The 60,237-nt window shown below is 57.4% G+C and overlaps 1 protein-coding gene across 8 annotated transcripts; it reads left to right on the top strand.

Annotated features, from left to right (window-relative positions):
- Positions 1 to 4,818: 4,818 nt before the first annotated feature.
- COL16A1 (collagen type XVI alpha 1 chain) lies at positions 4,819 to 55,095 on the top strand. Of its 8 annotated transcripts, none has more exons than XM_053660604.1 (73): positions 4,819 to 5,504; positions 6,060 to 6,106; positions 7,294 to 7,412; positions 9,312 to 9,386; positions 9,494 to 9,611; positions 10,464 to 10,587; positions 10,880 to 11,146; positions 11,730 to 11,810; positions 11,977 to 12,102; positions 12,913 to 12,966; positions 13,261 to 13,287; positions 13,848 to 13,883; positions 14,871 to 14,897; positions 15,940 to 16,002; positions 16,277 to 16,318; positions 16,443 to 16,487; positions 16,590 to 16,625; positions 16,955 to 17,017; positions 17,351 to 17,395; positions 17,478 to 17,573; positions 17,771 to 17,809; positions 18,357 to 18,401; positions 18,559 to 18,594; positions 19,067 to 19,177; positions 19,581 to 19,616; positions 19,844 to 19,879; positions 19,957 to 20,067; positions 20,436 to 20,480; positions 21,251 to 21,286; positions 21,431 to 21,475; positions 21,769 to 21,900; positions 22,645 to 22,680; positions 22,887 to 22,994; positions 23,306 to 23,428; positions 23,526 to 23,579; positions 23,792 to 23,833; positions 24,178 to 24,213; positions 24,300 to 24,353; positions 24,511 to 24,579; positions 26,509 to 26,562; positions 26,648 to 26,674; positions 27,448 to 27,507; positions 27,690 to 27,737; positions 27,870 to 27,923; positions 31,502 to 31,555; positions 31,788 to 31,820; positions 34,171 to 34,287; positions 34,376 to 34,417; positions 34,511 to 34,597; positions 35,240 to 35,284; positions 36,213 to 36,257; positions 37,981 to 38,034; positions 38,575 to 38,628; positions 39,128 to 39,181; positions 40,742 to 40,786; positions 40,890 to 40,943; positions 41,230 to 41,265; positions 41,583 to 41,645; positions 43,902 to 43,973; positions 44,153 to 44,206; positions 45,025 to 45,069; positions 45,250 to 45,294; positions 45,613 to 45,666; positions 46,109 to 46,162; positions 48,127 to 48,177; positions 48,550 to 48,639; positions 50,055 to 50,090; positions 50,903 to 50,947; positions 52,319 to 52,507; positions 52,844 to 52,910; positions 53,644 to 53,820; positions 53,992 to 54,069; positions 54,800 to 55,095. In XM_053660604.1, the coding sequence occupies exons 3-73, from the start codon at positions 7,328 to 7,330 to the stop codon at positions 55,000 to 55,002; spliced, it is 4,890 nt and encodes a 1,629-aa protein (XP_053516579.1). In that variant the 5' UTR covers positions 4,819 to 5,504; positions 6,060 to 6,106; positions 7,294 to 7,327; the 3' UTR covers positions 55,003 to 55,095. The 8 variants fall into 8 exon arrangements, with proteins under 8 accessions (XP_053516579.1, XP_053516577.1, XP_037005481.2 ...); XM_053660602.1 differs by having other exon boundaries at positions 4,819 to 5,499; XM_037149586.2 differs by lacking the exon at positions 6,060 to 6,106 and having other exon boundaries at positions 4,819 to 5,525.
- The last annotated feature ends 5,142 nt before the right edge of the window (positions 55,096 to 60,237 follow it).

Consider the following 60,237-nt stretch of genomic DNA (forward strand, 5'->3'; position numbering starts at 1 on the left):
GGGTGTGGGAGTTCTGAGGCGCAGAACCCTCCCTTTCGGGCAGAGCAGCGTCTCTCCTCGCACTGCTGACATTTCGGCCGGATAATTCCGTCCTGCGGGGGCTCTCTCGCGCAGTGCCAGATGGTTGGCAGAGTCCCTGGTCTCTACCCTCGGGGTGCCAGGAGCCCCCTCCCCAAGTTGTGACAACTAAAAATGTCTTCAGACATCGCCAAGTGCCCCTTGGGGAGCAAAACTGCCCCTATGGAGAACTACCGAGGCAATCAGGCAAAGTGCTTTTAGGTGCCTAACACACCGGGATCCCATGTTTATACCAGGACCCCATATAAACACGGGATCCTGCCATTTACCTCATGGTACGGTGGGGAGGCTGGGCCCGGGGTCACTCGGTGGGGGCAGGACTGGGATCCAGGGCTCTTGTGCCTGTAACCTCTCCACAGGTCCCTCAGAACAGGTGGCCAGAGCCAGGGGACACCCACGCCGACGCCCAGGAGGCCCGTGGTGGTCTCCCTTCTCCCTCCGGCGTCCTCCTGGCTGGCCATCGCCACACCCACAGCAGTGCCCACCCGAGTCTGGGTTTGCCTCTCCAGAAGCGCCATGCTGATCAAACCCGGCCGGTGCCTGGTGCCATGAGCTCCTGAAGTCAGACACCCTGGTTGGACATCTGAAAGTGTTGCCGAGTCACCCTGGCTGGTGTAACTCAGTGGACTGAGTGTGGGCCTGTGAACTTAAGGATTGCAGTTCGATTCCCACTCAGGGCACATGCCTGGGTTGCAGGCCAGTTCCCAGCAGGGGGCGCAGGAGAGGCAACCATACGTTGATATTTCTCTCCCTCTTTCCTTCCCTTTCCCTCTAAAGATAGATAAATAAATAATCTTTAAAAAATTTAAAAATACTGACAACTTATTATAAAAAATAAATAAAAATAAAAATGCTGCCAAGGCCGAAGTTGCCAGGGCCTTGGGGGCAGAGCTCACCATGGCCCCGCGGCAGAGGTGGGCCTCGGTGGAGCGGCGTACTGGCCTGCCCGCTGAGGCCGTAAGGCTGCCATGAGCAGTGAAGATGGGTCTCCCTGCCACAGGGATGGAGAAAGCCATGAGACATGGTGGCAGGGCTGATTTAGGGCCAGGAGAGGGAGGCAAGGAGGGAGGGAGGGAGACGGGGTCAGAGGGTCAGAGGCGTGGAGCCAGAAGAGCCAAGACACAGCAGACAGAGGCAGGGCGGAGAGCAGCAGAGAGCAAAGACACTCTGAGGACGTAAGGAGAGACAGGAGATGGGGGAGGGGGGGATACTGACACAGGAAGTGTGAGCAAAAGACAAAGGCCAGACACAGAGAGAGAGAGAGGGGTGCAGAGTTAGAGACTCAGATCCAAAAATGGGGAACAGGAGTTAGAAACAGAGGGACAAAAGCAGGAGAGGAGCTGGAGCCTCAGAGAGTGAGGCCTGCGAGCTGGACAGCCTGAGACCTGGCACGGACACAGAGGCCAGAAGACGGGGGGCGAGAGGGCGTCGGTGTCGGAAGGAGACGGGCCAAAAAGACGCCTGGAGGACCAGAGGAGGCGCAGAGATGCCTTGGCCCTCTGGTCTCAGCCTCTGCCCTGTGCCCCAGAAGCACTGTGCACATGCGTATCTCTGCACACATGTGTGCTCACATTTGTGCTGGCACACCACACTTCCAGTGGGTGTCCGTCTGCGTCTGAGCTCAGACAGTGGACGGTGCGCGTGTCCATCTCTCCACTGACTCCCCAGTGGATGCCTGTGGGGTGCCGGGCTCCATGGTGGGGCAGTGAGACCCAGTGGACAGGGCCCCTCGTGGAGCCTCTTGCTCACTAGTGGAGGACAAGACACAAACACACACATACCAGAGCTCTGTGGAGATTTGAAACAGAGTCCTGTGATGGGAAGCGAGTCGGGGCCCCTCTCGATCTGGCAGTCAGGGAAGGCCACTCGGAGGAGGCGACTGATGAGGTGAAGCCTGTCAAAGAGCCAGCCTAGTAAGGGTCAGGGACAGACCCTTCCAGAAGAGGGAAGAGTTGGTGCAGAGGCACTGCGGGGGAAACCAGCGTGGCAAATTCAGGGCCAAAAAAGAAGCCAGTGGGGCCACAGCGACTGGGGTGAGCGACGGGGGGCAAGACAGGAAGGCGGAGGCCAGATCGTGGAGGACTCGGTAAGGCCAAGGGGAAGATTTTGGTTTGTGGGTGAAATAAGACCCTGAAGACTGAAGCAGGAGAATGGAATCAACAGCTTCAGGTTTGGAAAGGTCTTTCTGGCTGCTGGGTGGGAAGTGGGGGTTGGGGACTCCTGCACAATCCGGGAAAAGAGGGTGGTGGTTTGGGTGAGGGTGGGAAGAAGTGGGTGGACGCAAGCTGTGTTTTGGGGTAGAACTGACAGGATAGTGAGGGTGGTAGAGGAAAGGAAGGAGCCAGTGATGACTAGGTTCTCAGACCGAACATGCAGATGAGTTGTTACTAGAATGAGGTAGACAGGGAGAAAGAGATCTGCGGGGAGATAATCACGAGGGCTGTTTTGAATGTGCAACATGCCCGTGCGTTTGTGTGTGTGCACATGTGCGGGGGCCCAGGTGTGTCCGTGTGCATGTGGGGTTTAGATCAGCTCTGCTTGGCTGCGTGGGGGCTCCTGGGTCTGTTTCGGGACCAGACCCTCCCTGTTCTGGCTCCTCACTTTCCCCCAGCCCCAGGGGCGGCCACTGCCAGGTAGGAATTCCCCAATGGCCAGCTGGGGCAGAACGGTGGGTTGGCCTCTGGGCACTGCTGACATCTGGGCCTTCTACCCCAGGCCGGGGAGGCCTTGGGAGCCCCACCCGGCAGCGGCAGGCGGGCTCCAGGGCAGCTGTTGGCGATTAGCAGCATTGATTACCTCGTGGCAATGCATCTGGGGTGAGGGCGATGAGCCCAGGCCCAGGGGATACCCCACTCTCTGGCATGTAGTGCTTTCTGGGGCTGAGAGAATACAATGTGTCAGCCTCGCTGCAGGCACACATGTGTGTGCATGTGTGTGTGTGCATGTGTGCGGGTGGGGGTTTCTGTGAGAGCCACCTGTGTCTGTATGGCTGCCTGTGTGTGTGCTGGAGGTCTGCAGGTTTCTCTGCTTGCTTATATGAGTCATCGTACCTATAGGCACATGTGTGTGTTCTGCCTGTATTTTGTGCACACACAGGTTTGTGTGTGCATGCATGTGTGCATGCTCAAGTACCTGCAGAGCTGTGCCCGTGCATTCTGAGATTGAGGCATCTGGGTTTGAGTGTTTATGTGGAGGAGTGTCCTGTGTGTGTCTGTGTCCGTGTGAATATAAGTGCCTACATATGCATGTGGAGTCTGCACATGCGTGTCGTGAGAGAGCAATTCTGACTGCACACTTCTGGAGGTATGTACCTACGTGTCAGAGGGAGGGAGGGGCATGGGCACACCTCTGGGCTGTGTCTGTGATGGTGTATCTAGGTTCAGCATGCACCCCAGGCTTGGCTGTTTTGGTGAACACCTTGGGGTGCTATGGGAAGGTATTTGGACCCCCCTTTTCAGGTCCCTTCAGTTCTGGGTTCAGATATCCCCTCCTGCCTGGGAGAGTCTGGGGTGTGAGTTGCCTAGGATGGCAGGGTGGTTAAGAACTTGTGCTGTGAGCCCAGGCTAAGCCGGGTGTGGGTCCCTGCCCAACTACCCACTAACCACGTGATCCTGGGCGAGCTGTAGTTTTTCTGTGCTCCCAGTTTCCCCATCTGTAAAATGGGGATAGGAATTGAATTCTCCCTGCTGGGGTAGTTTCGAGGATAAAAGGAGCCTGACCTAGCTGTGTTGCCTATTATTTCCCAAGTGCCCACCACTGGGGCAGCCCCCTGTGGCCAGGCTGGGCCCGTGCCTACCCACCCCTTGGACCAGAGTACCCAGAAAGCTCCACCCCCTTCGCTTCCCGCATGCTGAGCTCAGCGATTCCCAGGCCCCACCACGGTCGTAGCCACATCTGGGCTGGCTCCATGCAGGGACCACAATGGAGGCGCCTCCATGGCCGTGGTTGGGTTTCCGCTGACTCAGCACCTCTGGCTCCGGCGGGTTAAATGGGGCCACAGGGCCAGGGCTCCACCATGTCGCTTCTACCGGAAGCCCCTCCAAACCAGAGCACTCCAGTTGCTGTCTCTCAGCCCCACACCCATTCCTCCCACTCGTGGGCCTCCTGAACCTACTTCTTTGTAGCTCCTCAGCCTTGCTGCCCCCAAATTTGCTGCCTCCAGAGTGGGACCCTGGGAAGTGTCACCTTGATGACTCTGCTGCCTCTGGACAGACTGGACGTGTGCCCTGCTCTCTTTTCCTCAGAAGTCCAGCCTCTCATCCAACCTCAATTCCTCTTGCTTTCTTGAATCCTGACTGTAAAGCAGCGCCTCTCCATCGCTGGGAATACACCAAATCCCAGCGTCACCCCTTGCCCCGCCCCCACCTCCAGGTCTGCAATAATAATGACTATGGCAGTGAATGTTGACTGAGGTCCTCTTCTGAGCCAGACCCTGTACTAAGCATTTTTACAGACTCTGGCTCATCTCCTGCTCACAACGACCCTGCACGGTATATAGATCATTACTCTATGTTCCAGATGCAAAAATGAAGTCCAGGTTAAACAGCATGTTTGAAGCCACAGAGCTGAGGACAGGGACTGGAGCCCTTCTAATCTCCTAGAGTAAAAGAGAATAAGGGACAGAGGCCAGAGCAGAAGAGGTTAATTTACACACACACACACACACACACACACACACACACACACGCTTCCCTTATGGGCCGGCACCTTCTCCCCAGTTCAGACAAACCTAGAAACACCAACTGGAAGTTAGGCTGAGAAACAGGAAAAAGCTGACCAAGACGGCTTGGGCCACAGCCACGTCACGGGTGCCACAGAACTGGGGAGGAGGGTCTCCACCCCTTACCCTAGCCATCTGGAGGCCCAGCCTGGGAAGGGGAAGGGGGTGGCAGAGGGGAGGCCCTTCCAGCTCCAGGCCTGGCCCTTAAAGGGCCGGCCTCCCCGCCCACCCGCCTGCCCCCAGAGCCCCCTTGCAGGGCAGCTCTGGGCACGCAGGGTCCCGCCTTGCTGGCTGACTGGCTCACCTGGCGGGAACTGGGAGGGCGGGCCTGGGAGGACAGCCAGGCCAGGAACGGGGCTGCGCGTCTGTCCTCCCGCCTGTGCCGATGCAGGCAGAGCCCCCTCCTGGCCCTCCCGCCCTCCTCCTGCCTGGCGGGCGGGTCCAGCTGTGTTCCATTAGCAGCCCTGGCTAGTCCCCAGCCCCCTGGAACCTCCCCCTTTTCCCCCACCCGGAGTGGAGTGGCCGGTAGTCCCGGCGGCAGGCTTGCGTGCCTCGCCAGGCAGCATTCAGCCCCCAAAGCTTAGGACCTGTGAAGCTGGGGACCTGAGGACAACCAGAAGCGATCGAGGATTTCCTGTGGGCCTGAGGAACCCAGGCCCTGCTTCCCCTGGCTGGCTGCACTGCGTTGCCTGGATTACTAAGTGAGGTGGGGGGATCTCCAGCCACGGTAAGTGGGGGGTGGAGTGGACTGCCTCCAGGCTCTGGGCTGAATGTCCCTTCTGCCCCACTTGCTGTGTGACCTGAGGTAAATGGCTTTCCCTCTCTGGATCTCAATCACCTTCTCTGCAGGGGGATGAGCTCTAAACTCCATCCCAGTTCTGACTGTCCCTGCCCCCAAATCTGTGCTTTTGTAATGGGACAGGATCATCTCCTTGGAGGCTTCTTCCATCCACCCCTGTAGCCCCTCTTTGGCTGGGGCCAGGGGAGTGGAAGCCAGAGATCAGGAGCAGGAAGGGGATACAAGCATATCAGTGTTCACGCCTCCACACGCTTTCACGTGTCTCGAACAGTTGGCAGCCCTTCCGCTGACTGGCAGGAAGGAGAGGCCAGGATGGGGTTTGAGAGATGGGATGTGCTCAATCCTAGTGGGGGGATGATGAGGAAGGTGGGGAAGAGTTTTGCCCCAAGAAGAAGGGGGTTAGGGTCCTATCTCCAAAATATTGAGGTGAGGGATTCCTTTCTGTTCTCATTCTCTATCCAGGGCTGAGGGAGGAGACATAGAATTCCATTACAACTGGAAGGAATGAGGTCAGACTTGCATAAGAACTTCCAACAGGAAGGCCATTCATAGGCTAGTTATGTGCATGTGTGTGTGTGCAAGCTCTTGTGTCTGGGTATATTGGTGAACATGGATCTCTGTGAGAATGCCTGTGTGCAGGTAGGCTTGTATGCATACACTGGCATATATGTGTCTTTGTGTATATGTGCCCGTACATAACTGTCATGCCGACACATACATGACTGTACGTGTGTGCGTGTAAGCTGCCTGTCTCGGGGGAGGCTGGATGATGTATGGCTCTGCTGGCTGCTTGCTGAGTCTGCATTGATTTATCTGGGTCCATCCATTTGGGGTTTAATAAAACTAAAATATGAGCATCCATCAGCACCGGAAGTTGGCAACGAGGTCCTGAGCCCCGGTGACTGGCTGTCCCCCAAACTGTACCAGTGGGGGAAACTTGCTTGGTGTACATACCTCCCTGTGATGCCTGCTGGGAGTCTCAGCCCAGTTGTCAGCCCCTGACCTTGTGGGTGCCTAGCAGGGCCTCCTGCCTGAGCTGGGTGCAGCTAGCCAGGTACCAGGCTAGTATCTATGAATACAGCACACAGGTTGATAAAAAATTGATAAATGGGCCCTGGCTGGCGTAGCTCAGTGGATTGAGCAGGGGCTTTCAAACCAAAGGATTGTGGTTTGATTCCCAGTCAGGGCACATGCCTGGGTTGCAGGCCAGTTCCCAGCAGGGGACGCATGAGAGGCAACCATATATTGATATTTCTGCCTCTCTCCTTCCCTTCCCCTCTAAAGATAAATAAATAAAATCTTTTTTTAAAAAATTGATAAATGGCCTCTGCCTCAAGCCCCCTCACTGTCCCAGTAGATCTGGCCTTCTAGAACCCTCTAGATCGCTCCTCAGCCCAGCAATTCTCCACCGGCACAGCCAGCTGCCACTTGGACTCTTGGTGCTCCAGCCAGCATTCTGCTCTGGCTGGTTGGTGTCCATGCCATGCCGGTGGTTAAATATTTTGAATATCACCCTGGCCAAAATCATAGCGCAAAGCCTGTGGCTGGGCCTCTGAGAGGGACTGGTGCCTGACCAGACCTCTTGCCGCCCCCAGTGCCAGTGCTTGGGCCCCGGGGGCTGGCTGCTGTTTGCCCACCTGTGGGATTGTGCTGTGGGAGCTCAGGAATCTGCCTTCCTGGTTTCTGTGATTTCCAGGTGCTGTGGCTCTGGCTGACTTCTCTGAACCAGGATGTGGGCATCTTGGGCTCCAGGCCTATGGCTGCTTGGTCTCTGGGCCACCTGCGGTCACACGGCGAGTCATACGGCGAGTACAGGTGAGACGAGGCCCGAAGATCAGGGTGCCACAGGCCTGTGACTAGCTCCCTGAGGTGCCAGGCCTAGGAACCTATGTGACCATGTGCCCGGGCCATGTGGCCATTTAGAGGAGAGTCTGGGGCCTGGGCTCAGGGTGGCCTGAGGTGTTTGTCCACGTGAGCCTGTGTGAAGTGAACAAGCGTGTGTGTGTGTGTTTCTGTCTGCATATTTGTGTCTCTCTGGGCCTGTCTCTGCATCTGTACCTCTTCCTGTGTCTGTGTGTGAGACAACCCTGTTCCCTGATATGCAAACCCATCCTGTGCACGGAGTGCTGGCAGGGCCGGTGGGCTAGGGGTGAGCAGGCATCAGCAATCCCTACAAAAGGAGGCTGCATCCCGAAAGAGGCCCAGGCCCCTCCAGTCCTTTTCAAGGTGGATAATCCACCCTCCAGCCAGTGTGTTCTTTTTCTGCCAAGGCTGGCCCTGGATCCAGATAAAGGGCCCGCCTTGAGGCCCAGACACTGGATGAGACAGAGGGTGAAGCTTTCCAAGGCCCAAAGCCAGAGGAAGTTGACCGGGCAACTTGCCCTGCCCTGCTGGGTGCCCTCTGGGCTTGATAGCTTAGTCTCCTAGCCCTCGAGCCTAGGAGACTCCTAGAACCCAAATCCAGTCACAGGAGGCAAAAAAACCAGCGTGCTGATGCAGGAGGGGTAAGCACCTGGGTGCGTGCAACTGCCTGAGTTGTGTGTACATGTGTGTTTCTGCATGTGTACACGTGGGCCTTACTCTCCTTTCCCTTACCGGGTTCTCTGGGGGATGAGGCAGAGAATTTCAACATCTGTAAGGAATCTGGGCCCATTGCCATGGGCTGAGTCACCCACTGCTGTTGCTGCTGCAGTGGTGATCTTTCTGGGCAGACCTGGGAGAGGAGAGGGACTCCAGGGGGGTCACCGTGCCCAGGGATCCAGGATCCTTCTTCCAGCCGGGCAGCCAGGGGGTCCAAAGCCCAGCTTCTAGGAGCTGGATTTGCTGTCTTATCCCGGCTACCACATTTGCATTGGTGGCAAGGCCTTTGTGATTGTAGCCTCTCCCAACACCTCTGCTCAGTCAGACCCATGGTGCCCACCCATCCCTTCAGGGTTTTGGAGACCTGAGTTAAGCTGTCCTCTTCTCCAGGGGTCTTCGCCTCTTTAATTGACCCTGTCTGGAGCCTCAAGGACATGGTGGTTCCCTGAGCTTGTGGTCCACTTAGGCTCTCATTCTCTTTTCGCTGTTTCACAAGGTGGTGGTTCAGGTGAAAAGTCAGTCTGTTCTCTGGCCTGTTCTTCTGCTTTGGATGTAAGAAGTGTACCCCAACCCATTGCTGAGAACACTTGTACCAGCTGCGTATGGTGTCCCTGGTGGCACGAGCATCCACAGCTCACGCATGCTCGGAGGCGCACATGAGCTTGTGTGTAACACCAGTGTGCCTGAACCCCACGTCTCCTTCCCCTGAAGTGCTCCTCCCAGCTGGGGTGCATGTCACGGAGGGAGCACATGCATGGACACGGCTCCCCACGGAGCTCTAGGGCCTCCAGGGTTTCTTTCATTCCCTCCGTTGCTGGTTTGGCCCCTGACGTGGAATCTTGGGGGATTTGGATTCTAGGCATACTCATCCTAGTCTGCTGTGGACTCCCTTCCCAGCCTTGGGCTAGGCCTCAGTCTCTGGGCCTCAGTCTTCCCATCTGTATGCTGGGGGCTCTTCCTGGCTCCCAGGGTGGACAGGGTCAGAAGGCAAGAGGTGACAGCTGGTCCAAGGCACGGCCTGGCTAAAGGTCCAGAGTGGGGACCATAAACTCCTTCCTGGACCCCCAAGAGCCCGGCTGTGCAGCTGCCTCGGCCTGAGCCCGCCAAGTGCCCCACCCCCAATGCTTCTTCCAGGTGAGCAGTGCCCGCCTTCGCAGCAAGAAGGACTCAAGTTGGAGCACAGAAGTGACTTATCGGCCAATGTGACCGGTGAGTGCCCATCTCATCCCGTTGTCCCCTCCCAACTTTTCCCTGGAGTGGCCTGTGCCCCTGCCGATCTGCCCAGCTGAACTCTTCCCCTGGTGTCTCTCCTGAAGGCTTCAACCTCATCCGCCGCCTCAGCCTCATGAAGACTTCTGCCATCAAGAAGATCCGCAACCCCAACGGGCCCCTCATCCTGCGACTGGGGGCTGCCCCGCTCACCCAGCCCACACGGTAAAGGCCCCGAAGTGGCCGCTGGGAGTCAATACTGACCTCAGCCACACTCACCAGCAGCTCTGGATGTGAAGGTGCTGAGCCTGCCAGCACCCATGGGTCATTTTACCCCACCCCGTGGTCTCCACTGCCAGGGCTTGCAAGGTGGGCAAAGAGGAGGTGCCCGGCAGGCCCACACTGTGTCCCTCCTCAGTCTCTGGCTCACAGTGGTTGGGGACAGGCCTGCATCCTGTGGACGTCAGGAGGACCCCAGGACAGGGGGTGGGAACCTGACAAGAGTCTGTGTGTGTGTGCTCACACACGTGCCCTCATGCGTGAAGTCCAAGTTCCCACAAGTCCCCAAGTTCTGGCCCCTGCTTACCTGTCCAGCTTCATCTCCCAAAATGATTCTCTTTCTTTCTTGCTCCTCTAGTCCTACTGACCCCTTGTCATCTTTTTCCAGTGTCTCTTCTCCTACCTAGCCCTGCCTGCACCCAGGTATTCCCCCCAGGACATCCTGAATTCCTGGGAAGCACTCGCCACCTTTGTTATGAGATGGTGGAATATCATTCTGGGGATTCTTTGTTTAGGGTCTGCTCCCCGAGCCCCTCCCTGCCAGACTCGAAGCCTCCATGACAAGCAGGCACCTTCTCTATGTTCCCTCTATTGCCATCCCCAGCAGCCAGACCCCCACCTGGCACATAGTAGGCACTCAGGAAATGTCTGTGGATGGATGGATGTGTACAGCTGTGTGCTGGTTTGGAGGCGTGGGCCTGCACTTCGCCTGTGTAGGTTCCACAGTCCTGAGGGCCAGGGTGGCAGTGAGTGGTCCCTTCCCCAGCCTCAGGCACCTTCCCTGCTCTGTCCTCCCAGGCGAGTGTTCCCTCGGGGTCTCCCTGATGAGTTTGCCCTGGTGCTGACCGTGTTGCTCAAGAAACACACCCGCAGGAACACGTGGTATTTGTTTCAAGTGACCGATGGAGATGGGTACCCACAGGTGAGCCCCACTCCTACCCCCGTTGTTCTTGTGGCCAAGAGCGGTACCAATCCAGCCCAGCTTCTGTGCCAGCTTGGGATTTCTGGGGCCTCTCTACCCCCACCCAGGGCCCGCCCCCCAGCATCTCTCTCATTCTGAAAGGATGTGCTGCTCCGTGACCCCGGGCAGTGTTCTTTCCTCTTGGGGCCTCAGTTTCCCCACCAGGGAAATGAGCTTGAGGTCCCTTAACTTTGCCTCACTCTGGCTGTGGGGCCCTGATTCTCTGTCCTGCATCTTCCCCGATTCCACACAGATTTCTCTGGAAGTCAACAGTCTAGAGCAGAGCTTGGAGCTCCGGGCCCGGAGCCACGACGGCGACTTTGTGTCCTGCATCTTCTCGGTGCCCCAGCTCTTTGACCTGCGTTGGCACAAGCTGCTGCTGAGCGTGGCAGAACGCGTGGCCTCTGTGCACGTGGACTGCACCTCAGCCTCCTCCAAGCCCCTGGGGCCCCGGCGACCCATTAGGCCTGTGGGCCACGTCTTTCTGGGCTTGGACGCTGAGCAGGCCAAGCCTGTCTCGGTGAGTGGCTAGGTGGGGTCTCTGGCCTCTGCCCCCTCTTTCCGGGAGCCTGAGTGAGCTCCCCGAATCTGTTTCTGCCCTGGTCCTCCCCTTGCTCAGAATCCTCTCATGGTTCCCTGCTACCAGAGGCAGCCTAAACATGTGAACCTGGCATTCAAGGCCCATCATGATATGGTCCCTGTAAATGTCTGCAGCATCATCTTCCTGCACCTCCATCCATGCAGCTCTGCTCTGGTCGGTCCCGTTCTAGTTGGCCGCTTCACCTAGTACTTTCCCACTGTGGCCTCCGCCTGGAATACTTTTCCTTGCGTACTGTCTGTTGAGTATCTAGTGGTCCTTCAGGCCCAGGTAGAATGGAGCCTCTTCCTTCCCTGTTTCTCTGGGCCAAGATGAGCATTCCTCCCTCCTTCCCTCTTTCCTGCACGAGCAGTTTGTTTTCCTCTCAGTGACAGCTATATTCCTGATGGCCTCCCTGGCCGGACCAGAAACTCCCAGGGTGGAGCCACCTCTGTGCCTCCCTGGGGGCCAGGACACAGAGCTACTTGCTACAATGAAGTGACAATGACTTGTGTGTCCCCTGCAGTTTGACCTTCAGCAGGCACACATCTACTGTGACCCGGAACTCGTGCTGGAGGAGGGCTGCTGTGAGATTCTGCCAGGAGGGGTGAGTGGCCTGGCCCCAGCACAGCTGGGGGAAGCAGGGATGGGACAGTACCCGGGGATACGGTGGGCTGGAGGTAGGGACCAAGAAGAGGATGCCTAGAGATCTTAAGGGTGGCGGGTGTGGTCTGCCTTCTGAACTGAACCCCGGCCTTCCCCACTCTGGGCAGTGCCCTCCAGAGACCTCCAAGGCCCGTCGAGACACCCAGAGCAACGAGCTCATCGAGATCAATCCACAGACTGAGGGCAAGGTCTACACCCGCTGCTTCTGCCTGGAGGAGCCTCAAACCAGCAAGGTGGGTGGGCAGGGCAGACAGACATGGGCACAGGCAGGCAAGGTGAGGCTACCCCGCACCCGGCCTTGCTGAAGTCTGCCCCCAGGGTCGGTTGTCCCTGGGGTGCAGAGGGCACTGGGAGCCCTGCCTGTCTCTGTACCCATCCTGTAGGGTTTAGGGAGGCAGAGACAGCCCACTGGTTGACCCTGTGCCTGCCTGCTTGCCTGCCTGCCTGTGGCATTAAGAGTCGTGCCCATCTAACTCTGGCACCACCCAGACCCTCACTGATGCAACTCCAGGCCCTTCCAGTGAGGGCAGGATGAGGCTTGTACCCAAAGGCAATTTCTCCAGGATGGGGATACCCGGGGCAGGAGGCCAGGCCACACTGTCTCCCTTGGGGCTTGTTCACTCTCCTGGGCCCAACCCTGGCCAATGCCAGGCTGGTTCTGTGCCCAGCACCATGGCCAGCTGCCCTGCTCATTTTCGGGTTCTTTAGGGGTAGCAGGGAAGCCCAGTTCTTCTCTTAGCCCCACCCCCTGCCTGGGCAACCTCCCTGCCCACTGGGCATCATGCCCAGCCTTTGGCTGCAGGAACACAGGATCTCATTGATTCATGGTCTTGTTTTCTCTGACATCACGTGGGTAGAGGGAAAAGGAGGAGGGGGAGTCCGTGGGATGCAGGGGCCTGAACAGGCTCTTGATGCCGTGGGAGGTGCCAGATGTCCGGCTGAAGGGGTACCTGGGGCCCCTGCCCCTGCCTGAGTGCCCCTTTCTGGCATGGGTCCCAGAACTGCCCCCTCCTCAAAAGTTGCCTCCTACTCTGTCTGCCTAGGTGGATGCCCAGCTGACAGGAAGAATCAGACAGACTGCAGAAAGGGGAACAAAGGTAGAGACAGTGGGTGGGAGGAGCCCACGGTGCCCTCGGTCTGCCCTCCATGCCCTCTGCAAACTCCTTGCATAAGAGACTCTACTCCCACGCTCTTTGCGCCTGCCCCCCCTCCTGGACAGGGCTCAGACACGCAGGCAGCTCCTCTGAGAAGGAAGGGTGAATGGAGCGGGACAGCACAGTACCTGGTGCTGTGGAGGGCACCTCCCCCTGGTGGTTCTTGGTCAGGGGTGTTAGAAGCAGTTTTTCATCCTCTCCATTCCCTGTCCATCCCCATGCCCTCCCTCTTCCCAGGCCCACCAGGAGCTAGCCCCCGATGAGGTAAGCCTCCCATTTAGACGGGCAAAAACAGCTCGTTGGAAGAGGTGCCAGCATGAGCCCTTCGGATAAGGCTTTGGGGCACCAGAGCCCAGGCGTGGGCATGTGGAATGGCTACACAGCTCCCAGCATTCCTTGGGGGCTCAACACTGGGCCTTGTCTGCCTTGAGCCTCTCCTTAAGGGGTTGGGGTTAAGGTTTAGCCCTGGACACTCTGGCTGAGTTGACAGCAAGTGGCCATGGGAATCATGGGTAGAGCCCAGACCTTGGCCATGGGACCCTGGGTTCTGGGCCTCATTTTGCTCTGACTTGCTCTGTGACTCAATGGCCACTGCTCTTCCTTTCTGGGCTTCAGTTTCTTTATCTGAGAGATGGCTTGGCTCTGGGTGGGTAGGAATTAAGGGGTAAGGCTTGTTGGATAGGATTCCTATCTTCATGCTCTCTCAGACTCCACCCAGAACATACGTGACGTTCTGTGTGCTTGGTGTGTGTGGGGAGGAATGGGTGGGGAGGGCTGGTCCTGGGCTCTCTGAATTGACCTTGTGGCCTGTTCTTCCCTTTCAGTGCCCACCCTGTGCCCATGGTGCCCGGGAAAGCAATGTGAGTGAATAGAAGATATGCGGGGCGGGATGGGCACTGGCTGGGGGTGGGCGTTGCTTAGACGTTTGCCTGGCAGCTTCCTGGTTACAGACAAGGGGGTCTTTGTGTACTTTCACACTCCCTTCCTGCCCATCCCCCCAGAGCTGGGCCAGACCCCCACCCCCATCCTCACCAAGCCAGGCTGCATGGAAGGGGCCTCACACCCCGGATCTGGGCAGTGTATTTGGATCCAGGGCGGAGCGGGGGTGGGCTGGTGGCAGGGAGGATCAGGACCCAGCTCTGCACTCCGCAGGGACTCAGGCCTGCTTTGCTCGAGGGCGTCACACATCATCTTTAGAGAGAGGAAGGGCTCAGGGTGACGTAGCCCAGCACGGCCCCCCAAACACATGTTGGCACAAGGCCTCCTCTCCTATCCCTCCCTAGCTGGCCCGGGCCCACCCTCCCTCTGGGGTCCAGAAGGATGAGGGAGAGGGGCTCAGTGCAGGCCCAGCTGGCGCCCAGCTGTGCCTCCTCCATAGGCAGCATGAGTCACCACTTTATCAATGCCCGGCATTCCGAGTTGACAAGTCACCGGCCCACAAAGGCTACAACCCCAGCTCCCCTCGGTTCCGAGACCCTTGGGGGCTACCAGAAGTACTCCCCTCTGCTGACCGCCTCTGTTTGCATTTAGTCCCCCACCAGATCTGATAACTCTGGTGGTCCCCAGATATACCAGGGTTACCACGGCAACCAAACAGCCATGTTATCCTAGCAACTGAGGGGAGGAGCTAGTCAAAGCCAGGCAGGTTTAGGGAAGCTGGGTTGGACCCCTCCGCCAGTTTAACAGCCTTGGGATACAAAGTCAGCCTGCTGGTTGGCCCAGGAGGCGATTCAGCCAGCTGGTCCAGCCACCACGCTGTGTGACCCTGGCTAAACAGATTGTTCTCTCTGGACCTCTGGTTTTCTTTCCCTCCCTGAGGTGTAATGCTGTCTCCTCTGTTCCCTCAGGTCACAACTGGTCCCTCTGGCCTCCAGGTCAGTTCCAGCTGGAGAGCAGGACACTCCTGCCCTCTTCATTGGTCCCAACCCTTCTTACAGCAGGTGACCCCGGGGCTGCGCTCCCCTCAGGGCTACCTGAGCCTGTCTGTGTGTGTGGTGGCTACACATGTGTGTGCTGGAAAGAGTGGGTGTGCGTAAGGACGTTAAAAACTGCCCTTTCCAGAGGCCCCGCTGCACCGGAGGCCCTGGGCCACACATATGCTCATCTATGACCTTCCCGAACCCCCTCAAGCATCCCGTGGGCTGGGCACTGTCATTTCACTTCAGGGGAAACCGAGACCCAGCTGTGCCCGCGTGTGTGACCGGGTGTGTCAGAGTGATTGTGTGTGCACGTGGCTGCACGCATGTCCGACACCTGTTGGCATGTGTGCAGCCTACTCTAGTGGTACTGAGGGCTGAGCCCATGAACTTGACAGGACTGCAGAGCTTGTGGGTGGTGGGATAGACTGTGTGCATGTGGATGTGAGCTTGTGTGTGCACGAGTATGTGATATAATCCTTGAGGCCTCCTTCGGGTGAATATTGGCTGAGAGCCAGGCTCTGTGCTGCGCACACTTCCTGGAGAATCACACTTGAGGTAGGGGCTGACATGAACCCATTTTACTGATGGAGAAACTTCAGCTCAGAGAGGCCACATGACTTGAGTCACATCCTAAAGTGGTGGGGGCAGGATTTGAACTCAGGCAGCCTGACACTCATCATCACAGGTTTCTGCTGCTCCTCGCTTGTGTCCATGCATGTGCCCCTGTGCCCCTGGGTGTGCCGTGTGCAAGCTAGTGTGCTCGAGTAGAGGCGTGGGGAGAGAGACACCCTAGGCGTGAGACCATAGGTTGCCAGAGACAGCCTTTTGGCCCGGCTTGGATGCATATGGAATCCATGTGGTGTGTGCATGGTGGGGGTTGGGGTGGTGCTGTGCTCATTTACACACCCATGTGAGCTGGACGGGTGGAGAAGATCAGACTGAGGAGGCTCCCATGTGCCCCCTCTGGTCCCAGCACCTGTTTTGGTCTCATCCACAGGGAGGGAAAGGTGAGCAGGGCCTGCCTGGCCCATCAGGCCCCAAGGGAGAGAAGGGAGCCCGGGTAAGTGCCCAGCCATGCCTGTTGCAGGACCCTTCCCAGCTGCGCCCCGGGGGTGGGCTGGGATGAGAACCGTCCTCTCTCCATCTCAGCTGGAAACTGGCAGCCCGGCCCAGAGGAGGGATGAGGGCCAGGGTCTTTCTAGGGGTTAGTGTGTGGAAATCTCTATTTTCTAGGGGCACCTAGGACTGTGGAATTCCTTGGCCCATCCTCTTCAAACAGGCTAGGGAGGCTCCGCTAGGAGGCCCCCCCCTGACCCCTTGCTCCCCACCCGCAGGGCAGTGACTGTGTCCGAATCTCTCCGGATGCCCCGCTTCAGGTAAGACCTAGAGGCGAGGCCTGCTCTGGGGCCAGGATGGGGTCAGCCCCGGGGCAGGGACTGTGCCCTTGGTAGCCCACGGGGTGACCCTGGATCCCTCTCAACACCTTATCTCCCTGCTCAGTGTTCAGAAGGTTCGAAGGGAGAGAAGGGGGAGTCAGGAGCCTTGGTGAGTATGGGACCAGGGATAGGGCAGGGGCAGGGGGGGCCCTGGCGCCCAGCCTCCCTCTCTTGTATCACCCCTTCTTTTGTGTCTCCAACTTTATCTCAGGGACCCTCAGGACTCCCAGGCTCCACAGGCCAGAAGGTAATGGGCCTGGATCTGGAGGGTGGGTGCCAGAGAGGCTGTGGGCCCTACAGAGTTGAGGAGGGAGGTGACATTAGGCACAGAGTTGGCAGTACCCTCCAATGCTCCCATCAGACCTAGAGGGGGATGCCACAGACCCCAGAGTGGTGGTCTGGCTGGTCTGGGAGTCCTGCCTGTTGTCTGCCCTCCTGTGGTGACCGCAGCCATTGAATCTGGGGGAGGCGGAGGCTGTGGGTCCAGGAGGCAGTTGTCTCTCCCCCAGCTGGAGCTGCCCTGCTTCTTCCCGGCCCTTCCCTCAACCCCGGCCGCTCTGTCTCTGCCTCCTGCAGGGCCAGAAAGGAGAGAAGGGAGACGGAGGCATCAAGGGCTCCATGGGAAAGCCAGGCCGAGATGTGCGTGCAGCGCCGGGGCCCCTCCCCACCACAACCACACAGCCCTTGGCAGGGATGTCGGGAAGCACGGATTTCACCACCAGGGTCCACTCCGACTCCCTTGCTCAGACAAAGGAGACGCGGGAGGGGAGGGCTGTGCCCTAGGAGTCACAGCAAGGAGGGGGCTTCCCGACTCCCAGCCTAAGAGCCCCTGACCTCTAATTCTCTGGGGCTGACATTTGATGACCTCGGGGCACTGGGTGGAGCCTGGCTTTGGGGAGGGACAGCTGGGTGGGGGGTGGGTCTGTACCCTGGGGAGGTGCCAAGCCTTGGCCACTCTTGTGCCCCCCACAGGGACGGCCTGGAGAGATCTGCGTCATGGGGCCCAAAGGACAGAAGGTGAATTGTGGGTGCCGTGGGGCAGGGAGTGGGCGCTGGGCTGAGGTGGCAGCCCTCTCACATTCACGTCACGTCTGACCAGGGAGACCCTGGCTTTGTCGGGCCTGAGGGGCTGGCAGGAGAGCCCGGGCCACCTGGCCGACCTGGGCCCCCCGGGATAGGACTCCCTGGGACCCCGGTGAGTACCCCTTGCTCTTCCTGCCATCCTTTCTTCAGAGACACTCTCCTGCCAGGCCAAGGGTGGGGAGGCCAGGCCTAGGGCCCTGGTTGGGGGGACCAGGCCTAGGGTCTTGGCTGGGGGAAGGGGCCAGAGTAGGCGTCTCTGTAATTTGAGGCCCCTGGGAAGCCTCTACCTGACTCTGTTTCTGCACTCAGGGGGACCCCGGTGGCCCGCCAGGCCCTAAAGGAGACAAGGTAAGCACAGGCTAGAGCGAGGGCATATGGGGGAGCCCCTTCAGCTCTGCGGAAGGGGACAGAAGAATGGGGCTGGGGGCAGCCTGGGTGATGGGCATGTGTTGGGGGGAAGGGGCCAGCGTTCGTCTGAGGAGGCTGGGGCCCAGGCCTAGGGAAGCGCAGGCCCGCGTCTGGAAGGGACCATAGGGGCCCGCGCCGGAGCGCCCAGCTCTCTTCAGGGCCTTGTGCCTCCATGAGCGGAGAGCCCTGGAACTGTTTGCCTGTCTGCTCTGGTTCCTCTGGAGCCAGCCAGACCACTTTCCAACCTACCACCCTGGGGAAGGGGGCACAGAGGCCTCGTGTTCTCCCCTCCTTCGCAACCAGGACTTGCGTTAGAATGGGGGGCAGGAGACAGGACGGGAGCCTTTGCTGAGCAAACAGACCAAGAGGAGGTGGGAGGTTTGGCAGAGATTATCCTGCCATCCAGAGAGGGGACCGGATGGGGACGGGCTGAATGGGCTGAGGTCGCGGCCAGCAGCCTCCCCCTTAACCCTTCTCCTGACCACAGGGCAGCTCCGGGGTGCCGGGAAAGGAAGGTCCTGGCGGGAAACCTGTGAGTGACTCCAGTTCGGGGGGGTTGGGGAAGGGGCTCCCGTCCTGCCCAAGTCCACCCTGCCACGGCCTCCAGAAGTGGGGGCTAGGTCCTCGGGCCCTCTCCTGGCACACCAGTCCCTCTGTCCTGGCGCTAATGCCCACTGCTTCTCCTGCAGGGGAAGCCAGGGGTGCCAGGGCTGAAGGGAGAAAAGGTGAGTCCCTGGCTGGGGTGCTCCAGGTTGGGTGGGGGTGGGAGCCCTTCTCGGGAGGTGACACTAAGCATCAAGGGCCCAGTGGCCAGGGGTGCTGACCTTCCTTAGGGGGCCCCCATCCTTCCTTTGTTACTACAGTGAACATGGCGATCGATCACCAGATAAAGAGCCTGGCTGGGGAGTTGCTCAGCCGGGTTCAAGTCCCCCCTCAGCCACACGTGATTATGCCCGTGGCAAACTTCTACATCTGTAAATGGGACACAGTGTGGGTGGTGGTGAGGGTGCCGTGTTGTGATGTCCAGGAGTCATTAGCTGAATGAATGAGTCGGTTGAACAGAAAGCCCCTCCAGTGTCCCTGCTGTCCACTCTGATGCTGGGGCTAAGGCGCTGGCCCGCCCAGCATCTACAGCTCCTTGTCTTCCCCTGGGTCTCAGCCCCATCTCGTCCATTTGTGGTCTCTTCGTTCCACTAGGGTGACCCCTGTGAAGTGTGTCCAACGCTGCCTGAGGGGTTCCAGAACTTCGTGGGGCTCCCTGGAAGACCAGGGCCCAAGGGGGAACCAGGTGATCCTGCACCAGCCGGGGTGAGTGCCTAGGGTATCCAGGGAGGGACCCCACAAAAACGTGGGGGATGATCATAGAGAGGTGTTGGGCAGAGAGGCTGGGTACTTCTTATGACCACAGAGAGATTATGGGCAGAGAGCCTGGGTGCTTAGCTCAATGAGTAGGGGCTGAACCACAGAGTTTAGGACTGGGCTAGAAAGCCACCCCAGGTCTCCATGGCAACTTCCCAGGGTTCCTGAGGAACTGCTAAAATGCCTTTTGGGGAAGCTGGTGTGGAGCCAACCCTTACAGTGAGCTAGGCTGCACCCTCCTCTTGGAACTGGGTGTTGGCTGGGTGGGGGTGATGGAGAGGAGTGGGCAGTGCTGGGTTGGGGTCCAGGCCTGGCCTCCCCACCCCACCCCCTCACAGACTCTTTCTCTTAGGAGGGCCTGGGAGCTGTTGGACGGAAAGGTGATCGGGTATGTAAAGGAGCCCTCTGGTGGGACAGCTTAACCTGGCTTCATCTCTGTCTGTCTCATGGCTTGATGAGCCCTGGCTCTGGGGTGCTCCCGACTTTCACTTGCCTAGAACCCTCGGGTGTCTGAAGCGTTTGTGGTGTGTGACATTGCTGTCCTCATACACGTCCAGGAGGTTTGGGGCATCCTGACATGCCCAGTCTCGGCCCTCACAACTTTTCTCTCTGCAGGGAGACCCCGGAATCCAAGGCCAGAAAGGAGAGAAGGTGAGGGGACCCCAGTCACCTGGCTGCCCTCCTCTGACTATTAGAAGCCTTTCTGATCCCTTCTCTTTCTTTCCTAGGGCGAGTCCTGTTTGTCCTGCGGCCCAGCTATGGGGGCCCAGCATCTTGGGCCTTTTACGGGGGTCAAAGGGGGCACGGGCCCCCCTGCCTTTGGTTTGCCTGGCCTCCCGGTGAGTGGCTGCTTCCTCCTAGCACAGCCCAGTCCAGCCCACCCTTGCTCCATGGTGGCCCCCCTGGGTCCCTAGGTCCCTGCCTCTCAAGGCAGAGACCGGGAGGGAGGCCCTGAGGCAGGCGTCCCAGGCTTGCACCCTGGTCCCTCCTCCATTCCTGCACTGCCCCAGGCCACTCGCCCTAGAACTCCCTCTTAGAACCTCTGAGTGCCCAGCTGTGTAACAGAAATAACAGTCCGGCTACCTGCAGGGCTGAGGGACTTGTAATTCTGAGCTGTAATTCTTTTTCTGGGCGGACACCGGGGCCCGTGGAGTCTGGGAAGGATGGGACTGGAAGATGCTGTAACTGCAGCTTGATTGTTTTTCAGGGGGAAGCTGGGGCTCCAGGGCCAGCGGGGCTGAAAGGAGAGAAGGTGAGACCTGGGTTACGTGTCAGGGCTACCAGGGCCTCTTAGCAGGGAGACGGGGAGAGGGCCCTGGCCGGGCAATAGGGACAATACAGATAAGAGATCAAACCGTACATTCACAGCGAAGCAAATTCATCGATGTGTTACCAACTGGAGTCAACGCATTTATTTCTGAGAGCCCTCGTGTTCTCCAAGAAAATTCCTTAATGTTGTATTTGAAACTGATTGAAAACAATTAAGCACATCAGTACACATCAGTATGACCTTATGATAATAAAACGCTACTAACACTTCTTTATTACTTTTTATGTGCAGGACACTGTGCCGAGTGCTTGCACATGTATTAATTTGTTTCCTCCTCTTACAAGCTTATGGGGTGGAGGCTTCATTATTCCCATTTTGCAGATGAGAAAATATGGGCACAGCGAGGCCCAGTGAATGGCACAAAGTCACATGGGTGCTTGTGTGCAGAAGTGGGATGCGAGCCCAGGAAGTCTGGCTGCAGATTCTGTGATCTTCACTTCTCAGCTGGCTCCCTCCATTCCAGAGGCCATGTTAACATTTGTATCTACAGTTGAAATGGAGACAAATCACAGCATTGAACTCACAGTGCAGTGTGACTCAGACGAGGGGTTTTGTGGGTGTACGAGTATTCAAGTGTGAGAAACCCTGAAATATATGTTCAGACTCGGCTCTGCCAAGCAAACTACACCTGTCATTTCTCAAATAGAGCTTTGCAGCTCCATTCGACCTTATGTTCTCTGCTTTGATTTCAGGGTGATTTCGGGGAGGCGGGGCCCGCTGGCAGTTCGGTAAGTGTGCTTGGGACGCCACCGCTCTGGGAAAGGACAGGAGGGAGGTGTTGCCCACTGCTGGGGAGGTGACAGGCCTGGGCGGTGCCTCAGCACGGCCCGGGCAGATGCAGAGCATCACACATTTTTTTTTTAATCACATAGGGACCACCGGGGCCCATGGGACCCGCAGGCATCAAAGGGGAGAAGGTGAGTATGGAGACGTCCCCTGCACCACGGCCTGGGCTGGCTTCCCCAACACACACTCATCTTGCTCTCCTTTGGACTCTCTGAGCCTCCCAATGTCTGAGGGTCACAGCCGACCCCTTAGCATGGCGTTCAAGTCCCCTGACGACTTGGCCCTTACCTTCCTTTCTTACCTATTCTCTCACAACTCCTGAGATATCCCTTGCCCTGTAGAGGTGCCATATCTCAGGCCTGGGTACACTCCCCAGATTCCAGTCCTGGCCTGGGGAGCCCAGCCCTCTGTCCTTGTTTGGCAGGGGGAGCCTTGTGAGCCACGTTCAGCTCTGGCCAAGCCTCAGAACGGGGACAGCCATGTGCTGGCCTTGCCTGGCCCCCCCGGAGAAAAGGGGGCGCCTGGGCCTCCAGGCTCCGGCCTGCCGGGCAAACAGGTGAGTCCCAGGGCCTCTGCAGGGGGGAGGCAGACGGGGCTCGGGAGAGACTAGGGACCCCTTGGGTCTCTCGGCTCCCTGGGCAGTGGGGAGTGGGTGGCAGTGCGTGGAGGGGTAGGGCCTTTGTCCTCAGAGAGAGCTGTCCTGACAGGTGTCTGTCCTTTACCTGGGGACACAGGACAGTAGGGTGTGCAGAAAGCACACCAGCCTGGGGCCAGCTGGGCCTGGGTTCGAAGTCCAGGCTGCCTTTCAGCAGGTTTTGGACTCAAGCGAGTTCCTTTTCCTCTCTGTTCCTGTTCCCTGTGCATGGCGGGTACGGCCGAGGAATCACGTGTGCGAAGCACTTAGCAGCACACGGTCGGCGCTCAGGGAACGGCGGTTACCGCTGTGGTGGTGGTTCTTGCTGCTGCTCTACCGGCAGCAGCAGACACGGGCGGGCACACAGCCGGGCAACCCTGAAGCACATCATCAGCTCATATAACCTCTCTAGAGCCCTGCCGCGGAGACACCTGGGCTACTTGGTCATCCCCATTTAGCAGATGAGGGCATCGAGGCACAGACAGGTGCCCAGGGTCACCCAGGCAGGCGTGCGGCTCAAATCTTTTCTCTTAGTCCACGCAGTAACTGAGAGCAGAGACCTGGGTCTGTTTTGTATGTTGTTGCATTTCCTGGGCCTCCCACGGTGTCGGCCGCTTAGGGGGATCTGGTATGAGTGAATGGGTGCTGCAAATGCTTTCTCCGCAGGGCAAGGCTGGAGAGCGTGGACTGAAGGGGCAGAAGGTGAGACAGCCTCACTGGGCATGGGGGGGCACCTCCTCTTCTCAGATGCCCTCTCTGCCTTCTTTTGCTGGTTGCCCCGTGCCCACTCTCTTCTCCCTGCCCAGTCCCCTGACCCAGCAATGGGCTCTGAGTACCTGCAGGTCCCAAGAAGGCAACCTGCCCCCACGTGGGTCACCTTACTCCTCCTCCATCCCTACTCCTTACAGGGCGACGCAGGAAACCCTGGAGATCCTGGAACCCCTGGCACCTCGGGGCAGCCAGGACTGTCGGGAGAGCCTGGGGTTCGGGGCCCCCTGGGCCCGAAAGGAGAGAAGGTCAGTCAGGCGGGGGCAGTTTGTTGCATGAACAAAAAGAAATCAGACCACAGGGTATGAGCGGGGAAGGCTGTGGGGTTGGGCTGTGAGCCTCCTAGGACACCAGAAGCACTGGGTAGAGGCGCCTCCACCCTTCCCTGAGGCAGGAGAAGAGCTAGGAATGTTTTCATCTCCCAGGCTGAGGTGGGGGCAGTAGAGGGGCAGAGCTCTCAGAGAGGCACGGAGACCACCCCCCTCCCTTTTTCATGCCTCCTGCTGGCCTGACTGCTGCGCTGGCTCACCCACTCCTGTTTATGCCTGTCTCTGACTAGGGTGACAGCTGCACGGCCTGCCCCAGCCTGCAGGGGGCGCTGACCGACGTGATGGGACTGCCTGGGAAGCCAGGCCCCAAAGGAGAGCCAGGCCCAGAAGGTGTGGGCCGGCCTGGGAAACCGGTGAGTTCCGGCTATCTGCCCTCTGGTCCTTTCCTACCTGGGCTTCCCCCCTCTCCCCTTTCCTCTGTGGGACCCATGGAACCTCTGTGTCTTTTAGGGCCAGCCTGGTCTACCAGGAGTTCAAGGGCCGCCGGGACTGAAGGGTGTGCAGGTAGGTGTGAGTGTGGGGGACCTGAGCAGCAGGTATGTGTGGGTGACGGCGGGGTGGGGAGATCCATGGGGGCAGCGGCTGCAGTGGGGGACGGAGATTATCTATAGAGTAGGGAGAAACGTGGAGGAGGTGAAAGAGATGGGGCTGTGGGAGTGTCACCGGTCAAGCGTGAGTGGGGCTCTCAAGCCAAGGATGTCCTTGTGTCTCTTCAGGGAGAGCCTGGGCCTCCAGGAATAGGAGTCCAGGGGCCCCAGGTGAGTCTGGAGCCTTACCTTTGCCTGCCCGCTGACCCCCTCTCCCCCAAAACACTGCCACCAGCCAGCTGTGCACTCCCATCTACCCTGAAACCACAAAGCTCTGCCCTCCCCCAAATGCTCAAGGGCACCGCTCTGGGATACAGTTGTGCAGCAGCCTTAGCCTTGCTTCTGTCCAGGATCTTGGCTTTGAACCCTGCCTTTCTGACCCTCGGGGTCTTCTTGGGGTGTTCCTCTGAGGGCTGGCAGACCACCCACCACAGAGCAGGTCTGCCAGCGGGGCAGGGCCAGGGGGCAGGTTGGCCTGGGCGGGTGTGGCCCAGTCTGCCTTTTCTGACTTGCAGGGGGAACCTGGAGCCCAGGGTTTGCCTGGCGTTCAGGTATGTCTGCCTTGGGCCTGGAGGGGGCTGGCAGGGGAAGGGGCTACTCTAGGGTAAGGGATAACTAGCTGTGCTTCCATCTGCAGGGGTTCCCTGGACCCCGAGGACCACCCGGCCCTGCTGGAGAGAAGGGTCCCAAGGTGAGCCTCTGCCTCCTTGGGCACTAGGCCTGCGGTGCTTCGGTGAGGCCTGGCATCGGGAGCAGGGGACGTGGGAACTGAGTGATGGCCACCAGAGAGCTGCCCAGGTGTCTCACCTGCTGGGTTGCCCCGGCAACCTTTGTACCCTCTTCTGCAGGGACCTCCGGGGGTGAAAGGAGCCATCGGACCCATGGGACTTCCTGGTGCCAGTGTTCCCGGGCCTCCGGTAAGGGTCCTGTCTGCGCTCCATGTGGGGGGTGGCTCTGGGAAGAGGGCACGAGGCCGACCCCGCCTGTCCCCCAGCAGCGTGGGGGCGGAGAGGCCTCCGCTCAGCCCAGCCTTGGAGAAGGAGGACCGCCTGAGCAACGGCGAGACTGATCACCATCATTTCCTGCGCAGTGACTGTGCTGAGGTCCTGTGCTAAGCTCCAAACAAATAGGGATTCGGTCCGTTCTCACAGCCGCTCTGCACGGGAACGGCTGTACTGATTCAGGCTATTTCACAGACAAGGAACCTGCAAGCCCCAGAGGGAGGAGGCAGAGTCAGGACTTGAACCCAGCTCTGTCTGACTCAAAGCCTCTGTATGAACTCCCCCACCCCCGCTTCAGTCTGCGGCGTAGTCAGGGGTCTAAACCGGTGCTACCCAATGGGACTCCCTGTGAGGGTGGAAACACTCTGTTCCTCGCTGCCGGAGGCGGTAGCCACTAGCCACGTATGGCCGTCGAGCGCTCGCGGTGTAGCTAGTGTGACTGAGGAACGAAAATGTACATTTCATTTACTTTTAACAAACTGAGCCTTGACTTGGTGGCTCGGTTGGGGTGTCACCCCACACACCAAAAGGTTGTGGGTTCGATCCCCAGTCCAGACACGTACCAGAGGCAACCGATGGATCTCTCTCTCTCTCTTTCTAAAAATCAATAAACTTATCCTTGGGTGAGGATTTTAAAGTAATTTTAAAATTCATTTGAGTTGAAATAGCCCTGTGTGGCTACAGGCTACTGTGCTGGACGGCAGAGGTCCATCCCGACCAGCAATACTTCCAGCTCAAAGGCCCCCTTTGGCATCATCCCCCCAATGAGTCCCATGTCCTAAAAGCTGTGTTTATGGAGCCAACTGCATCAGTTAAGTAACATTAAATGCAGTTCCTCATTTTCATTCAGCAAAGACCTGTACGACAGTCAGCTTCACATGAACCCACTAGAATGTTGCAAGGTGATACAATTCTAGCCTCACTCAAAAAAAAGCCACCGTTCAGCCAGCCGGGGCCATGCCGGGTTGTGGACAAATGGTAGAAATTTTCTTACGGGCTTTCGGCAGTGTAGAAAATAGCCCCTCGAACCATAACTTTTCTGTATTTATGGATCCCTAGAGAAGTCCCAGCTCCGGTTTGGGAATCACCGATGGATTCCTTTTAGGGAGCTGTGAGGCCCACGGGGGCCGGGGACTTGCCCAGGCTCCTGCAGCCAGTCTGCCCTGCCCCGTCGAGCTGGCTCTCGGGGTCCCTCCCTGCCCGTCCTGGGGACTCCTGGGGTAAAGCAGAGGCAGAGGTGAAGGTGCCCCTCGTCCCTGGGGAGCCTCCAGTCCCAGGCGTGAAGGTGGCAGGCCCGCAGGACGGCAGCCGTCAGAACGCCCGTGTGCCAGGCTGGCCTCCCCGGACCTGCTCTGCATCCAGGAGGCTCCCCAGTCCGGCCCCACACTCACTGGCTGTGACCCTGGGCGAGTGCCAGCCTCTCAGAGTTTCCTGTTTCTTGTTGATAGAACAGGAGCTGCAATAAATCGCCTGAGATAACAACCTCTGTGACAGAGAGGACATGGGCCCAACACCGGAGGGCGGGGGGGAGGGCAGGGACTCTGGCCACACGGGCCTGGCGTGGTCGCGCTGTTGGGTCTGTCGCAAAAATCTCCTTCAGCCTCAGTTTCTTTACCCATAAACCAGAGCAGCGCTGTCCTGGGGGCGGGGCTGAGGATCCCAGTCGGTGTTCTCTGCGGTGTTCTGTCCCCTTCATCTCGGTCTTGTCCTCCACAACGGGGCACCGGATACGGGCTCCAGGGGAGCCTGGCGCTGCTTCTCTTTGTCCCAGAGCCCTCCCTGCAGGCAGGCCGATGCTGGCTGCTGTGTAGCATCAACCACTGACCCTAGGCTCTCTCTCTTAAGGGACCTGATGGGCAGCAAGGACAGACTGGACTTCCAGGAGCCAGAGGGACGCCCGTGAGTACAGTGTCCCGAGGCGGCAGGAAGCCACAGCTGCGTCCGCGCCCTCACCTACTCATCTTCCTGTGTTTTTCCCCTGCAGGGTGAGAAAGGATCTCAGGGAGAGAAGGTAAGTCCCATTTCTCCAGGGAAGGTAGCAGTCCCTACAGTCCTGCCACCCAAGGGAACCTATGTACATGCTAGTGGCCCTGGCTGGGAGAATGGGGACCGTCCTGGTCTTCTTGCCTTCTACCAGCTCACTGGTCCCAGGGAGCAGGAACCCCGAATGCTCCCCACTTTACCTGGGTGCTGACCCAGGGCTCTATCAGGATCCCAGGAGACCCAAAGAGTTCCAAGATCACCCCACTGGGCAGGGGACAGCTGCATTTTTCGAGTGGACGTGAGTGCTGAGGCAGGGGACAGGGACAGGGACTAGCCAGGGAAGGACTCGTGGTGAAAGGGCAGAATGGAGAGGGACCAGGAGAGAAGGGCCTAGCGGCCAGGCTGGGCCCGGAGGGAGCAGGGCTGCCGCTGGGCGGAGCCGAGACTGCACTGGAGGTGAGAATACCTGTGGGGCAGTAGGCTGCGGGGAAGCTGAAAACGCAGGCATGGCAGCAGCCCTTGTTTGCTGAGTGCCTCCCACTGGGCAGGAGCTCTACCTGAGCTGACCTGTTCCACCTTCATGACAGTCTGTGCATTCGCCGTTACCACCCCCATCTTACAGATGAGGAGGCTGAGGTTCAAGGGGTCGAACAGACTGCTCAAGTGCATGGTCGTAAGAGACAGGTCCTAGATTTAAACCCTGGCCTCTCCATCCCATGTGCCTGCGCCACCTGCCAGCTGTCAGTTTCCAGAAGGTCCTCCATCCTTGCTCTCCTCTGACAAAGGCGCCTGTCTTTTCAGGGTGAGCCCGGGGAGTGCTCCTGTCCCTCCCGAGGAGACCCTGTCTTCTCTGGCATGCCGGTAAGTGGCGCTGAGAGCCCTCCCCCCAGCCAGGGGGAGAGGCCTGGCTTCCCGCCACAGCCCAACATGCAAAAGCCCCGCGGGGCTTTGCGCCCCAGCCAGCTGCCTCCCCACGCAGCCCTGCGCTTGGTGTGGACGTTGCCTGTAACCTCTCCCCTTTTGCGACCCCCACTCCCACCCAGGGTGCTCCGGGACTTTGGATGGGCAGCTCCTGGCAGCCGGGCCCGCAGGTGTGTGTCGCTTGTCTCCTGTGTTTCTCCTCTTGTCCGCCAGCGCCTCTCGGCTTGCCCGCCCTCACACTGCTGCCCCCAGCCACGGGGCAGCACTTTCTTCCGGGTCTGATTATTTCTTCTCCCCCTCAGGGTCCCCCAGGAGTTCCCGGACCACCAGGCCCCCCTGGGATGCCCGGGCTGCAGGTGAATGGGGATAGGAGAATGAGTTTGGGAGGCAAGGCACATGCCGTGTGCTGGGCCCCAGGGTGCGCTGCTCCCCAGCCCCGAGCACGCACACCTGCCATTTCTCACTCCTCTGAGCTCCCACTCCCCAGGGTGCTCTGGAGGGCCCACTGACCCCTGGGGCAGGCCGTGAGCACTCCCGGGCTTTTTTAAAGGCATGTCCTGCTGTGCCCCAGCCACGCCACCCAACTGACCCCCGTGCCAGGCCCAGGCCTTGGCCCCTGTCGGGAACCCGGAATCTGGGTCAGACAAAACATTTCTCACACTGGTGCAGAGCTCCACCTGTTTTTCACACACCTGCTATTTTCTAGGGACTGTTTTTGTTTTTTTTTTAAGATGCTGGTGATAAAACAGTGGATGAACTTACAAATCCCTCTTCTCTTGGAGTTTGTTTTCTAGTCAGAGGGACAGACAATGAGCAAGATAAATACATGGAATATAGTATGTCAGGAGATGATACACACTAAGGAGAAAGTAAAGCAGGGAGTGGGAATGGAAAACGGGAGGAAGGCAGGGCAGAGATGTGGGGAGAATGGAGAACAGAAGGTAACATTTGAACTGAGGCTTAAGGAATATGAGGAGTGCATCTCATTATGCTTTATTCTCAGGGGAGAGTATTCCTGACAGAAAGCAGCAGGTGCAAAGGCCGGAGGGGGGAATGTGCCATCTCTGGTGGGGAGGCCAGCGATAGTAAGGAGAGAGAGGCTGGAGCTGAGGTCCCGCCGCACTGACTAGTGTTCATTCCGGAGCCTGGCGGCCTGACTCTGAATCCCAGCTTGGCTACATGCCAGCTGTGTGATGTTGGTCCAGTTACTTACCCTCTCTGTGTCTCCATCTGTTAAGTGGTGATCATTACCACATGTACCTCATGGGGCTATTGTGAATTTCAAACAAGCTAATGCATGAAAAGTATATAGAACGGTGCCTGGTACATAGTAGATGCCTAGAAGGTATTCACCATCATTATGACGACCACTACTATTTTTTTTTTTAAGATTTTATTCATTTATCTTTAGAGGGGAAGGGAAAGAGAGAGGGAGAGAAACATCAGTGTATGGTTGCCTCTCATGCATCCCCTGCTGGGAACTGGCCTGCAACCCAGGCATGTGCCCTGACTGGGAATCAAATCAAGGCTGTTTGGTTTGCAGGCCCACGCTCAATCCACTGAGCTACACCAGCCAGGGTGACAACTACTATTGTTATTTCACGTCCATTCTCTCATTCACTGAAGCCTTACTATTGTTATTTCACGTCCATTCTCTCATTCATTGAAGCCTTACATCAACGCTAGTAGGAAGGTGGTGTATCCCTAGGTTCCAGTGGGGCAAAACAGGGCTCTGAGAGGGGAAGAATCTTGGCTGAGGTCACCCAGCTGGGAGTTGGTGGCACTGGACTGAGCTTCCCAGTGCAAAGCACTTTCTTCTCCCATGTGCCGCCTTCTGGGACAGTTCCCAAGCGGCTTGCACAGCAGGCCACATTTCTTCTCCCTCCCTTCTGGGAGGCACAGACAGTGGCTGCTGCGTGTCTGGCTCTCAGCTCCTGGAAGGGTGATTTTCACCTGAAGAAGGTGGGTAGAATCACATGGAAGCTTTTTACAAACTGCATTCCCCACAGCCCTAGTGATTTGGAGATTTTGCACTCATGCGCACACATGCACACCCATTGCTGATGGGAATCTCCACTCTGATCACAGTTCTCTGTCTCATCCAGAGGCAGAAGCAGAGCCAACTCTGGGCCCCCAGGGGCAGCTACACGTTTCCCAAGTATCGGGGCTTCCCATGCTGCACTTCTGCCAGGAAACAGGAATCTGTCTGCAGGGAGCTTGCAGTTTGCTTGGGGAAACACGGCAGTCATTTCAGAGTGATCCGTTCACCAGCTCATGCGGATGCTGTGTGAGCCGTGCCAAGGCATGCTGGGGGAACGAGGCAGAGCGGTGACTGCTGAGCCTGGTAGTCCCAGGCACCAGAGTCCTCTTCCAGCACCAGCGCTGGGGACCAGGCTGAGGCTGCCTCTAACAGGCAGCCGCCCTGTGCCAGGCAGGGTGCAGGTCCTACCCCTCCGGCTGGGTCGTCTGCTGCAGCTCCTCTTTCATGTGCAGGAACTGGCTTGGGGACACGCAGCGCTCACTGGCCCGAAGCCACTTCTTGGTTATATCATGTAACCGTCACCCATTTCATAGAAGAAGGAAACTGAGGCACAGGGGTTAAGAAATGTGTCCAGGGCTAGATAGCTAGTAGACGGTGAGCAAACAGCTGTTCACATCTACAGCAGAACAGTAGGTGGGCGTTTTAATTCTGGGAGTCAGGGAAAGAAAAATCACAAAGAATCAGGCTTGAACTAACACACGGGCATTGCAGAGTGGAGCTGGGGGTGAATAAGAATTTAGGGCATAATTATAATTAACATGTTCAAGGTTTTTTTCCCTTCCCAAGGTACTGTTCTAGGCACTTCACCCCATGAACTCCTTTAGGACGCAGAATGAGGAGGGCTGGGTGATGACTCGGTGGCGTAAGAGGAGGCAGCAGGGCTGACGTGGGGTCTGACCCAGGCCTGGTGCAGCCTGGCCTGAAAGCGGGTGGGCTGGTGGGAGAAGGTGCATGTTCTCTTGCTGGGAGCTGGGACCTGAAGGGTGGCCATCTCTCAGAGCTGGCCAAGGAAATCCCAGGCCAGGAAAAGCAGGGTGAGCAGTGGCACGTTCGCTCCACATATTTCGTGCATGCCTCCTCCCTGTCGGGCACTGAGGATTTGAGGGGAAGCGCACGCCCTGCTTCCACAGAGCATTTAATATGCACATGCACACCTTGAGTCTGCCAGGGGAGCAGAGAGGTCAGGGGCAAACCTTTCCTGTGAGCATTCTTCGTGCCGGGCGGTGTCCTAAGCTCCTTACAGCTCGGGTCTCCTTTCAAGCCTCACTGTAAACTAGCCCTGTGTTATAGGTAAGGAAACTGAGGCACAGAGATTGTTTCTTCTCCCACGTAACCTGCCAAACGTTATACAGGTAGTAGGAACTGGTGCCTAACTAGGTCTGACTCCCCAGGCTCCACCTTGTGTTTGCAAGTGTCCTTGGGAGGGTCTTTTGAGAAACGATGCTGGAATCGTGGTGGAGAGGGACATTGAGGCCAGCGGTCCTCACTCTGAACCTCACCTCTGTGCCTTGCTTGCCCTGTGACCTTGGGCGGTTACTTACCCTCTCTTGTTCTGTTTTTAAGATGGAGATAACACCTAGTTCACCAATAGAATTGTGACGATTCAATGAGAAAATGTAGGAAAAGGACTTAGCACAGAAAGAAGCAATGGTTACTTACTATGTAGGAGACCCTTTGCCTAATTTCCGACTTCCGGTAACACGCAGAGAAAAAACGCCCTGTCAGACTGGTTTGGCGGTCACCCTATGACCACATCTGGGGATTTCAAGCTAAGAATACGGGTTCAGCTTCGCAAGACAAGGGGAAGAGGCAATGGGGATGGTGGGAACGAAGCAGGGAGCCCTGTGGGCTGGAGAGGGGAGTCCACTCACTGGCGTCTCTTCTTGGCTGCAGGGAGTGCCTGGAAACAACGGTTTGCCGGGACAGCCTGGGCTGCCTGCAGAACTGGTAGGTACTGGCCAGGGCTCACTGTCCAGCTGCCTTCCCAGGGCTGAACTTGCCAGGCCAGCGCCCTGAGCTGCAGTGGCATTAGTTTGAGGAGGGGGTCCCTCTTCTCTCTCCCTCTTCCAAGGCTGGGAGAAGCCTGGATGGCACATGGCTTCCCAAGGCTCTGCCTGATGCCTTAATTCTCCTTCCTCCTCCCATCCCCCACCTGAGCCCTCCCATCTGTCTCTTGCAGGGATCCTTACCCATTGAACAGCACCTCCTTCAGGTAAGAGGGTAAGAAGGAGGGGGTAGGGACTGGCAGGGGTGGCAGAGAGAGCTGCAGATGGAACTGTCTGTGGGCAATGTGGGCTCCGTGCATGTATAAGAGGGTCTAGCTCCTAACTAACCCTCAGGCAATACCTGCTGAAGGGACCCTGTTTGAAGGAACCCTGAGAAGGTACCCATGTGGTGGATGCTATTGGCAGCTCCAGTCCCAAAGCCAGTCAGGCCCTCTGCCCCACTGGTCACGCCAGGCCAGGGTCCAGCAGCACCCAGAGCAGAGCAAGTGGGGAGGGAGCAAGTGCCCTGGGGGGTCTCAGGCCTGCGCGCCCAGGCTGCACTCTGTGGTGAGACTGGGCGGGGTCCTTGGGGAAGGCTTCAGCCATCTTCCAGGAAGAATCCAGGAGGGAGAGGGGATTCCAGAAGCCATTCTGAAGGTGCAAGGGGACTTGGAGCCCAGAGGCAGAGTCAGCCTGTGCCCAGGCAGCAGACAGTGTCAAGGTCACACCCAAGGGCGTGGCTTGGTCTGGCCTCTCAAGCTGGGCTGAGATTGTCCCTTGGGAGTCAAGGGTGAGACAGCCCTTCCTTGCTCAGTCACCTCTGGAGATGAGACCTGAACTTTTCTCTCCTCCAGCTCGGCATCCTCAGGGGTCCCTCCCAAGCTTTGGCCACCAGAGTCCCCTGTTCTGCCACCTTCTAGCACTGGCTAGTCGGTGCCCTGGATGTCCCACTACCCCACTGGGTCAGGACGGCATGGGGCGCGCCTGCCCTGCTCCTGCCCTAGCCCAGCAATTTTCAACCTTTTTTACCTCACGGCACAAAAAAAAACGAATTTTAAAATTCTGTAGTGCACCAAAAGATATATTTTTGCTGATCTGACATAAAAATAGGTATAGTTTTGATTCATTCACACCAGATGGCTATTGTTGTGTTGGCTGTTGTCTTTTTTTATTTGACACTCTAAGGGGAAAGAGGTCAGTGCCCCTGACTACATAGTCAGGTATCGCATGTTTTGAAAATTCTTGCGACTCACTGATTGAAAATCGCTGCCCCAGACAGCAGCCGTCTCCAGAAGCAGCCTGAGGCCAGGTGAGCCTCCTGGCAGTGATTGCAGCACAGTGGGGTTGTGGCAAAGAAACCCCAGCTCCTCTGTCCCAGGCTTCTGGCAGTCTGGGCTCCTCCGAGTCCCACCCCTGGGCAAGCAACTGTGTGGCTCATGCAGGGCTTAACGTTTCTCTGTGCGGCACTTCTTCTCGTGGCTTCTTAACCAAATACTTCGCAGCCCCCCCCCCCCCAGCAGCAGTCTGGAGAGGGGGCGGAAGGCACCGCAGGGAGTGCTGACCAGGAGGCCCGCCACCACATGCTTGCACGGCCCAGAGGAAGCCCGGGCCTGTGGACTGAGCACCAGCTCTGGCCCCAGACAGGCCGGGGTTTAGTCCAGGCTGCCCCGGACCGTGGACAAGTCACGCTGTCTCTCTGAGTGTGGGCTTTCTTATCTCCACGATGCTGCTGAGATGACCCGCCTCACTGTGCCGTCAGGGTCCAGTGCGATAACCTGCACAGGCCTATTACGATGACTGGCGTGTGGGTGCTGAGTAAGTGACAGCTGTGTCACCAGCCTGTGCAGGGAACAGTGAGGTTGGAGCAGGGGCTCCTGCCCCAGGGGTTCACGGACACCCCACCAGGACATGCAGAGACCCCAGGCTTCCCAGTCCTCTAAAACTATAGTCTACTTTTTTTTGTTAGTGGGTTTTCTTTTTCTGGGAGGAGGACTCATAGCTTCCATCAAACTTCCAGAGAGCTCTGTGACCCACAGAGGTTAACCTCCCCCCGCCCTGGGGTAAGGGGAAGACCTTCTTGTCGGGAAGACTGCTGGGCCCTGTGAACCGGGAGTCTCTGGTGGCTGGGACCTGCTGGGGACAGAAGGCAGACTCCGTCCCCGAGGGTGTCTTCGAAAGGCCCGGCCGCTCCTGCAGCTGCTTCCCCTGCTCCTGCAGAAGCTGTTCAGAGCGGCCTTTTCAGCCTGAACCCTCGGTGGCGTGTCTTCACCGTGGGCGCAGGTTTCAGGAACAACGGGGACAGATGGTCCCTCTGTGGGCTCCTCTGCCTCCTCCACGCGCCCGTCTGGAAAGCGGCTTTGGCGGTGCCCACCAGCACTGCTTCTTGGAGGAAACTCAAAGCCAGTGTTGGGACTGTGTCCCCTGAGGATGGAGCAGAGTTGCCACAGGGACGTGGCTGGGGAGAAGGAGAGGGTGGGCGGAGGGCTGCCTGCAGGGCTGGGTGCGTGGGCTCTTCCACCTGGCCCTTCCCGGCCACCTCAGACCCGTGCCCCAGCGCCCTCCCCTTTCCCCCCTCAGAGCCTCTGCGGGGACTGTGTCCAGAGGCAGACAGCCCACCCAGCGGCCCTCCTGCAGAAAGGGGAGAAGGGAGACCAGGGCATCCCTGGAGTGCCAGGCTTTGACAACTGTGCCCGGGTAAGAGGCTGGGCTCAGGGGTAGCCTTGGTGCAGGGGGAGCCCCTGGTGGCCGCACCTGACAGAGCTATGTCGTCCCTCCCTCACAGTGCTTTGCAGAGCGGGAGCGCCCCAGAGCGGAGGAGGCCCGGGTGAGTGGGCCTTCGCCTTCCCTCCCCCCACTGCCCTGAGCCCCACAGGGAGGGCCCCTGCCTGCTCAGTCCCATCATCTCCCCCTTTTCCAGGGAGACAACATCGAGGGTGAGCCGGGCTGTGCCGGGAGCCCTGGCCTGCCGGGTCCTCCGGGACTGCCAGGCCAGAGAGGAGAAGAGGTAAGACCAGGGGTGGGCCCTCGTCCTCGAAGCCACCCCCAGTTCCCGAGGGCAGTTTCACTGCTGCCAAATGTCTTCTTGGGCCCTCCGGTGGCTGGTTCCGTGTCTTGGGAGTCCTTCAGGGGCCTCGGAGGACTCAGGTCGGCTGGTGCCCCTGACCGCTCTGACCTCACTGCTCTCCAAGCACACTGGTCTCCTCGCTGCTCTTGGACACTCTCCCTCCCCGGCCCGGCTGCCATCTCTGTCCCTGTCACATCACTGTCTGACAGGCTGTGTGTTCCCTTCATTTAAAAGCACTCCACAGGCACCTACTGAGCGCCAGCTACAGCTACATGCCAGCCCCCATTCTGTCCTTTACCATCCGCCTCCCCACTAAAGTGTAAGCACCACGAGGCGCAGGTTTCTGTGTTCTGTTTATTGCTGTGTCCCCAGCACCTGGACCCGGCACATAGTATAGCTGCTCAATAGATATGTGTTGGATGATTCAATGAACTGAATGCAAGGTTTGACATCAGCTTTCACATCCTGCTTTGTTATCAGCTGCCTGCAGACTCTGGCCGTGGTGAGCCAGGAGGGCCGCTGCAACCCCGGGCTCCGTGGGGCCTGAGCCTCTTCATTCATTTCCCTTGGCTTCCTTTGCAGGGTCCGCCTGGCACGAGGGGCTCCCCGGGTCCTCCAGGCCCCATTGTAAGTATCTGGGGTCTCCTGACCTGCTTGAGAGGCTCTCAGAGGGGTCTTAGTGCTTGGAGACCAGTTTGCTGCCATGTGTCCAGGAAGCTGCTTGGGGCAGAACGAGGGAACTCCTGCTGCCCACTCCCTTCTCTCGGCCGAGTGTCTATGGGGGCCATGGACCCCCACCACTGGACCCCTGGGGTTCTGCTGCTCTGCCAGTGGTCCTGCATAGAGGAGGCCTCAGGGGCTCATCTGTGTTTCCCCGTCCCCATCCCTGCCGTGTTTTGCACAAGGGACCCAGGCTGGCCTAGACAGGGGGGCACCGAGGCTGCTGGCTCTTGGCCTCTGCAGCCAGGAAAGCACGTGGCCGCCTGGCCAGATCCCTCTATGCTCCCGTGACACCAGTCCCTACAGGGGCCAGGGGCTGAGACGGAGCTGCCCTCCCCTGCTCTGCAGGGCCACCTCCAGGACAAGCCTCCGAAGGCCGGACAAGGGGCATCCCCCCGGAGTGCTCTGTGGTGTTTGTATGGCGGGAGAATAGAAGTGATTAGAAAAGGCTGGGAGAACAAAAAATGCTTTCTTTGAAGAAAAAAAGGCTGGTGGGAACTATCTTAGAAGCAGGAGCCATCCAGCTGGGGGCTCTGGAGGTCAGGTAACAGGGATGAGGGGCCTCCACCCCAGTAGGGGGGTTCCGTTAGACCTGAGCTGACTTGGGAAGGGCCGCTGGCCTCTGGGGGCTGTTTCTCATCTCTGCTGATGGCAGAGCCACTCTTCCTGGAGCCAAGGGGAGGAGCGTGCGTCTCTGGGCCAAGACTTCCAAAGAGCCTCTTTTCCAGCTGCTTTGAAATACTCCCGTGACCTCTCCCACAACCCCTCAGCCCCAGACTGTGTGCCCCAGAGAGACTGTGCTTGTGAGATGTGACCTGCCTGTTTCTCCCCCCAGGGCCCCCCAGGTTTTCCTGGTGCCGTTGGCTCCCCCGGATTGCCTGTAAGAACCTAGTGCTGCTCAGCCTCCCCTCCCCCCACCAGCCAGGTCTCTGTGGCTTTTGCTTGTCTCCTTCCCTGTCGTGGCCTCACCTCCATCCGCCATGTTTGCTTGTTGTTGTCCCCCTGCAGGCATGGTGGCTAACGACACAGGCTCCCTGAGGTCCCAGCAGCTTGGGCATCCTCCCAGCGTCTGCCTTCTTGTCATTTCCCTTCTCCCACTTCTCCTGCTTTCTTTCTCTCATCGCCCTGCCCCGTCCCATCACTTTTGTCCCCCTTTTCTCCCCCACAACCGCACATCACTCTCCATAAGTCCTCTGGAGCTATTTCACCTGCTTATTTTAAGCTGGTGCCTCCAGGGGCCCTCTCCGTTCCTCCCTTTTCTGCCTGCCACTTCTCCCACCTTTGGTGTTCACTGAAGATTTGCTGAAAGTTGTTCTTGGGGTCCTGCCAGGCGACTGGCGCTGAGCCTGGCAGGGATGCCAAAGCTTTAGGGCTTCACATTGCAGGCTGGCACAGGTTTGCTGCCCTGCCGCTTGGCAGGGCTGTCCGGAGGCACCCCGGGGACCAAAAGGTGACGGTGCCTGCACCTTTCCCATCGTCCTGGAGGAAACTCTCAGCTTCCTCCTCTTCCTTTCCACCTTTCTTGGCTCCAGTCCCAGTCTGCTCCAAGGCTGGACATGTGATGCCAGCCAGTGGGGTTTCTGAAAGTCGGGGGCCCTGCCCCTCTTTTCTCAGCATCTTGGTCTGCTCCTTCTGCCAGGTGTCCTTAATTTCTCTGCCCTCATCATCACCACAAGTGTGTTTGAACCATCCTCATTCTCACTTTGCTCTGGGTCATGGAAACTAACCTACCGGGTGTCAGACTGTGTGCTCCTGAGACCTGGCTCTCCTCCTCCCCGGCCTGGTGGCGCAGGCCCAGGGAGCCGGGTCCCTCCTTGTGGCAGTTCCAGCTGTCCCCACGCCCTCATCCTGGCTGGGCCATGTCTGTTCCTGCTTGCTTGGGTGAAGGGGCCATCTGTCCGTCTAGCCATCTGTCTTGTGTTGTGGAAAGATTTGGGCGCCGTCTCTTGCGGGCACGAGGGAGGAGGGGCAGACACGGCCCCTTCATGCTGCAGTGAATGTGCAAAGGGCAGGGTGAGGTGTGGGGGCGGGAGCTCCAGTTTTGATTGACGTTGCCATCCCTTTCTACCCCAAAAAGTGACAGGGACTGCTCTGGAGGCAGCCTTCCCATGTCTCTCCCCTGTGTCCCCAAAAGAAGGTGATTTTGACGGGGGGAGGGAAGGGGCCTTGGACAGGTAAGTGTTGGGTGCCCAGTGGTACATTTTAGTGGGAGCACCACTCCAGGGACACCTCTCCTGACGGTTGCCGTCACAGATGGAGCACATGTGTGTCACCCTCTTGGAGGCACACCCAGATAATTACCATGGTAGGGCACACCAGTGATAGTCACCTGCCTCATAGGCACCTTCTGGGAGTTACCACCTTGGGGGACATATCTCTGTAGTTACCTATCTTGGGGCCTGTGCTTCTGAGAGGCACCTGCATATGACTGTCACACTTCCGGGACACACGCCCTATGGACACCTTGCTGGGCACCCCAGAGGGCCACCAGCAACCCCCATCTTTGCCTGAAAAGGACACAGAGGGTGCAGGGCAGGGGCAGGAGTCAGGTGCTGGGGAGGGAAGGCTATCCCCTGCAGCTGCTCATGATTTTTCTCTCCAAGGGTCTTCAAGGAGAGCGAGGCCTCAGGGGCCTGACGGGGGAGAAGGGGGAACCGGTAAGAGGAGGCTGATGGGGGGGCTGGAGATAGATGAAGAGACCTGGGGAGACCAATGGGGCCCCAGGGGGCTGCTGCGTGGAAGATGGGAGGTGGACCCCGGCTTTTGAAATGCTCACCCTTCAGCCCCAACCGCCTCAGTGTGGTGGTCTTCACGCCACTTCAGGATCCAAGGAGGCCCATCTCCGTGGGCCCCAGCCCCCCATCAGGGGCAAACACCCCTGTCCCCTGGTTTCCACAGACGTCCCCGGGGGCCCTTCTCCATCCCTCTTCTTGCTGCACTAGCAGGCCCCTCCTACTCCCCCTCCCTGGCCCTTGTCAGCCTCTGCTCTGGGTCCCCGCCTCTGGCTCAGCTCCCAGGGTCTCCATGGTATTCAAGACCCAGCAAACCTGGGCCTTGGGGAAAGGGCCCATGGTGGTGGCTGAACTGGGTGGGTACCTGCTGAGTGGCAGCTCCAGGCATTCTGGCTTTGGCCACCCTTTTTCTGGGAAGGGGGAACAGAAATGTTAGCGGCTGATCACATCTACCTTTCTTTACAGGGTGCCCCAGGGCAACCCGGCTACCCAGGCGCCATGGGCCCACCGGGACTGCCTGTGAGTAAGAGGTGCTGGCTCGGGGGTGTTGGAGCCTAGGGGTGGTGGGCAGGGCAGGACCGGGCTTGGGCGTCCCTCAGCCGCTCCTTCCTTTCCGAGCACCTTGGCCCGTGCCTCTGCCAGGCTGTCCGTACACCGCCCCCCCCCCGGAAGCCCTTTTGGCAGTGTGGCATGGTGCCACCACTTTGTTTTGGGGGCTCACTGCTGTCGCTGCACATCAAGGACCAGACCCTTAGAGTGCCCTCAGAGGCCGAGACCCAGCAAGACAGATCTGCTTGGGGCTGGGGAGTTGTTGAGAGGGTTGGACGTGCCACCCCACACAGGAGCCTGCAGGGTGGGCACGTCCCCTCTTTCCACCGAGGCCCAGGGCGGCAGGCAAGGAGCAGCCCGCCTCCCTCCCCCCAGGCGGTCCGTGTTAGGCTGCAGGCTCCACCCCTCTCGTTAGTGCTGTGACAAGCAGGCCGTGGGGCTGATTCCTCTCTCCTTGCTCACTTCTCAGGGCATCAAGGGAGAGCGAGGCTACACCGGGCCCTCAGGAGAGAAGGGAGAATCGGTGAGTCTGTGTCGCAGCCCAGCGCGGGGGTGGGAGCAGGGCTTCAAACGGAGCCTGTCCCTGCCTGCCGCCTCCACCACCGCACGGAGATCTTCCCAGAAGCCTGTGAGGCGGGCACACGACCGCTGCTTCCCTGCCCCCCGAGTCACTCCAGCTGCATCTCAAGCAGTCAGCTCAGGCTGGTGGCCGGAGCTGTGAGGAGAACCTCAGCAGGATCCATGGAACCAATGGCCCCAGGCTGCCAAGGGGCGGGGGGCCAGGAGTCAGCTGGCAGGAGACACCCCCACCCCCACCCCAGCAAAGGCAGGCTGACGGGTGGGCAGAGAGGCCCAGGCCTGGGATCTAGACCCAGCCCGGCCACCTGGCCGGCTACACCCACACAAGCCCAGACCCACCTTTTGCAGAGCCAGGCTTGCACTGAGCGCAGGAGCTGGGCTGTTGTCAGATGAGGACCCTGAGGTTCTTAGGGTGGCATGGCTCACCCAGGGCCCTGCAGCTAGCTAGTGACTTAGGGTGCAGCCTGCCTGCAACCCTGACTCGGTCTGTGATAAACCACCTAAACCTTAACCTCACCGTGCCCCTCCCCATGTTGGCAAGGCCCCGCCGTGCGTCTATTCAATAAATATTTCTCGTGGGCCTGCTGGGCACCAGCCAGGCTCTGGGGGCCCCGTGGGGAATAGAACGGGCGATTGAGCCCCTGCCTTCATGGAGCTTACATGCCTGTCGGGGAGGCAGGTAACAGACTAATGAACAAACACATACAAATAATGAGAGATAAAACCAAAGGAGAAATTAGGGGAGGGGCTGGAGCGGTGTGCAGGACGCTGTTACGTGGAGGGCCAGGGAGGTCTCTCTGAGGAGGTGACCCGTTTGAGCTCAGTCCCGAGTGAAGTGGGGGAGGGACACGTGGCCGTCTGCACTGGGGAATGAATCCCAGAGGGAGAGACCACAGCTCCAGCCACAGCTTTGAGCCATCTGATGACCTAATGATCTGAGAGACGCAGACAGGGTCAGGGCATTCATGCGGTGGAGGGCACTGTAGTGGAGAGAACAGTTGTGCAAAAGCCCAGGGTGTGGATGTGGGGAGTGTGCTCAGGACACAGCGGGCTGACCAAGCCAGGTAGAAGGTAAGAAAGGGGGAGGGAAGTGAAAGGGGAGGGGGTGGGGGCTCAGTACCGGATCACAGAATGTCTCACACCCAGCGTTGGTGGCCAGCATGCTCCTCCTTCAGTTGGCAGAGGGGAGCCATGGAAGGTTTTGAAGCAAGAGTGTTATAATCCAAGCTGTGTTGAAGAAGAGATGGCAGCTGGCTGGATTGCAGCGAGCCGGTGGGCGGGGGTGGGGCGTGGGGAGGACCAGTGAACAAGCTAGTCCAGGAGCTCAGACAAGAGAGGGGAAGCCTGAACAGACCCACGGGAGGAGTCCTGCTGGCTTAGAGGGGCCTCCCACCGCGCCTCCTGCCTCTGCACCCTGTCCCATCCTCTGCCATGTCCTCATGGTGCCCGCTTCCTCCAGTCAGAGTGATCGATTTTGCTCTTTTTTTTTTTTTTTAATCTCTAGGGCCCACCAGGATCTGAAGGCCTCCCAGGTCCTGCAGGCCCAGCGGTGAGTAAGGGAGGGGCAGAGAGAGGTAGACCTGGGGACCCCTGGTCCGGGCATCTGAGGCAGGAAGGTTGAGTTCCAGCTGCATTGTCCTCTGTGATGACAGGGTCCCCGAGGAGAGCGAGGACCCCAAGGGAGCTCGGGTGAGAAGGGTGACCAGGTGAGTAGCAATAGGACGTGGCTAGCCATTCTGACCACAGCGGATGGTTGGGGGGAGGCAGGGTGGGGTAGGGTCATCTCATTGGTGGAGGGCAGACCAGCCCCAATCCACTTCAAGCTGTAACCCCCGACCTCATGCCCAGAGCCTCACCTGCTGGCCACCTTGGGCCAAGTGGAAGGCAAGGCCCCATGTCTAGAAGCAATATCATCCCGTCCCTCTTTCTACCTGCTGGCCAGGTGGGACAGAAGGGGCAGCACAGCGAACTGTCCCTCCCTTCTTCCCGCAGGGATTTCAAGGCCAGCCAGGCTTTCCAGGCCCACCGGTGAGTGAAGGCACAAAGCCAGTTCTGTCTAATGTGTTCCCGTCCGGGAGGGGCAGGCCTGACCAGGCTGGACTCAGCAGGATAGGCCTGAGGAGGGGAGGGGAGGGGCACGAAAGGAACAGCCTGGGTGGCCAGGCCTGATTCCAGGAGCTGGGACCTAGAGAACAGGGCCTCCTGGGTGGGCAGGCCATCAGACTCGATGCTCCTGGGTGGTGTTTCTAGAAAGCACCATCAACAGGAGAGCACAGGCAGCAGGAAGAAGGAGGGAGCTCCCCCTCCAGCCCCACGTTCATTCCTGCCGGGTCCTCTGCTGACAGGGTCCCCCTGGATTCCCAGGCAAAGCAGGAGCCCCTGGCCCACCTGGACCCCCAGCGGAAAAGGTGAGCAGGACCCCATGTTGGCCACGGTCACAGACCTAAGCTGTTCGGCCCCCACACCCCTGCTTCACCCCCAGCAGCAAGCCTTTGGCGGATCAGGAACTGCCTCCATCACACTGAGGGAGGGAAAGGGAGCGCTCCAGACGACCCGCAGCACCCCCGCTGGCAAACCAGCGGGTTCCTAGGGATGGGCCCAGGTCTCTGCCTGACGGGAGAGGGTGGGAGGGAGGAGGCAGAGGGGTGTAGTGAGAGCTGGGTGACCAGGATGTGACAGGCCACCGAGGCCAGCTCCATCTCCCCAAGGGGGAAGGTGGGGCGTTGCGGAGGCGGAGGCGCGCCCACACTGGGAGGCTGGGAAGCCCCACAGAGGGAAGAGCTGTGGTATTTGCCTTCTGGGTCTGACAAGAGAAGGGAGAGACTAACCTGGAGGTGTTGTCCCCAAGGGCCCAGAGAGTGACCTAGTGACAAGGGTGGGAAGGGGCAGCAGTTTGGGGAGCCCCCACACCAGCTTCCCCCAGGTTTGGCTTGTAAACTGTTCTGGTCCGGGGAGGGCTGACGTCCCTGTCTCAGCCCAATTTCTGGGCTTCTCGGATGCGACAGCTGGGTGGTGTAGTGAGGCCCCAAGATGCACTGTGAGCACCCTCGTGGGGACCCTCTTTCATTGGGGAGCTCACACAGCACAGCAGAAATGACTTCCCGAAGGGCTTCTCTTGGTCTAAGCGCTCTCTCTTCAAGTAAGGAAATGAGGCCCGGAGACCAGGGCACCCCAGAGGCACATAGCAAGGTAGAGGTGAAGCTGAGACTTCCCTCCCGACCAAGCAGAGCCCCCAGGCTGCTTCCAGAACCAGGGCCTACCAGCCCTTCTCTGGGAGGGACCTGGGAGGCAGCCGCTGCCAGAGCCCCCTGTGCTGGCTCTACACTCCAGGGCTGCCTGCTTACCTTAGGCGGGTCATTGCAGACAACCCCAAACCTCTGGCCAGCGGTTCTTCCCCCTTCCCTATGGAGCTGACATTTTTCTGGGGCTGGGCTGACCCCTCCTGGTGGCTGGTGCCATTGCAATGCCAGCCGGAGCTCTTTTTTCCCCACCCCCCTCCGGGCCATTTCCAGCTGGACTCCTTCCCCTTGACCACCTCACAGATGCTGCTCCAGGGCAGCCACCGCCCCCCCCCCCCCCCCGCACTGGAGAAGGAAGCAGCCCTCCTCACAGGGATGCCCGCCTACCCCCCTTCTCCCTAAACACTCTAATTCAAACGGCCCGTTCTCATCACTCCTCTTTGAAACTTTAACGGCTCCCCTGTGCCTGTAGCAGCGTTTCCACTTTATTTTGTAGTCCTCGAGTCTTTACATTGCACAAGAGCTCGTGTGAACCTCAGTCTATAAAACAGATAAAAGTGGAGCTTCTCTGGCTAAGGCAAGGGTAGGGCGTCCTTGAGTCTCCCCTCCGGGCCCCCACTTTGTGCCCTTGGCTCTCAGCCCCTCCAGGAACCCCCAGGACACTGTGTACTATTTGAAAATATGCGTCTTTTCAATAAAGTTGAGCACGGTGTTCAGGGCCCACAGCCAACCGGGCCCCAAAGCCCCCAGCCTCCTCTCCCACCCATCACGCAGGCTCCCTAGACCAGTGGCCGGGCCAGGAGTGTAACCGCTTCCACGTCCTTGCCTTCTCTGCGGTTCCCTTGACATGCCCTTTCCCCCTGTCCACCTGACCAAACCTCGGACATCCTTCAGAGTCCAACATCCGGTGACACTCGGCGACCCTTCCCCTGACCCTAGCCAGAGGGAGCCTCTCCGTCTTCTGAGCTCCTAGAGCCCCTTCTTTCCGCAGAGCACAGGGACTCTTGCGTCAGGGACCCCTGATCATGAGCCTGTGAGCTCCTTGAGGACAGGGCCCCCCTCTCTCATCTGGGAGAGTCACAGGCTATATAATACTTGGCGCCTCGTTGGGACTGATGTGAGCTGAAGGCCTTGTGTTCACACCTGCCACTACGCACCCACTATGCCAGCCCCTGGTCAACCCTGAAGAGGATACCAGACTTCTCAGGCTCTATCTCTCCCTCATGGAGCAGCGAGGAATGGTGTGCAGATAAAGACAGACCCTCCTGGGGGAGTGGGAGTGGAATACAGCTGCTCGGTCCAGAGCAGAACTGGAGTTGGAAGCCAGCCATCCCAACCTCCAGTAGTCGCCACATGTGTGGCCCAGGGCTGTGTCTCTGGTGTGGCTGAGACCCTGCTGACTCTGCTCTGGGGGCTTGTTTCCAGGGCAGCGAAGGGGTTCGCGGCCCATCAGGCATGCCTGGGCCCCCTGGACCACCAGGACCTCCTGGAATTCAGGTAAGTGTGAGCCCCCTTAGCCTGGTGGGCGTGGGTGATGTGTGCAAGTGTGTGTGTGTGCATACATGTGTGTGCATGTGTGTATTCGGTAGGAACGGGGAGGCTGGGGGGCCAGGCGAGGCCTCGCTGCTCTGAGGGTTCCAGCGAGGTAGCACAGAAACGCCTTTTCCCATTTCCAGGGCCCCGCCGGCCTGGACGGTCTGGATGGGAAGGACGGCAAGCCCGGCTTGAGGGTGAGACAATGGGCAGGGAGGACGCCCCCTTCCTTCTCCAAGAGCCAAAGTGGAGGGAGCCCCGATGAAGGGAACTGAAGTGGTCCCCACCTCTGTCCGGGGGTGCCCACACCTTCCCTCGGCCTGCCTCTCACCCCACCCCACCTCCCTGATGGCACCAGAGTGCCTTGGTGTCTAAGGTAGCCTTAGCCAGCTTGGATGAGCCAGGCCTCTCCAAAGGCAAGGCAGTGACGTGAGTAAATTCCTGTCCAGAAACAGTCAGCTAAAGGAACTAGTGTCCCTTGGGGCCTCACTCGGGCACCTGGCTCAGAGCCTGCACACCCAGGCAGGGTGGCTGGGTGGTCACAGTGACATGAGGGACCTGGACTCCAGCCCCGTCAGCAGCTCCCACTGTCTGGAACCAATGCTCCCAGCTTTTGAGTGGACAGATTAACCCAAGGGACCCAACTGGGCTAGTGTTGTAAGAAACCAGGTTGCAGACATGGAAGGACTCGAGCCAGCCTGGCCCCTTGGGTCTGATTTTGCTGGGGCCTCTGAAAGGGTTGGGGCCGTGGCAAAGGGCAGAGCACCCAGCTCGATCCCATTCTGTACCGAAAAGAAGGACAACTGAGGTCCAGAGATGGGGGTAGGATTCATGCAGGGGCCACAGCCAGGCAGAGGCCGAGCCCAGCTGGGAGTCTTCCCTTTGCCCCATAGGACCTCCCTCCGTCCTGGGACAGCTCGGGGAGGGGCTGGGGAAGGGAGAAAACATTGGTGAATGAGTTGGGTACAAGATGGACAGAGCTCCTATCTCAATGCCCAATGCTCTCTTTCCCCAGGGAGACCCTGGTGTCGCTGGCTCACCCGGACTCATGGGACCCCCGGTAAGTTGAGCTGCAGAGAGGAGCTGGGAGGTGCCAAAGCTGAGCCAGCGTAGCTCTGCCTTGGTGCGAGGGGTAGCTCAGATCCTCTGTAGGTTGGTCTGCTTTGTTTAACCTGAGGAGGGTGGAAAGGGGCCTTTGGTGGAGGCAAGGGATGTGGCAACTCCCTGCTTTTTCCCCCAGGGTTTCAAGGGAAAACCAGGACTTCCTGGCCTCCCCGGACCAAAGGTAAGGACCTGGTGACCTCCACCAAGCAGGTTTTCTTGGCTCTTCTCCACACCTGAGCCCAGGCAGATGTGGCACCCCAGACAGACTGGACATACCACCTGGTCCTCGGCTGAGATGCCATCCCAGCACCCAAGCCTCCTGAGGCCACCGGTGCCTGGCAGACTGGGTCAGGGCTCCTCCTGTCTACCAGCCTGAGGGTCTCAGAGGGCCTCAGGCCAGAGCCGGGGCAAGTGGCCAGACCCCTCTGGGGTGGGGTCAGCTTGGGGTAGGGAGGAGCCAGGTGGCAGTCTGGCAGCTCCGGTTCCCTCTCTCTTTTAGGGCGACTGTGGACAGCCAGGTCCCCCAGGGAGCAGCGGCCGGCCGGGAGCTGAGGTAAGGGCTGGGGATCTACATTTGCCGCCTTTGGACAGCCTCCGGGCCCTGCCGATCTGGGATGCAGCCACTTCCTCTCGCTCACTAGCAAAGCACTGTCTTCTCTCCTTGGCCTTCTGGGGGAGGTTTTGCCCAGCGCTGCACATCTCGTCTTTCTCCCTCCTCTTAAGGGTTGTAACTGGTTCCCCTTTCCATGGGATGTTGGGTGTCGAGCCTACAAAGGCAGGGCTTGGACATCTCGGGCTGGGGGCTCTGTTCAGCCCTTGTACTCATAGGCAGGGCTGGCGCCCCAGGCCCTGGAAGGCTTACGCCTGGAGTCCGGGGCTCGGCTCGGCTCCCTGGACTGTTGGCGTTCCACCTGCTCCACGCGGGCTTCTCCCCCTACAGACTCAGGCGTGTAATTGTTTCTATGTCTTTTCTTTTCCTCTTCCGGCTCCTGCAGGGTGAGCCTGGTGCCATGGGACCCCAGGGAAGACCCGGCCCCGCTGGCCATGCTGTGAGTTCACTGTTTGTCTCTGCCCCCACGAGAGTGAGGATTCTGTTGGAGCTGGGTGACGGTGGGGGGGGGGGCTGGCGATCACCAGACCACGGGAGCAGCCCCCAGCTGCGCAGAGCTATACGGGGCTTTGGACTCACCCAGCCCAGTGGTTCCCAGGCTTTTTGCCATTTTCTTATTTTCTGGATACAGCTGAATTTGCTCATCAAACAGAGATCATTCTGTTATTCAACAACTAATTTTCGGGCACCTGGTCCATGCCAGGTGTGGTTCCAAGCTTAGGACTCAGGGGGTGGGGAAGATGACATGGTCTCCCGATCCCAGAGCTTCTGTGTGGGCACAGCAAACAACAAACTAACGTAGAAGTGACGTGGTGTCACAGGGGGACTGGGGGTGACTTGAGAGGAACCTTTGACAAGAAGGAGCCAGTTGTCCAGCAGCCTGGGGGAAGAGCATCCAGGTCAGGGGTGGGGCCGGGGGAGGAGAGCAGGTGATGCAGAGTGCCCGAGTCAGGGAGGGGCTTGTATGTTCGGGGAGCCCAAGATCAGCATGGCAGGAGTGGAGTTCAAGGAGGATGGGCGTGGGAACTGGGAAACTGAGTTTGGAAAGGACAGATGACGCAGATGGCGTGGGAGCAGGGGGTGGAGCCGGGCAGCAGTGCCCAGACCTGGCATGTGATTAGAGGCAGAAGTCTTGCTAATGACCTGCATGGGGCGGGGAGGTGGGAGGAGCAGAAAGAACACAATCAAGGGTGAGTCCTGTGTTGGGCTGCTGGGCCAGTGGGTGGTCTATTTACTGAGGTGGGGCGACTTGGAAAGGATATTTATTAAGCAATAATGGATTTTCCATCTACTTCACTCATCAGTAACATAGACGACTGCCAATGGGCGCCTTCGATCAGTGTGAAGGCGCCAAGCTGGTGGGGTTCCAGAGGAAAGCAAATAAATACACTGGCATTTCACTGCAGCCCTACTGTGGCTGGCTGTAGAGTTGCAGGCTTTTGGACACGTTAAAAATAGTTCACGACCAAGTAACACAACTCACAGGTCTTCGTCACTATTTTTAGAGATCTCAAGGGGTCCAAAGGCCTCCGACTGGGGACCACAGGTCCATCTAGCTCAGACCCCCTCATGTTACAGATGGAAGGAGGAGTCACACACTCTGAGTCGTGTCCCCACTAGAGACTCATTCGGGGACAAGGAGGGTATAGGGTTCCTCTTCCCTCCCCTGTCCACCCAGCACTGCCCCTGCTGTGTGCCAGTCCCAGTGCTGGATGCTCCTGTCCGGGAGACTCCGGAAGAGTAGAGCAGAGACCACGCCTCTGGAACGTGCCATGTGGGAGAGTACAGGGAGCGTGCTCTGAGAGAGACGTGCCTTGGGAGCCCTGAGTAGCTCCTGGTGGCGCTGTTCCGGGAGGTGACATTGGAGCTCTTTCTCAGCTGCAGATGTGGAGAGAGTGGGGAGGGCCTTTGGGCAAGGGCTGGCCCAGGCAGGGCAGGGGCACTCCTGCGTGTTCCAGTCACTGTCCTCCCGTGGTAGCGGGGCTGCAGGAGACTGGGAGGCCTGGGGTTGGTGCTGACCCCCTGCCCCTCACGCCCTGCTGCCCGGAACCCAACTTCTGCTCTTTGCTCCTCCCATGGTGCAGAAGGAAGGCAGGGGTCTCAGAAGGCACCCAAGCCCATTATGTAGGTTACTCCCTCAGACCTTTGCTCCCCGATCGTCCCCTCGGCACAGCCCCGGATGTACCACTGCATGAGCAGTGGGCATGAGGGGCCCATGGGCGCAGGGACTCCCAGGCCTCAGCTCTGGCACAGATCTTTTAGCAGAAGCTCAAGTGCAACACCCAAAGGGAAGGAGGATTTAGGATGAAGGTTAGGGCTTGTTCCTTCTGTCGTCCCTCCACACCTCCCAGAGGCCTTGTTACTAGAGATTCTTTTCAACCCACTGACTTCGCTTCCCTTTAGGGGCCACCAGGGCCTCCAGGCCAGCCAGGCCCAGCTGGGATTTCTGCAGTGGTGAGTGACAGGCGTGCCCCATCCCCCCCCTCTGCTGCTAGGAATTTGGCCCTGCTCTGCTGTGGGCTCCACCATCCAGAGAGAGCTTAGGGAATGGGGAATAGCTTGTCCCCATCCCTCTCCTTTTCTGGTCAGCCTCTCTTGCCTCCAGAGGCCTCCCCAGCCAGCACGTGGTGAAGGTCTTTGGAGAGGGCCGCAGGCCATCCCGGGATCCTGTCTCAAGTTCAGGAGGCACCAGCTCCTGCTGTGGGATCCGGGGGGGGGGGGGGGGGTTGGCAGGTGTGGTCCCTGGCACGCAGCGTCTGCCTCTGGCTTTAGTGGGGTTCATTTTTGTCTCTCCCCTCCCCTCTCACCATCCTCCCTTTTCTCTAGGGCCCAAAAGGAGACCGGGGAGCCACTGGAGAAAGGGGCCTTTCAGGCCTTCCGGGCCAGCCTGGCCCACCCGGACACCCTGGCCCTCCGGTGAGACCTGCCTGTTCAAGCACCACCCCAGGGGAAAGGGCCCATTGGCTTTGTCAGTTTGGCGCCGCACGGCATGTGCGGGGGCTCCAGGGAAGGAGGGGCTGTTTGCATGGAAAAGGGCAGCATGAGCTTGTGCCTGAGAATCACATCATGTTCGGAAGAAGGGACAAGCTCAGTAGCCAACGCTGTGCCCACTGCACACCAGGCTGCTGCTGCTGACCACGCGCATTGGAGCCACTTGTAGAGCTCCCTCCGCTAGGTGTCAGGCAGGGGACACTTGGTCCCGCCCCGCCCCGCCCCTCTCCAGGGGAGCTTGTTGTTGACCACAGAAAATATGTAAATGTCAGGAATTAGAAACACAGCACTATTACTGAATGAAGCTTTCTCAGCAACTCGGAAACCACTAATAATGTGTTGAATGAAGAACTAAGGGCTTGACATTTGTCATTTAATCTGTACCACAACCTTAAGTAGTCGGTCTGATTGTCCCCATTGTACAGACGAGGAAACCAAAGTTTGGCAAGGTTAGGTAGGGTGCCCAGAACCACACAGCTGGCGAGTGGGAGAGCCTGTCTGATTCCGGAACTCGTGGAGTCAGACACGCGGCAGTACTCTCTCTTCCAAAGGTCCCGGGCAGGCGAACCAGTGAGGCGGGCTGACGGTCAGTCTCAGGGAAGAGAGTCAGTGGGTGGAGCTGAGGCAGAAGGCCAGGTCTCCCAGGCCCTGCGTCACGGTACTTTCCACCAAAGCAGACTTTCTTCTGGGGAGTGGTAGCAATGACCCTGGGGCTAGGGCCCTAGAATGGGGCGTATATGACCCGAGCAGAGTGAGTTGTACACCCTGGTCAGCCCATGTGCCAAGAAGGCCAAGTCTCACCTGCCACTCACTCGGACTCCTGCCAGAGACTGTGGGCAGGCAGGTCCCTCCAACCCTCCCCTTCCCTGCCTTCAGGCTCAGGAACCTCTAGGACCTCTGGATGAATCTGCCAGGTTGCCTTGCAATTCCCCTTCCCTAGCACCCACCAGAAGTGGGCGGTTGGGGCCCAGGAGGGAGCCTCTCCTGTCCTAGGGAGGGAGCAGGCTCACCTGACCAGATCTGCGGTTCACACTTGCATTCGACAAACATGTAACACACACTCAGAGCCAGAGACTGCACGATGCTGGGGCTCAAGCAGAGATGTGTGGTCGGTTCTTCCTACATAGGACTCAGTGGGCAGGGGTGGGGGGAGCCTGGAGCTGTCAGTGGGGCAAGTGAGGAACTCTGGGACAAGACAGGAGTGTGGGGCAGAGGTCTAAGTTTCCATGCCTGTGCCAGAGTGTCTGAGAGGGAGGGGGAGGAGCATGACCCATCAGTGGAATGGGGGCTGGGCATGCTGGGTTGGCACTCGTCACATCTTTATTGCTCTTACTTCCCAGGGTGAGCCTGGAGCGGATGGCGCAGCTGGCAAAGAGGTACCGTTTGTGCTGACTTGTCCTTTTCCCATGGGAGTGCTGCTTCGTGCTCCTGGCCTTGACCTGCCCCCTCTTCGTCCACTCAGTCACTGCTCTCAGTATGCAGACTATCTCAGGACAGATATATAAGGCACCATGCCCGTGTTGCTCAGGGGAGAGGAGCTGGGCTGCAGGGCATGAGGATGAGAGAGAGACTTGTTTTTCACTATTTTTTTAAACCATGTATCTGGTCAAAAAGAGACAATAATAAAAATAAATTCCAAACACGCATTTCCTGGGCATCAGTGCTTGCCAGCCCCCCCCCCCCCCCCGGTACGCCACAGATCGGCTCTTTCATTCTAAGTTCTCATCTCTTTTTTTAAAAATAAAATCTCTTTTTCTTTTTTTCAGAAGATCTTATTTATTATTTTTGAGAGAGAGAGAGAAGTGAAGGAGAAAGAGAGGGAGAGAAACATCAATCGGTTGCCTCTCGTACGGCCCCAACTGGGGACCTGGCTGAGAATCAAGCCAGCGACCCTTTGGTTTGCAGGCCAGCCCCCCTGGGCCACACCAGCATGGGCTCACCTCTTTTTGTTTGTAACAAGGGACCCAACATAATCATACATGGCCTTGCTGCAGGGGACACTGGTGTCCTTTCCAGCTGCGTACCATTCTGTTAACGGGCAGGCTGTTGTCCTTTCTCATACAGAGCCCAGCGACACCCAGCGCAGGGGCCTGAGGCTGTGGACGGTGGTCCTTTCAGGGGACATGCCTTCCCTGGGTGGCTTGGAGATGATGCGTAGACTTAACCCCTGACATTTGCTTTCCTCTAGGGACCCCCTGGGAAACAGGGATTCCATGGATCCCCTGGTCCAAAGGTGAGTGGACACTGAGTAGGTTTGAGAGGAAAAGCTCACGCGTTGGTTAAGCCTGGCTCCCAGCCATGACTTTAGCCATAGAGGGGACACATGGGAGAGGCCAGCAGACAGTGGAGAAAAGAGTGGGCAGAGCCTGGAACAAGCTCATCTCTGGAAATTTCTCACATGGCGCTGTTCCAGGATTCTTAGCTATCACTGGGGGAATGGAAATTTCAAATCCATTCTCTCATTGATTGATTGATTGATTGACTCATTCATTCATTCATTCATTCATTCATTCATTCATTCATTCAGCAAGCATCTGTTTGATCTTGCTTCCATGCCAGGCCCTCTCTCCTTGCCTTGGGTAAAAAAAAGGTCCCTGAACAAGAGGTGCTCGCTTAGTCCAGTCACACTTACACTAGAGCATGGCAGATTTTGCTGAAAATGAGACACGGTGCTGTGGGGTCAGAGGGAGGCACGCTCAGCTCAGATGGGAGTTGGGGAAACTGCACAAAAAACAGGGACATTTCAGCCCCAACCCTTCGTGACAGCACGGATGGACCCGAGAGCACTGTGCTGAGTGAAATAAGTCAGGTGGTGAGGGACACATCCCATATGATCTCACCTTTAACTGGAACCTAATCAACAAAACAAACAAGCAGGCAAAATATAACCAGAGACACTGACATAAAGAACAAACTGACAGTAACCAGAGGGGAAGTGGGAGGGGATAATGGGGGGGGAAAAGGAGGAAGGGTCATCAAGGAACATCTATAAAGGACACAGGGACAAAGCCAAAGCGGGGTAGGTAGGATGGAGGGTGGGAGGTGGGGATGGCTGGGGTCCGGGGGAGTGGTGGGAGGGAGAGGGAGACAACTGTACTTGAACAACAATAAAAAAGAGAGAGAGAGAGAAATTGAAGAAAGAACAAACCGAGGAGCATTTGAGCTGGGCAGGTGGAGCACACTGGGTTCAGCGGAAGGGAAGGGCATCCAGGTGGGGAGGGTTGAGATGGTGCAGCCCAACCAGAGAAGCATAACCTCTGAGGCCTGCAGGGAAGTGGGAGGGCAGGGAGTGAGCCTGGAGAGATGCGGTCAGGACCACGTCATGAATGGTCCGGAATGCATGGCCCAGGACTTTAGCCTTAATTCAGAGGGCAGTTGGGAATTGTCAGAATTTCTAAGCAGAGAGTATTGCCAGAAGAGCTGTCTTCTAGAGGGACTGTCCTGGCAGTGACCCAGGGCAACCTGTCAGGATGCTGGGGCCACAGTCCGGAGAGAGGTGCTGGGGGCCCAGTTGTAGGCTGGGGAGAGGGGCAGATGCTAAGACATCACCAGGTGGACTTGACAGGACTTGGCAGTGCTGGACTGTGACTTCCTGTCCTTGCAGGGTGATCCAGGGCCTTCGGGACAGAAGGGCCAGGCAGGAGAGAAAGGAAGAGCTGGCATGCCTGGTGGGCCTGGCAAGAGTGGCCCCATGGGGCCTGTTGGGCCGCCAGGTCCTGCAGGAGAGAGGGGCCACCCTGGATCTCCAGGGCCTGCAGGGAACCCTGGATTGCCCGGGGCTCCTGGCTCCATGGTAAGGGGGGGCTGGCAGCCACGGACACTGTGTGGACATGCAGGGTGGGGCATGGACTATTTTAGAGCCTCTTGCTGCCATTCTTCAGGGAAGAGCACAATTCCCATACAAGTGGCTCTTACTATGTATGGGAGGCTGGGGGGTTGGGACCCTCTCCCCCAAAATACACCAATGCACAAAATGGTTTGGACCATTCCCAGGGGCGGTGGTTAGAATTAAGTATCTGTGGGTGGCTTTGGGGACCTTCGCTTCCCTCCCGTTCTTTATTGCCATTAAAGCTATTCCCAAGGGAGTCTGGGAAGTGTAATTGAGGCAGGCTTTCTTCTCTTTCCTCAGGGAGACATGGTGAATTACGATGAAATCAAGAGATTCATCAGACAAGAGATCATTAAAATGTTCGATGGTAATTGGCGGCCGCTGGGTGGCACTGGGAGCTGCCTGCCCTTCCCAGCTGCTTCTCTGCCCTGTCCTGGCCTCCTTTTCCTTAAAGCTCAATACCCTACCCCCTCTCCTCCCATCCCCCCCCCCCCATCAGGCATATGTTCAACAAGACTTCAGATGTTTCTTGTCACCTGCTCTGTTCAGAGATAAAATGATTCCCTCCTGCCCTCCCCAATCCCCCACTGGAGCAAAGGAGACAGACAAGAAAACTGACATCAATGAGTCTGCATGGAGTGAGCTCTAAATAGTAGGGCGAGCAGCAACTGTAAGATGGCTGCTGTGGTTTCATTTTAAGCTTGCTTTCCTGTTCATTTGCTGGGCCAGCACTGACATGCTAGGGCCTGGGGAAGACAGGGACCCTGTCCTCAGGGGGCTGGACATTGTGACGGGGAGCAGACCTTGGGTGTCAAGCCAGGTGTCTGGACTTTCATCTGAAGCCAGTGGTGAACCAATGAAAGGTGTTGGAGAAAAGAGCCGCTGTAATTAGATCTGTGCTTCAGAAGGGTCACTGTGGAGAGCAGCGTGGACGCCAGGGCACGGGAGGCCCCTTGGATCAACCCCCCTGGTCCTTTCTCGGTCCAGGTCCCTCCGAAGAAAGGCTGCTTTGGACTCTGTGCTGACGGCCTTTCTGCAGCATCTGCGGTCATTTCGAGTCTCCGGGCTGCCCTCCGACCTGCCTCTGTCCTTTCTTACAGAGAGAATGGCTTACTATACCTCCAGGATTCAGTTCCCTATGGAGGTGGCGGCAGCTCCCGGACGACCAGGGCCCCCAGGGAAGGATGGTGCTCCCGGCCGGCCAGGTGCCCCAGGGTCACCTGGGCTCCCTGGTCAGATTGGCAGGGAAGGACGGCAGGGCCTGCCGGGAATGAGAGGTAAATCTGCCCTCTGGTTCCCGATATGCACACGTGGTTCTTCAGGGCACATGTGAGCACCGTATGAGGTCGGCTGCACATATATTTGTGCACGTGTGTGTTTCTAATAATCTGAGTGGGTGTATCATTTTTCTCTCAGGAACAGGACTTACTTTATTTCTTTTGTCCTAGGATTGCCTGGTACCAAAGGTGAAAAGGGGGACACTGGTGTTGGCATCGCAGGAGAAAATGGTCTCCCCGGCCCCCCAGGTAGGAAAAGCCAGCATTTAAGAGCATGAGTCTAGAGCAGCTGAGACCTCCTTTGTCTGTGCTCCTCATATAACACCGTTGTGTGGAACCTCAAATACCTACAGGCCTACCAACCAGCGTTTACAGTAAAGCGACTGTGAAGACAGTCCGCTAGGGCCCATGTGTGGGGAGTGGAAGACCAGTCCCTGCCCTCGAGTCCTAAACTGGGCTAGCCTGACGCAGTGGGATAGAGTCAGATGTCGTGGGGCCAGGGACTGTGAGTCCAAGTCCTGCCGGGCATCTCACTGGCTGTATGACCTTGACCAGGTCCCTTAACCCAGGCTGTATAGCCTGGAAGACAATGACCAACACCTGCTGGCCTGGCACTGAGACCCAGTTCGTCACTTAACCACATGTGCCACCTCGCTGAGCCTGTGTCCTCACGTACAAAATGTGATGACAGCGTCATGGCCATGAACTGTTGTGCAGATTCAATGGATGATGCATACAAAGCACTGGGCCGTGTGCCGGACACAGGGAAGCCCTCAATCAGGCCAGCCAGTAGTCTGTTATTGCTAAATTAATGTAAGGGTCTGGCCGGTTACATTAATGTCTTGTCTGTCTTCATGAGGACATGTTGTGACCTGAGAAGCATTCGCCACACGCGATGTATTTTTGACCTTGACTGTTATTTCTCCTTCCCTAAAGTCTGGATCCCCTGATTCTCCTTCCCCGGCTCTTCCCGCCCTAGGTCCTCAAGGTCCTCCAGGGTACGGCAAGATGGGCGCAACGGGACCGATGGGCCAGCAAGGCATTCCTGGCATCCCTGGCCCCCAGGGCCCCATGGGCCCGCCGGGCAAGGCCGGCCAGTGCAGCCCCTCGGACTGCTTCGGGGCCATGCCGATGGAGCAGCAGTACCCACCCATGAAAAACATGAAGGGGCCTTTTGGCTGAAACCGCCGTCTCCGGAAGATGAAGGACTCCTTTGGGAACAAATGTGATGGGTTGTGAATGTTTCGTTTTTTAATTGCTATTAATATTTTTTTATCAATCAATAAAAAAAAACAAAACAAAACTATCTGTAGTTCCAGGTCCAGTGGGGTTTCTCTGGTGCTGCCCCTGATCTCCCTCCCTGTCATCCTCCTTTGTCATTTGATCCCAGGGACAAAAAGGGCATCCCCCTCCCTGTCTGCGGTCACGCAGTGGGGGTGTGGGATGCTGCTGTATGCAGTGTCCCCAGCTCAGCTCTCCAGCGGAACTGTCCCTCGTCCTCTGGACCTTGTCTCCTGTCCTTCCCAGCACACCTCTCAGAGTGGGAGAAGGGGTGTCACTCAGCCTCTCCCTGCACTGAGCCAAAAGCAGGTTCGAAGACCCCACTTCCGGCTTCCTAAAGAAAACAGCATTCCGTAAGCCACCTACTCTTTTCATTTCTTGACTGTGACCCAAAGCTAACCCAGGTTGCACCCTGGGAAATGCCACCCAGTGCTGAAGTGCATTCACCCATCTGGCAGCGCTTCCCAGCAGTCAGCATCTCCTTGCTGCTCCAGTAATCCTGTGATTAAAAAGCCCATAAAAAGTGAGGAAGGAGAGGCTCCAGCCCCTGGCCTAGGCAACTGGGGAATGCTTCTCTGGGAAGTGAGACGGAACCTCCTGCCCGGACTGACGCATGGCCCTGCCGCCAGCTCTCCTGGACTGCAGATGGCAGCTTTGGCTATTCTGTGACACTCTGACAGGTTTCTAGGCTTTTGGAAACAGGTTGCATCTGTACAAACAGGTCATTAGACAAGCCACGATCAGATCGAAGCTTAGATCAAAGGGTCCGCCAAGCCCACTGGAGTCTGGCGATCTCTCCTGTCTCTTAAATATGTAAAAAGAATAGGAAGGAGAAAAGGCAAGTTGAATATTACTGAAACGTTCCGTCCCAAGAGTCTCTTCCTCTACTTTTCAGAACCCTGTTCTGATGGGCTGGCAGCCCTGTGAGAAAGCAACAGGGCACGTCCAGAGGGACTTCCAAAAAAAGTCTCTTTACTGGCCCGGCTTTTTGGAAGGCTTATCCAAATTGGATAAACTTCAAAGGGATCCCAGAGCAGGCTCAGAAGTACACCCAGGGTCCAGATTCTTATCCAAATTGCCCAAAGCCTTCAAACTGTCAGATCTCTCCAGAGCTGGTGTTTCCAGCACAGTTCTGAAAATTCCCTTCTCCAGCCATGGCTGGTGTGGCTCAGTGGATTGAGTGCCAGTCCGCAAATCAAAGGGTTGCTGGTTTGATTCACATGCCTGGGTTGTGGGCCAGGTCCTCAGTGTGGGGTGTGAGAGAGGCAACCACACAATGATGTTTCTCTTTCTCTCTTTCTCCTTCTCTTCCCCTCTCTCTGAAAATAAATTAATAAAATATCTTTAAAAAATTTCCCTCTCCAGTTTGGCCCCAAATAGTAGGATATCAGCCTATGGGTGGCTTTTCAGAAACTTTGCCCTATTGTTTTCCTGCCAGGAACAGAGTGCTGTGGCCGGGGGAATGAAATCAGGCTGGCTCCTGAGCGTGCCTGCGCTTCTCACGGGATGTTTTTAGGTATAGGAGGAGTCTGTTCCCATTTTCTCTCTCATGGGCAGTTCTCAGTTAACCCTGGTTCTAACATAAGACGTTAAAAAGCAAACCCATCACCTCAGCATTGAAGTAGCAGCCAGTTTTGGACCGTGGACGAGGACAGATGTTAAAGTGCTCCCTTGGACAGCCCGCCTCCCTCTCTCAGTCCCTTCTGTGAAGCGCTAACTGGTGATGAGCCGCATGACAAGGAGCCCATTGGCACCAGTAGAAAAAAAGAGAAGCAAGGACCAGCTGCTGATCGGGCAGGCTGGCTTTGAAGGCCAGAGGGGAAAGTGGCCATGAGAAAGCATTCGAGGGCCACTTGGGCACCGATCCTTACAGAGTAAGTGATACTTTCTTCACTTTCGTTCTCGAGTCAACTTCACACTACCCTTAGGACATTCTGTGACAGGCGAGGTTTAAGCTTTTATGATTAGAGTTCTCATCTTCCTAGAGTTTGAAATTACTATATATTCTTGGACCATGAAGAACCAGATGGAAAGTTGAATTTATAGTCTCTTCTGTTACCATAAGTCAGAAAAAAAAATCCAGGGATTTTGCTCATAAGTTCAGGAACCGAGTAAGCCGAAGAGAAAGGAAGGAGGGGCGCATGCCTTTCACTCCTTTGGGGCAGCTTTCTCACATTCCTGCCCCTGTTCATCTTTTGTCTTCATTTCTTAGTGTATTCCAGGCTTTTAAGGCAACACACAGATCATTGAGATTGGCTGAGTCTAACTTGATGAGTCCATTTCCTCTCTCTACTTTGTGCCAGGAGCTATCTAGGGATTCAGAGGCAAACTAGACAGATATGGTCCCTGCCCCCGCAGTGTCTGTGGGGAGAGCGGACAGTTAAACAAGCAATTACAGTGAAGTGGGCTGATGGGGCAGCAGCAGGCAGGAGGGGAGCACAGAGCCGAGGGACCAAACTGCATCCAGACAGAGACGGATGCAGGCAGAGGGGACGCATGCCGAGGTCTGGAGATGACTGAGCATGGTGCACTGAGTGGCGAGAGGCAGGGCGGTATGGCTGGAATGCTGGAATGCGAGGGGGGGGGAACTCGGGAAGCCAGGGTGTGCTGCAAGGGTGTGTCGAATCGGATTTGCCTAAGGTACAGTCCACTGCTGGCAGTGGGAAGAAGGGACTGAGAAACCCTATTGTGCTCTGTGAGATGGAGAAAGGCTGCTGCACATTTATTCTGCAGGGGAAAATCCCCAAACGCGATGCCTTCTGGAATTTAAATCTTCCTTTTTGTCATATTCGTCCATCTCCAGAATTCAACAGAATCTATTTAGAATCCTCACACGTGGTGTGTTAACCTCTTAACAGATGAGGTCTTTTTGTTGTTCAGAGTAGTTTATGGGAATAGAACATTATCGGTGACTCTCCATATGATTCCAGAATAATTCAAGGGCAGTAGAGCCAGGATGCCGTGTCTGCTGTTCTCATTTTTCTGTCAGTTCAGGGGAAAGCTGCAAATCACCCTCATCCACTGCATCGAATGGGAATTTAAATTTCAAACTGGCTCCAGTTGGACGCAAAGAGAATTAACTCCATAATAATTAGGCGAGGGTCAGCCTCCCTTCTCAGTAAGCTGGAGCTCGGTGCTGTGCCAGGACGCCCGTGGGGAACGATGTCCCTGTGGGGGGTAGGGGGGTGGGGGGGTTTCCAGCGGATGGGCCCTCCATTACTATGCTCTGCCTCACCTCTAACGGGTCAACCACAGGGCTTCCACGAACTCAGGAAAGTGCTCTGTGCTCAAAAAAAGGGCTGCAATCCAAGTGTTCTTCTTTGGCTAGAGCTGAAACAATAACAGGAACCGCCCCACCCACCTCTGTCTAATTCAGGTAGTTGAGGTTTTGTAAATGAGTTGATTGTTTTTCAGCATTTGGAAGATCTTGATCTCCTTTTTATCCATGTCTCCAAAATAAACACACCTGGGCCTGATGCAGTTCTTCAGAGGCACAGCCCTCAACTTGGTTTTGGCTGGTTGCCGAGAGCCCAAGAGATGACTTGGAAGGCTTTGCATCCAAATAGCACAGGCATCCAAAAGACCATTTTCTCCTTAGAGCCCTCAGCTGGGCAGAGGGAGCTCAGGCATGAAATCCTTTCGGGAGTTTAATCCTCCGCACCCAGACAGAGCTTGGCCAGCGATGGGAATGCGGTAGGCCACCGTGCTTGTGGAATACCATGAGCACGTGTCACGTTCCCCAGTCGTCACTATTCTCTCTGCCGGCAAACATCCCTTGACCTTTAGCCCAGACGGCAGGACTTCTTCCTTTTTGAGATTTTGAATTTGATTCCACCTATTTTGGGGGTTGGGAGGGGCCTTCTTTACAAAGGTAAAGAGGAGAAGACCTACTAAATATTAATTGCTGAGCAGTTAAAAGATTGTGGACCTGGGTTCAAATCCCAACTTCTCCATTTATCTTTTTGGTAGTAGAAAAATCACTTAGCCTCTTCTCCTCGTTATAAATGGGTCAGAGTATCTCAGAAGATGGTGGTGAAAATGAAACCATGCATTGTACTTACCACAAAATCTGGTACCCAGTAGCAGTTAGTACAGACTAAAAAAACTACTACTACTACTAACATTTATTGAATTCATAGCAGGTACCGTTCTAGGTACTGGGGATAGAGAAGTGAAGAAGAAAAGGACGATCCTACAATATACACATAAACTTTAAACAGAACAATTCAAATAGGGACAAGGATGAAAAAACAGGGACACCATGCTGTGTTGGATGAGAAGGATGAAGGGAGCAGGCAGTGCTACTTTAGGTGCGGTGTTAAGGAATGTCCCCACAAGGAGGTGATAATCTGAACCACCAGCGAAGAGAAAAGGGAAGAGCGTTCCAGACAGAAGGCTGACCCGAGAATCCGGAGGTGGGAATGATCTCAGTATGTTCCAGGGGCGAAGACCAGGCCAGCCTGGCTGGAGACAACTGAGGACAGCGGCGCCGGGAAGTGTGGCTGGTCATAGCCACATGGTCATAGATGTAGACAGGTCACAGAGGGCCATGAAGTTCATGAGGGCCATAGAGGGCCTTCATAGAGGGCCATGAAGTTCACGAGGACGTGCTTAAATGTTATAAGAGATATGGGAAACCTCTGGAAGAGTTTAATCTCAGGAATAACATTATACCATTTATGTTCAAGACAATCACTCTGGCTGCTCTATGAAGTATAGAGTGTGGGGACCCCGACCATATGGCTCAGTTGGTCGGAGCATCATCCCACACACCAAAAGGTTGCAGGTTCGATCCCTAGTCAGGGCACGTACAGGAGGCAACTGATCAATGTTTCTCTTACACTGATGTTTCTTTCTCTCTCTCTCTCTCCTCTCCCATTCTTCTCTCTCTAAGATCAATAAACATATCCCCGGGTGAGGATTTTTTTTTAAAAAAGAATAGAACATGGGGAAAGAGTGAAAGCTGAGGCTTTGGTCAGACTATTGTAATGATCCAGGCCACAGATGATGACATCTTTGACTAGGTTGATAGTGAAAACAGGGGGAAAAGAGCAAATGTGAGTCTGTTTTTGAACTCAGACAAATGGGGATGGAATAGTACGTGGAGAAACAAAGGCCACACAGGAACGCTCGGAG

Source organism: Artibeus jamaicensis, unplaced genomic scaffold (assembly GCF_021234435.1).
Source record: "Artibeus jamaicensis isolate MK-2021 breed Jamaican fruit bat unplaced genomic scaffold, CSHL_Jam_final scaffold_847, whole genome shotgun sequence".
NCBI classification, from domain to species: domain Eukaryota; kingdom Metazoa; phylum Chordata; class Mammalia; order Chiroptera; family Phyllostomidae; genus Artibeus; species Artibeus jamaicensis.

Coding starts and splice junctions, on each gene's coding strand:
- COL16A1 (XM_037149586.2), top strand. CDS start 7,328: ATGTGGGCATCTTGGGCTCCAGGCCTATGGCTGCTTGGTCTCTGGGCC. Junction 10,588..10,879: donor ATGGAGATGGGTACCCACAG/GTGAGCCCCACT, acceptor GATTCCACACAG/ATTTCTCTGGAAGTCAACAG. Junction 45,295..45,612: donor CTGGCCTCCCCGGACCAAAG/GTAAGGACCTGG, acceptor TCTCTCTTTTAG/GGCGACTGTGGACAGCCAGG.